Source organism: Nymphaea colorata, chromosome 13 (assembly GCF_008831285.2).
Source record: "Nymphaea colorata isolate Beijing-Zhang1983 chromosome 13, ASM883128v2, whole genome shotgun sequence".
In the NCBI taxonomy this organism is placed as follows: domain Eukaryota; kingdom Viridiplantae; phylum Streptophyta; class Magnoliopsida; order Nymphaeales; family Nymphaeaceae; genus Nymphaea; species Nymphaea colorata.
Window position 1 is genome coordinate 8713541 of NC_045150.1, and position 72089 is coordinate 8785629.

Consider the following 72089-nt stretch of genomic DNA (forward strand, 5'->3'; position numbering starts at 1 on the left):
CGGCCTGGCCCGGCCTGTTGCCCAGCCCTGGTTGTCCTTCTGCTTGCATTACTGCTTATAATGGCACATATCAATTCTGCTGTTCATTGGTGGTTGGTTGGCTAAGCAATCCACAATAAGAGAACTTTGCAGACAGGGCATCGGCAGCTTTATAACCTAGAAAAGGAAGCAAGATAAAACAGTGAATTTTACATTATCTTTGGGGCAACTCATACAAACTGTTTTCATTGCCAAACAACTCATAAAAACCACATTGGGGCCCTCTTATTTTTGTTCTCAAGATGAAGTGCGCAAGGTGGCAGGAACATACTGTAGCTTGGTGCTGGATTCTCATGGGCGTGTAAGAGCTGCATCAGAATGGCCAGCTTCTTGCTGCCATCCATCCAAACCAGCGTAAAGAGGAAGATTTCAATAGAAAGATAAGGCCTCATGAGAGAATGGCACCAAGAAGCAGGGACATGATGAAAAGGTCGACGTGCACTCTTTACAAACCTAAGACGTGCTTGAACCACTATGCATACATATATACATCTTTAATTTATAATATGATCAAGATGTGTGCGCCTGCATAGACCAACATAATAATTTGTAGGCTTTGGATCGTAAGTATCACATCCTTGAGGTTAGATTTTATGGAAAGGGAAAATCTGAGAAGGTTAATTTTCAACTGTCATCCGGCAGAATTTTTTATCAGATCACTGCACATAGTTCAGCCGTTTTACCAATTATTTAAGACATTCAAGGTAGCAAACTCAAGGCGATTCTCCGTCCTCCTTTATTGCTTATCAAAGTACCGTAACCTTCGCTTTAACAAGTCACTGTTTTAAGAACATCATCTTCACTCAAACATAAATTAGTGTTTATTTTGGACCTAGAAAATTACAGGCGCGCGTTTATCCAAGCCTGGAAAGGCATTGAGAGGTGAAGAGCAATAGCTAAATATGTACTCTCTACAAGTCGAGCATTATCCTCTCTTCATCGCTTGATGTGGAATTGGTTCTTAACTAGTAAGGGTGCTCTCTTAATGATTTTATGCCGCGGTCAGAAGGCAGATCTGAATTTCATAGCGTGGATGGTGCCACCAAGGAGATTCATGACCTCGCCGCAGGATTAAACTTTACATTGGTTCCTGTAGAACGGAATTGCTTTCCTACACAATTAGTCAAGTTAGGAGTCCAGATATTTAAGATTTTGTGACAATAAACTGCTTGATACTTGTTTTCTCTGTTTGTGATCGTCATGGTCTAATCTGATAGAGTCTTGTCAACTCCAGCTTGACGATACTTTCATCTTTTTTCTGTTTGTGATTGTCGAAGTGTAATCTGATTGATTCTTGTTGACTCCAGCTTGCCCCCAGAAATAAAATGTAAAGCCAACCACTGGAAGCATTCAATTGCGACTATTATGTTTTTGAAAATTTCACTAAAGCAATTGCATCGAGGAGAACAAATGGTGGAGCAATGTATCTTCTAATTTAATTGTGACAAACATGAAATCCTGTGAAAGAGATCGAGGATCTCGAATTACAAAGGTTTCTCTTTGAGAATTCGACTTCATACTCCATTTTCCACCGAGAACAGCTGCTTCATTGCGGGTGCTAATGCTCACACTTCACCTGCGGCGACGGCAAGGAAAATGAGGCTTGCGAGGAGACCTACAGGAAGGAGGAGAAGAACGAAAGGTGGTGGTGGCAGAGACGGCAAAACTATGGGGAGAAGCAGTATACTCGCAGTGACGCCGGTCATTACCAAGGCAAACAAGCCGATGAAACTGATAGGCATTTGCGTCGTCTCCTCCTTCCTTCCTTATTCTTTCCCTTTCAAGGGCTGTTTCAATTGCCAGAATTGACTCCATCCGCAGGACTATATAGTCCCTCAAGCGCCTCATACAGAACTAAAAAACCAAAAGAAAACAGAAAAGAGAGAGAAGAGGAAGAAGACCACCGGCATGAGGGCAGGGGAAGAGGGACTCGAGCTTCCTTCCGCAGTAATCTTTCCCGAGTAGCCTGTTTCTTGAGTATTCTAATCTGCCAAATGAGACATAGTTCACCGAAGGAAATCGATTTCAGCGGTTGGGACAAGCCCCATGTCAGATGAGACAAGAGAGACGAGGACGACGAGGCAAGCGGTGATGTTGAACACCATGACATCATGCAACTTAGCTAATATGATGCTTTTAGATTGAGAAGTAATGTTTTCAGGAGTGCCCTTTTTCTTCTGCTTAAATCGAGCTCGGCTGTCGTGGTGTCAGATCTCATTCTGCAGTATTTTCAGGAAGGGTAGTCGTGGCGGTGGCAAAGAATCAACACATTTGTAGACATAGGCTATGCTAGCTTTCCTTCTGACGGCTAGCTATATTAAGTTTTAAAAATCTCCCTGAATTTGCAAACTTTTGATGCGGGAAACTGCCTTCTAATCATATATGAGTGTCGACTGTTTATGTTCTAACCTCAAATTTCATCCTTCTCATAGAATGCATGTCGAAGAAATTTCTTGCAACACATCAGTTGAATTCCTCATACTTCCAATGACGGGGTTGCTGGGAATGAGGCTCCCCACCATTTATTAAGAATAAAATGATGTTTACAAGGAAACAAAAAAAAAAAAAAATCGGCAAAGCAAAAAAGCCACAGATCAGCATTACAGGGAAAACGAGCTGCTTATACCTCAGCTGCTCCAAAACAGAATAAAGAAAGACTAATGAAGCTAATCTGGTTACTGAACACCGGTGAATTAGTCAAAATCATATCTTCCATGTCTTACTCTTCCTGACATTATAAGGCGACCAATCTTCAAGCTGATGCTAATGTTAGACATAATAACTATGCGTGCCTTTCTTTCAATACTGGCCCATCTATATTGCCAACAGTTGTCCGAGTTCTATGAGTATCAGTTTCCCTGCATAAGCTGAGGCATGTATAGTCCAAGCTGCATTTCCTTATTGGTAATGTAGGCAACCGTCAAAAAAATTTCTGCATAGAGATCAATTTTCCTACACAAAATTGGTGAAAATACAGGAACTTTAACATAATATTAAGATGCTCTTTCTCTCCATATCTCATTTTCCCTGAATGTCGTAAGACTTTAGTAGTTACTTTGGTTCTCGTTTCCCTCTAATGCCTCTGGCTTAGCACTTCTTCGCCCTTCATGTTCTCTGATCAACGTCGATGAGTTGGTAATCTATTGTTGCTTTCCCTCTAATGCCTCCGTTTCTTATGCTTCTTAGTTCCCCATTTTTTCTGAAGAAAAGGGGAAGAAGTACTTTAAACTCACTGAAAGTAGTAAGGCAAAGATGAAGGAGCAGCTAGAGTGGAAGACGACATAGGACAAAATAAACGCCGATCTCCATCGGTGGAAGACGAGAGCGTTCTGGTAGCAAACCCACCAGTCTCCATCGAGGTGAAGGCGAACCGGCTGGGGGGTTCGCAGTGGCAGAGAAACTGAACTGGCGGAATCCAACACATAAAAAATTTTCGGAAAATGTTGCTCCTGCCTTCTTTTCATGATGACCTCAGGGCAGGACCACGACGGGTAAAATTGCCCCCTCTATCGTGTTCTTCCGTTGTGGTGCCTCCTCCTCCTCCTTCTTCTTCTTCTTCTTCTTCTTGGGAAAGCAGATGGATCAATCAGTTTCCTCCCCCAGAAAATTTCTCTGAAAACCTCGCCTTCTCGATCGATTGACCAACCAACTGACCGGTCGTTGATTCTCTCTCTCTCTCTATTATGGCTCCAATATTGTGGCCGAATATTACACCATCGCTGGAAAACTTAGCATGCAATTATGCCTCTTCCTTGGGCAGATTTTCAGTAGCTTTCCATCCGACGGAGCGGATGCTGCACGATGTTGGGTTGCCAAACCAAAATTTTTTCATATTGATTCAGGGGAAGAATTTGTCAATTAAAACTTCAACGAACTTCTCAATTACTTTGGAATCACAAGTCTTTCTCGTTCTCACATTCCTAAATAAAATGGAGTCGTGCAACACTGAAGGACTGAATTCGATAGGACGGGGGACCTTCTTATCTGATAATTGGCCATTCCTCTTCGATTATTTGTCTAATCTTCGTAATCCAATCCCCATTTGAGGAAATTATATATATCATTTCGCCATATTCCTTGTGGAAGCCGAGGATACGCTCTAGGGACTATCCATTCGCCTTCATGAAGTCTCCCTTTGGCATCCAGAATGCCTGCCAATCCAAGCTTGTCGTCACCTGTATAACTCAGGCCTGCTACCTTTAGTTTTCTGCAATCATAAACTGCAGGGATGTTACTGAATAATTTGTTTCTTTACCATTCATTCTATCTTCACAGTACAACCCAATGCTCACTTTGACTGCTATTTCCTTTGGCCATATAATACTATGAAATGCTTCAATTCCATTCTGCAATGCTTCTTTACAGATTTGAATGCTTAAGAGAAGTAGACCTTCAAGAATGCATCTGTTATGGTAACACCATATCCACCAACATCCGACAACAAATGCTATTTTCTAACATTTAAACCTCCAATCTCCCTCAGTTATTGCTTTCTGAGGGGGCTTAGTTACACCAAACTTTCGCAGCCACCCATCTCCATGTTTTTCTCATCAGCCTACAAACCAGTAAGAATATGCCTGTCTAATGTCAGAAGTTGCGTTTACAGGCAATGAAAGTATACAAGCAACTTTTGATAGGCGCCTGCCCTCTCCAAATGTTATCGTGCACATTTGTAAAGATTAATTTAATAAGTTTGATTTTGAAGAATAATATTGTATAAAGTGGGGGGGTATGCAACTTGATCATCCCCATTAAACCTTAACCCAGACTGGCTGAGGACTGATTCAGAGGGTTGACTCAATGACTTAGTTGAGTTAGGTCGTAATTTATATATAGCATTTTTTCTATAAATAGATGAAGATGGTAAGCCCATCGGGACTTTGTGTTTGATTTTTTCATTAATTAAAACTAAATAACATGAATATTTGTGTATGTTCAATGATGTTTATGATATTTCACAATTCAAAAAATACAAACCAACACACAACAAAAAAAAAAAATCCCTGTTTGGATGTGTTTGAATCCACGCTAAAAAGTGGGTTTCGGAGGAAAAACGATGTTTTGCTTCAGAGACCTGTTTTGCAGTTGTTTGGGCATCGTCAAAACTGAGTTTTTAGAAAAACCAGTTTCCTGAAAACAGCATTTTCAACCAGTTTTGCATGACCTTGGGGGGTGTTCTTTTTTCAGTGAAAACAGGGATTTGGACATTAGGGCAACCGAAACTGGTCGAGGCATCTGCACATGGAAGTATTCGGAATCGAAGTATTCAACTGGGCGACAACATGGGTGGGTGATTGCCTCTGGGTGCTCTCTCCTGCGAAGAGGATGATAATCACAACAAAGGTTCAGCAACTAGTGGATGAGGATGCAAAGATGCAAGATTTGGACAGCGACTAGGCCTGCAAACGAAAGGCAATTTCCAGCCATACAGAGTTTTTGCTACAATGACGCCTGTGAACAGGAGTCGCATTCTTGAACTTCATGGAACCATGGAGAGACCGACAGTGTTGGCTGTGCTTTGCTCTCCGTCTCCACAGGGACTCTTCAACCACAAGCTTTGTTTTGTTGGCAAGGGCTTCTTTGAAAACTTTCACGTCTTTAGATGCCCTCTGATTTGGAGCATTAGCTTCATCTATGTTAAACATTGTGCTTTCAAAGTTTTTTTTTGGGAATTGTCTTCCTTTAGCGCCTCCAATTTGGAGCATTAGCTTCATCTATGTTAAACATTGTGCTTTCAAAGTTTTTTTTTGGGAATTGTGCTCTGTTGCTTTTCCCTTGTTGAATAAGCTCCATACTTCTCAAAAGAAAGCATCAATCCATAACACTGTTTGTCATTGGGGGGAACATGATCAATCTGCATCTTTATCTTTTATTTACAATTGAGCTTTCCTGCGGTTGCCTTTTCACCACATAAGACAATGTTCTTCACGAACACTTTTGTTGATAAGAGTTCATTCATGTCAGAATGTTAGATTTATGTTTTTTTAAGCTTTCACAACTTAGAGGTGTTCATTACCTATCCTGTCAATTAAGTAATTGATCATGCAACTACGGTACATGCTGAGCACTATCTTCTAATTTTTTGTGGGTCTTTTCATTTAGCATGCTTTGATGATCTTCAAATACCCCTGCCAAGATTTGATCATGCAACTACAGTACATGCTAAGCACCAACTTTCAATTTTTTGTGGCTGTTTTCATTTTCACATGCTTTGATTATATTCATGTAATTCGACTTGCACATGGTAAGTTGAATATTTGGCTATAGAACTTGGAAGTCCTATATATATATATATATATATATATATATATATATATATATATATATATATATATATATATGTGTGTGTGTGTGTGTGTGTGTGTATAACTTTAAATGTACATCCAAAAACCATTTTCTGTTAACCACGTTTTCATTTTTCTTATACTATCCCAATCCTAAAACCAGGTTTTCATTTTTCTTATGTTATCCAAACACAAACCAATATTTCAAAACTCATTAAGATAATGATTTTCACCAAACCAGGTTTAGACAATAACCATTTGTTTCAAAGGGTTCATCCAAACACTATCATAATTAATTAAAGAACCCAGCTTATTCGACGGACCCTAAAACAGCCGCTAGTCTCCGATCGACAAATTTTGCCGACTATGCATCAAACAACCAATAATATAACTAGTGAAAAACATTCAAATAAATTTTATGTGCCCGTTGAATTTAACATGAAGGAAAAAGGACTTCTCTTTCACCCTACTTTAAGAATTTTTAGCCATCAAAGGCGCCAAGAAAGAAACTTTTGTAGCAAGTCCCTCGTCCACACCGACTAGTGCACCTACAATTCTAACAAAAACTCACGAGAATCGAACGATGAATGTCTGCATTACAGCCACAGTCTACATCACTGCAGCGAGATCACAACAACAAACACCTTAATTAGCATTCCAAGTAGCAAATTCACATCTTTCTAACAGTTAGTCCAGTAAAATGTATATTGACAGGTATATGACACGATCTTTTTATTGGCAAACCACTAAGACTACGAGACTAGACAAGTAACTCGAACTGCAAGGTGACACATGACTTCTGCTATCTGGTCTAGCCCTTCTTCCCGCGCAGCTTGACGCCAAGAACTCTTTCCAGCTTTGATATTATCTGTTGATTGGGGATGGCTTTTCCAGACTCGTATTCCTGAATTACTTGTGGCTTCTCATTTATCAACTGTAAATACAAACATTTCAGTGAAAAGGCTGGAGGACAAAGAAAACTGTGGAAGCGGAACCAAGATCTACTAACCTGGGCAAGTTGAGCCTGGGTGAGTTTCTTGTCCATCCGTGCCTGCATGATGTTTTTCTTTAAGTCAAACGGCACTCGTTCATCTAGTTCCACCATTAAGCACGAGTTAGAAAAGCAACAGAAATTCCTCAACAAAATTTTGCCAACCCTCAACAGACCAGGAACCATGGTCACATCTCTCCCAGACATGAAAGGCAAAATAAGCTGTTTGAATGCAAAGATAATATGGACTCAGGTGATCGGCAGAAAAATGAAAAGCATAAAGGATCCGAAATAGGGAGCAGAACTTCGTGAAGATACCATGTGAAGGAACTTTAGTCTACGGAACTTAAGTAATTTATGTTGATAAAATCAAACAAGAAACCAAAAAATGAATCATTCTCCAGAAATAATATCTGCTAGAAAATTTTCGCTGGCAATAGCATCCCAGCAATCATCTTGATCAAGTCCGTACCATGTCGACGGATGTGTCCATCTACAACAATTCTCCATGCAAACAATGTGCATCAAGCAAATTATTTTGCAATACGATGACTTCAAATTAGAAAAGTCATAGTCAACAGAATGCTTTGGACATTAAACAATGGAACTGCAATACATAGAGTTGCCAAAAGACTTGCTTAAGATACTTTGAATCACTACACCGAGTGAATTAATCAGAGGAACTGCTATTCATATACCATAAAAGGCATAAAACCATTGAGCACTCACTAGATTTAGAAAAGGAAATAGCACGTTCTAAAAGCAGTGCCATGAACAAGAGTCAACTTTCATCAAATGAGAAAACACAGCACATAGATCCACAGCTAGCATGAAATAACCAGAAATAGCTTAAATAGGACAAAGAATACCATAGCGCCACCAATATTAAATCTGTGTGGAACCATACACACTCAGAGCACAAGAAGGGTTAAGTTTTGTTCAAATATGGACCCAGTCAAACAGATGAAGACCATTTTTGTCTTTTTAGGGTTCAGTTAAAATAATTTATTTTAATGAAAGGTGAAGTGGATTGACTTTGATCCTCCACATCTTCCTCGTCCTTCTGTTCTCAGGCAGTCATCCCCTCCCTTCAGTTGTCAGTGCTCTCTCTCTCTCTCTCTCTCTCTCTCTCTCTCACACACACACACACACACACACAAATAGATATATATATATATATATATATATATATATATATATATATATATATGTATGCACAACACCACATGCAACATGCACACACACGAGTGTGCGAGACACTGACCTGAGCACTTCTCTCTCTCTCTCTCGCGCGCGCTTATGTGTGTGTGTGTGTGTGTGTGTGTGTGTGTGTATATATATGATTGGATTGAACACTTGGCTATGTGAAAATGTCTACTGTATACGGCTGATTATTCTCCTGAATCTTAATCATTTTCTGTAGAATCTGTACTTTGTTTATGTTAATATGTTTATATCCAGTTTGTTGACTGGCTGCATGCATGTCGACCTTTTTTAATCAAATATAATGGTTGATAAAGGTAAAGGGAAGGCAAACTATGCACATATCTGCAACAACCTCTAGCTGTAGAATAAATACAGTTGCTCTATCTAATTCAAATGATTCACAACTACTTCGGAGTTCGGGAGCTTGTGACAAAAGGAGAGAAAGCTAATATAATTGTAGAACGTAATTTACTGGTTTTTCTACATGTGTTAATGAACATCTTTTGCAGATTCTTAATCAAGGATTTAGATCATGCAATAAGATTGACAAACGTATGTTGAAACAGCTAAAAAAGAAAACGAGAGGCAGGTAAAAAGAACGGCTCACAGCAATGAAGTGAATACATCATTGGTCAGACATACTTATTTGGATACCACGAATAAACCATTGGCTAAGTGCACTCTGGTTAGTTGCATCTCCTAGCTTAGTTCTTCCGGAGGAGAAAAGTCATTAGAAATTTGTTAGAGAAAAAGAAATCTGTAGTGCATGGCAAGCTCCCTTATCTCAATCATACTCAATTTTGACTGAAAAGATGGTCAAAACCGGTAAACTATGTAGTGCATGGTGAACTCCCTTGTCCAAAAAACCTTATGGACCTGTGTCACATGGATGTGTTGCACCGCCACATGCCTAAATGCACACAAAATTAGAGGGAAGAACTTATCCTATGAAACAAATTAATGATATAAAATGTTTTCTGAGAATTATCTAGCAGACTTAATAACATAAATGTTTGTGGGAATGATATAGAAAACTTATCATCTAAATAACAGGGAAAAACAGGCTCAGGCAGGCCCATCTTGGGAGGATACAACACATGCTTTCCATCTAAATCAAAATCCACTGAGGATTACATCCCAAAATTTGGATGATCCACAAATTCAATACTACTATCTGATTTGAAACAACCAATCAAAGTCAAAAGGCACCTATAATCATTAGAGGTGCAAGAAAATAGTTGCAGATCTAACTGAACAAAAACCATCTCCTCTGCTATCTTGCTGGTAACAGGTAAGTTTGTTTCTTTCAATATTGTGAACTTGAGTATACATACTTTAATTTCTTCTGCAACATGATAACATAACATGAAATATAGCAACCTCATTAAGATCTTCAAAATTAGGTGTTTTTGATGCATATGATGACCACCAACCTACAGTACCTTCATCATCCCTTACCATAATTGCTACTAAAGAATAAAATCTCCAAGACACTTTCTTATTTATTTTAGAGCATGAGAATCTTACATATTCCCAATCATATCATGCTATATCTTGATACTTCCGGAATTCCATTTGGAGGAACACAACCATCACATTCTAATAAACAACCATTTTTGTCCATTACACTTTTGACTGAGGAAATATGACAAACAATGCAAGCATTTATTCTGTTTCCATCTCCTCACAAAATTGAATTTACATCATTGAACATTTCTAAATGAGAAAATGCAAGATCCTTTTCCTCAAACTTGAATAATATTGTTTGAACTTTCTCAATTGCATTACCCACATTAGTAAACTTTATGGAACGTGGTTCTCTTTTTGTTAACTTCCTTCAACATCTTGCTCAATATGTATGCATTAAAATGCATTTTTTATCATTTGGAACTTAACTTCATCTTCACTATAGTAGAAATCTCAATCATTATCGCCACCATAAATGCATAATTGAACTGCTTAATTCTTTGATCATAACAACTAATAAAGCAAAACAAATTGCGGAATAGGATGCCTACTAAATATGAAAAACATCTTAATTGTTTAAAATAAAATTTCTAATGTGTCTGATGCTTTGCTGTACTTGTTCATTTGATGGACACAACTCTTGAGCATGTGAATGCTTTTGAATAGATTGCATATACTAGTGCCAAATTTAGACCATATAATACACCAGGAGTCCAAAAATATAACAGTACTCGTCAGTTGCCAAACTCATGCATGAGCAACTATGAACGATGCTGCATTCTCAGCACTGATTTGCAAACCAACCGCTTTTCTCACTTGTATGAATTACCTCCTAAAAAACTCAACATCTGTATACTACTTTATAGATGCATCAATAATTTTTTCAAAAAATTAGCTACTGAAATAAGCAGCAAAATTCGTGGAGAATCACCTTTTATATTTTAATCCATCATCAGAAACATTTTTTCTGTAGAAATTTCTTTTACAAAATTGTCAATATTATTCTTCTCTGTCACACTTGTTAGTTTTCCTAAGCTAGAAGATATGTGACCAGCTAGATTACAATCAGCCAATGATGTAACCATTTTCTTCCAATAAGAATTTCTCACTATATTAGAAGAAATTGGACTTAAAAAAATTCACAATCTTTTTATCCAAATGTACCTCCCAATACTTTTGACTGATACTTCTATTATTCTATTGTATTCCATTTTTGTTTCTTCCAAAGATCTTTTGACTTACCATTGGCGTTCTAATTTTCACATAGTGTTTGTTCTTCCAACAACACAACTGTACAAGCAACCTCTAGGTACACGTGGCATCCCCTTAATGCAAATATCTATTTTTGTTTTTGTGGAACATTCCTCTTGTTACCATTTTGTTGTGAATCAGTCTTGTTTTAGAATCCACAGCATGCTTTGGTTGGAGAAGCACCATTTTCACCATAGAAATCTTGGTTCTTAAATATGAAATGTTTCCTGCCAATGTTTTGGTCGCAAATCTAGAAGACTAGAACTAATTGCTCTTGCTGGTGAGCTCCTGCTCCTATATCTCACTAGTTACTGCAATAGCTTTTGCCCAGTGTACTTTAATTTTTTAACCTGCCTAGGTCTTTTTAAAGGTCCATCTCCTAGGCCCACCTAGCACCTTTGACTACACCAAGGATAGGGAGCTAGACTTGAGATGCAGTGTCAGGTGAGAGAAAACTGAAAAGAGTGATTACCTGAGCGACAGCCTAGGAACTGAAGCAGGAGATGACTACCTTACAACTAGATTGGGAAGACCGAAGAGGGAGATGACTACCTTACAACATTGGGAAGGCTAAAGAGGGTAAAAGTCAACCAGCTTTATCTTATATTATTAAAATAAACTGATTGAATTGAATAATAAGAAAAATGGAATCCGTCAATGTTGATGGAGTCCATAATTGAAAGATGCTACCATAGCCACTGGTTTCTGGCAATGTTGTAAAAAGCGTATCGTAAGCCGTATCGGTCTGGCTTTAAGATACGCTGTATCGTAAAATATCGTAAAGTATTGTAACTGTATCGTATTTTTTTAAAAAAATTAATCAGAAAAAATTCCAAAAAAAATCATAAAAAATCAATAAAAATCAACGTATCATAACTGTATCGTAACTATATCGTACATGTATCGTACAATACGGTGTTTGTATCGTACGATACGTGCGATATAGGCACGATACACCACCTGTTTACGATACAGGTGGTATATTGTATCGTATTTTTGAAACAACGACAATACGGCCCTGTAACGTACGGTACGTACAACACTGGTTTCTGGACCACATTCAACACTATATTGACCCTCTCTTAGGAGAGCCTAGGAAGCACTGGTGTCCTATTGTGTTGACAAGGATGCAGCGCCATCCCAAGTGATTCCATGTCACATAGCTATAGACAAAAGTGGTTGTCAAAAGGCAATGACCATGTTCCTCCAAATGAACATCATAGGATATCAACTATACCATATGAGTGCGGGTGTGGGTGCCGGTGTCGGTGTCGATGCGGGTCCCAATGCGGCGTATCCCAAAAAATTTGGGTGCGAGGGTGCAGCGAGGATGTATATATATATATATATATATATATATATATATATATATATATATATATATATATATTCATAATATATATAATTTTAACTTGTTTTTTAGCTTAATCTGTCCTTTCTTTTTACCTTTATTATTGCACATAAAGAAAGAAAGGGACAGAGAGAAGAAAAAAAAGAATGGGAAATATTTTAAACTTGCATAAGAAAGGACGCGGTTGGGCTGCATGTCAAAGCTGCACCAGCACCAACACCAGCATCGTGTCAACACGGGTGTTGGAGAAGGGTCCGGGGATCTGCGTGTTCACGTCGTCCTTGCTAAGAGTCTGTGTGACATAGGATATCAAATATCAAGTGATAAGAAGATCCAAGATACTCGTACACTCAAGCAAATTGATAGAGTTTGGGAAGCATTTATGAGATCTATTTTCTACAGCAATAATCGCAAAGGATGATGCAGATTCTGTCAATTGGTGAGCATCATATCGATGAGAAACACCTACTTGCCAATTTCTTGCGATGAAATTTCTGCCACAGTTGACAAACCCAGCAATCTGACTCAAGAATCGCACGAGTCGGATGGGGATTGTACTGTTACTGGCAGTGTTGTACGTATCGTACGATACGGAGCCGTATCGTACGATACGTATCGTATCGTTTGCAAAATACGATAAGATACACCCCCTGTATCGCAAATGGGGGTATATCGTTCTTGTATCGTACGATACATGCGATACGGGCCCCCGTATCGTACGATACGGTGCGATACGGCCTGTATCGTACGATACGGGCTGATTTCTAAAAAGGAGACTTGAACCCCATTTTTTCGAGTTTCTTTTATAAAAACCCACCCCTTCCTCATTTCTAATCTATAGATTGTACCGCTTTAGAGGGAAATCATTGATTTTCATTGTGAAATCATCGATTTCCATTGTGAAATCATCGATTGTCACCGTGAAATCATCTATTAAACCATGAATTTGTGCATGGGTGGCTGATTCCCATTGAGAGGAAATGGTTTTTTTTAAACCATGAAGATAAAGATGAAAAAGAATGATATTGTTATGAATTTTGATGTCTATGAAGTATGAATGATGAACCGTGAACGCGTAAGTTTATAGCATTTAGCAAAATAATAAGTCTATCATTATCTAAAAGACTAAACCATGTTTTCTATGAAGAATTTATTATTTTTAATTTTTTCTGATTTTTTATGAATTTTCCGATTTTTTTAATTTTTTCTGATTTATTATTATTATTATTTTAAAATTTACGATACGGTTACGATACGGCGTATCTTAAAGCCCGACCGATACGCTTTTTACAACATTGGTTACTGGGCCACGAGTCAGGACCCAAGCAATCTAGGACTGAGATTTGGGCGACTCGGGATAGAATTGGTTAACTAGATGGATCGCTGACTTGGGTCGGAATTGCCCGAGTTGGGCACGATACAAATGTCAATTGCTAAATTTTAGATTGCACTTTCCAAAACTGAAATCCTCAAACAAAATTTGAAATTACTAATCTAATTATATAATAGGAACACAAGTTCTCATTATAATCACAATTACAATAGACAAGAAAATTTACTAAGAAAACTATATAGACACACACAAAAAGAGATAATATTTTATATATATACATATATATATATATATATGTGTGTGTGTGTGTGTGTGCAAAGCAGAATTAGAAATTTAAATTATGTACAAATATTCACAATGCTATGTATATATCCATCCCGTTGTCACATATATCGTGTATGGGCGTTATACACCGAGAAATTTCAATTTCTCAAGCATAATATGGCAAAGTTGTATATCTTGAGAAAATCTCTGCAAATTATTAAAAAATTTTAAACATTTAATAAATCCTGAAAATTATAAAAAAATAAAAATCATAAAAAATACGAAAAAATGCATATAATACGTGTTTTTTTCACGTTTTTTATTTTCTGGCGTTTTTTTTAAAAAAGATTCATTTTTTTCACGTTTTATACGGCTGACTTATTTTTCACATATTATACACGTCTTTTTCAAATAAGACGTGTATTTTGTTCCATCCTAACTGTGAATATAACTATAAGTGTGCATGCAAGCACAAAAACATATTCTTTATGCAAAATTACACACCACAACAAAAACGTGAAAAAAAAAATTTGCACCAAAAGCCAAAAAAAGGAAAATAAGATTTAAAAAAATATATATTTAAGTTGTCAAAAGAAAGCCTAAGGTATTGTGCATCCAGGCGAGCCTAGGTGTCCTATGAGACATTCCTGAAATTTTCAAGTGGTACATTTCCTAAGAACAGCTAGTCTAATGAACAGCCAAGCCTAGTAACCTAGGCAACCCTTTTGACCACATAATATAGAACAATATGTTTTCCATTAAGATAGGCTTCAATTATTTGGGTATATTTAACACTGAAAAATGTGTTTTTTGTTTTTTTAGGACAGCTTAATAGGCCTAGTCTTTCCTAGGCTCCATGTAGGCTCAAGTGCTCAATCCATCACCTAGGTTGTGCACAGGCTTTTAACAACACAGAAAACGAGGTCCATAAGCTCATGCTTGCATCTCCTTCACATTAGAAATATAGACAAATTTAGTGATTTTCTAGTAGAAGACATCAATAGTTATTGAAGAACTAAGCTGCTGAAGTAGCTAACACTATAAAAGGAAGTCAGTGTCTTCCTGGTTGAAACAATAGTGAGAATTCTGCGAATAGCGCTTCTTAAAAGTTAAGAGAAAGCTGTCAATGCTCATGATCTGCAGATCATTTTCAGAGAACCATACAGGTTGAATGACTTATAGATACAACTATGTATGAAAATTAGATTATAACTATAAAGGTAGAAGAATGACAACCAAAGTATAAGATATCAAGCTACTCGCCAATTCCAAATTTTAAAATAAGGTGTTGGAAAATAGAAAACAATGTAATCAATGACAAAATCTAGAATCCCTTTCTAGTCATCCCATTGACTAAAAAAGAGAAAATCAAACATCTTTGGGGTACCACCAAAAGCTTGAGTACCAACAGTTTAAAAAGTGTATCAAATAGTCAGTGGGGCATCTTGACATGCTAAGCACAACATAAGACTTTTGCAACAGTTGCCAAACCATCGGCTAGAACCATCTATTCCCAAGTCAAATGCTTTTATAAACAAAGAAAAAAATTCAGCCACACACGATCACCAAGTAAAAATAAGATGAACACCATATGTTACTAAAATTACAGGAAATATTGTTATTTCACATATGACAGAATCACAAGAACTGAATGCTTGGATTCATTTTCTTACCCACGTAAGTAACGCCTTTATATTTAGCACCACCCGACAATATTAAACCCACTGTCTATGAAGAGACTGAAAAAGAAAATTATGTCTATGATGATATTGAAAAAGAAAATTATCATATCATTTGATGTTAACAGCTACCAATTCATTCCACATGGAAATCCCACCCACAACCTCCTAACAGCTATTTCAACAACGGATAAATGGACGACAGTAGAATGATTCTGAACTATTTAACAGCCAAAAATAAACTAAAAATTTAACTTAGAACGCCAGAGCCATCCAATTATAACAGCGTAGAAGAAAAACTAAGATACTTCCTGTCATCGTTTATAGCTTGATATACCTGAAAACCCAAACAAGAGAAGAGGACAGAAAATACAGAACACTCACGAGAAAGATTTTCCGTTTCTTCATCAAGTTTTCTTGTGTTTAAAGAAGTGCTGCTGGATGCAGCCTTATTTGTCCCCGCGTTTGCTGAAAAAAAACAAAGAACCATATGTCAAAATGATCACTCCAAACACCATAAGGTCCAAAACAGCAAATGCGAAACCACTGAAACAATTAAAAGACAAAAAAAAAAAAAAACAAACGACAAAGCATCAGCCAGAAGCTTCAGATTCAAGCAACAGAAACATAGTCTGTTAACAAGTACTTAAAAAAAAAAACCTCTCACCGGAATGAAGGGTAAACCGGCAAATAAAAACTTCTCGAAGGATATAAAATTAGTTGAACGTTCAAACGTTCTTCACATCAAGAGCAAATACCCTAATGTAATTATGATACCCCCACCATATATCAACCGTTCATGCTAAAGAAATCATCAGCATGCATAGGCTTCACGGGAAAAACAGTTCACAAGTTCAAACAGTAAACAGGAACAGGAAATGAACGAATAATAAAAATAATAAATGAAACATCGCCATCCGTATGAACCTACAGGCTAAGAAATGAGAAATAAAAGGAAAACCAGGATTACTATAGATCGTCCCAAAATTTTAATCAAGAAGAAGGCTGAAAAGACAAATAAAAGTATCAGAAAGGCCAATTACGAAAAAAGAAGCCAATTCCTTAGGTAATCAAGCTGGAAGCCAGAAACAACAAAAGGAAATCCGATCTTTTGAGAGGAAGACTGACGATCGAAAGATAGGGGGACAAAAGAAGCGGCAGTTAACAAATTACAAAACCGATCGATACGGTACTCATTTCTTTCGTCATTCTTGACAGCAGAAAAGGTCCCCGAAAGAGAGGAATCAGAAAAATAAAAACGCCATGACAAATCAGGGAGGCGATCGACGAGAAACTCACCTTTCCTAACGGTTTCGATGTCCGCGCCACTCCTCCTCGCGGCGTTCACCGCCTTCTCGTCCTTCTTCGCAGCCGCGTTCGGCGCCTTCTTCCGAATGACGACGGGTTCCCAATCCTGCGTCAACGGCCCTACTCCGGCCATATCCTCGAAGAAAGAATACCGCTTCCGGACGAACTTACAGAAAACCCTAGCACGCGAGTGATGGACGAAAATATCTCTCTCTCCCTCTCTCTCTCTCCTCCTGTCGCCAGAGCCGACAACGACGGCGATGATCCTCGCCATTCGTGCCACATTTTATACTCTGCAATCCACATTACTGAAAGGCCCAAACTTAATGCTTAACATCAAGAAAAAGCCTCGTTTTCACTGCTATTGCCTTAAACCTCACCAGATAGGCGGTCTGCTTCGAAGCGGATGTGAATGTGCAATCATTCAGAATTGAAACGGAAACCGCGGTTTGAAAGGAAAGGCGAGAAAATTTTAACCAACATTTTAGTTCTTCAAAGGCGAGTTATGGCTGTTGGAGGACCAAATGGAAAAAGAGGAAAAGGTAATCAGAAATACAATGGGCATTTGAGAGCAATTTGAAGCCTACAACTTTTAATAACTCTCCTCCTCACCTCAAGTATGGCGCATTAGTATATTTGGAACGATGGATGAAAATGAAATGGAAATTCTCCCAAGCATTATGATGTTGAAAAAGTTTATGAAGAAAACTATTATTATGAATAGGAGAATGATTATGATAATGATTTATAAGTATCTTGACGGTACCGTTCCTTGTGTTATATTAGGGATAGCTTTGAAATCACTCAAAATATTTGTTATAAACAATGAATACGTAAAAAAATGCAAACGTCAGTATCTGGCATAAGAAAAAAAAATCTTACGATAAAGGGAAAAGGGAAGTGATAACGGTGTTCGTGCAACCAAGGAGAGAAGGCGTATCAATTAACTCATTTGTGTTGTTATTGACTTAGGAAAAAAGCAAAACCAATGTTTAAGCCAAAACAAGTGAGCATTATACATGGTAAAAAAATCAGAATTTAAACTGATTATTATTGTAATAAAAATCAAACAACTACAACAATGCATGTTTCATCTACATGATATAATTATGTTACACAATTGTGCACATTAGTACTCCATACTTTTCATATGAATATCCCCTGACTAGAGAGAGAGAGTGTGTGTGTTTTGGCAACCATTCGGTCCACTCCTACCTGCACTCTGTTAATTCTCTCCAAGTTGTTAATCTCTCTCTCTCTCTCTCTCTCTCTATATATATATATATATATATATATATATATAATTGACTGTTAAAATGTTGAAACTATATTTTAAGTCGAAAAATTTCTAGCTCCAGGATTGAAGCTGGACCCAAGTCTAGACATTAGACTACCGATCCGGCATGGATACAAATTCAGATACTTATCTTAGTCGGATGTTGAAGTGTGTCTGGCCAAATCCAATCATTAATTAGATCCGACTTTTTTTATCAGACTTGACCAAGCGGATTCCAAATCCATGCAATTCGACAAATTGAACTCCCATTCCAATCCTTCATCCCAATTTACGTGTCCTCTTCCCATTATCTAAAGAAAAAGGATGCATACTGGTGGCGCAGGAGACGCACATTGTAATTGTCGCAGCTTTTGAGGCCGAATTCACACGGCCGCCTGCGCCAAGCCGTCTCCCCGCACCCTCTCCCTTTTGCGATCTCGTTTTCGCTGTTTCTGCTCGGCAGCCGACACGTTCACCCAGCCAAAATTGAGTGCAGGAGCTACTTGCTGACGACCGGAGGAACAAACGTATACGATGGACGGCATGGCCTCAGCGGGAGCACCGGTTCTAAACCTCCTTTAGATTTTTTTTTTAAAATACTATCTATACATACTTACATATATATGTATATATCGAAGGTAGAAGAACATTGTTTTTCAGGCAAACAACTTGCATATGAACATATTATCTCCTTATTTTGTCCGTCTGAAATGTTCTTTAGTAACAAATTATGTATTGCTTCCTGCAGGTTTGGCATGCGTCAATAGAACCGCAGAAAGCTAAGAAGACAGGAGAATCAATCTCAAATATTTTCAAATTCCATATGAACAAAGTCTCATGAATGTATCAAAAGAAAATCGAGTAGGATTACAGATGTACGTAAGTTTTAAACTAACCATGCATTCATGCACTAATTCGAATAGAAAAATAAGATCGAATAGAGGAAATTTACTTAAATGCAATTGCATGCATCGTTTTTTATGCAAAATTTGTTAAGTTGCATGCAGCCGTCATTCAATCCTTCCACGCGATCGGCATCTGCACCGGATGATACTTACGAAACTCGCATGTCGTAGGGCGATCTCTGGACTTTTATCAAATGGCAGATGATTGTTTTCCAAGTAGAAGGAGCCAGAGAGGCGGCCGGTGGGAGTTAATGCAGGGGGGAAATATTGCAGGCGCCTACATCACCAGCCAGGTGCAGAGCCATACGCCGGCCAGCAGTCCATCACGTGGAGATTAAACCCGCGGTCGTCCCTCCCTCCCGGCGGCGGTCGCTCGCCAGTACCACCGACAGCCGCCGCCTATTTATCCATCCACCTCCTGCTCAGCTCTCACCCGCTTCAGCATGCTCACGTCTTCCCTCTTTCTTGCTTAAACTATCTTGTGCTCATCTCTCCATTCCACGCAGTTTGTCGGCCACGAGCCTCTTTCACTTCTCCTTCCTTTCGAAGGCAAAATTTCTCGTTGCTTTCAACGTTTTCTCTCTTTTTATTTGGCCGCCAAGCTTCTGAACCAGAACCGGGCGAACTTACCGGCAAAAGGCAGGCTAACAATCAAGGCTTAGTCTTTTTTTTTTCATATAAAATCTTTATGTTGAGTCTGTTGTAAATTTGTAGTTGCATGGTGTGTTTTAGAAAATTCGCAGTTAAATTATTTCACTAGCATGGATTTTAAATTCATGGTGCATATTAAAAACCATGAATCTAATATCAGATAGAAAGTGGTCTGTTGTGATCTTAAATTCATGGATTTGAGATATTAGGATCTCAGATCACCATGGATTTGAGATCCACAGTGTATGGATATATGAATATCAGATGCATGATGATGTGAGATCATTAGCATATCAAATTCATGGATTGTAGAGCAAACCCTCCTTTATCCGACTTTAAATCTATGGTTTTTTATATGTAGCGTAGATTTAAGATTTACGTTTACTAAAATCAGTTTAATATTTCAAAACACACTTTTTAATTTTTAATGTAACTCTGAATTTAAGATTCAAGGTTGTCAAACACAACTTCAGATAAACCGTTTTCCTATTTTAACAGGTGGAGATAGAAAGGCTCTTTCGAATTTTTGCAAAAAAGATACATCGAGGATCTCAGGTATTGACATCTTTTTGACCTCCATTACTAATAACTGCTTCTAGCATTTGATGGTTTTTTTATACACTTGTTTTCTTTTAGTCATTAATAACATAGGACAAACAAATATTAATAAAGAAAGAATTGAAGATGTAAAAGACAAATTGTGTGCAGGACAATTTGGATCTTCATCTTTTTCTTGGTCATCTTGTCTTCCTTAAATCCACTGAGCCTCAATTCCACAAATCGTGTCAATACATATAAGTACGCAACGCCATTTTAGAACCTGAGCTTCTTCACACTTTGGTCATCTCTTTACGTGTAGTTGCCGGAAAAAAAAAGTGAAACATTATTAAATGATCAAAATATTCAGCCTTTTATTGCAAGATGTATGCACCGCCCGCTGTAAAAATAACTAGAATATTCCTAGACATTGAAAAAGGGAACCCCCTTCGAGGACTTAATTTCCATCTTTCATTCGTTACTTCAATTGTTTCATAGTAATCGGTCATGCAACCGGAAAAAAGACAAAAAATGGCCGAAAACCAACAAGAGAAACTGTCTCATGAACCGGTCGCCGGAACGTCAGATGAAGCTGCATCGAACCAGCAGGAGCAACAGCAGCGAGAGCGTCGTTGTAGCTTCTGTGAGTGCTTTCGGATGCGAGCAGAGCAGCAGCAGCAGGATCTCCGAGACCTCGTCAACATCCGCACCCACCACATCCACAACGAGCAGGCCATTAGGCGAGCTATCGCCAGAACCATGCAGCACTATCTCGATTACAGCCGGATGCGAGCCTTCATAGCTCGGAGCAACGCACCCGCCGTCTGCTCCCCCTCCTGCAGCAGCACCTTCTGCAACTCGTTTCTGTGGCTCGGTGGCTGCCGGCCGACGGTCATCACTCGCCTAGTCTACGTCATGGCCGGCCAGGAGGTGGAAGGCCAGCTCTGGGAGCTCCTCCAAGACGTCGAGGTGCGGAACCTCGCCGGCCTCTCGGCGCACCAGCTGGAGCGGATCAGCAACGTGCAGAGAGCGACCATCAGAATGGAGGAGGCGCTGTCGAAGAGGATGGCGAGCCTGCAGGAGGCGATGGCGGATCAGCCGCTGGTCGGGCTGGCGAGGAGCATGCATGGTGAAAGCAGCCGCACTGCGGTTTCCGGCAGCCCGGACTCGGTGATGGGGGCGTATTCTGGCAGGATGGCGGAGATAATGGCGGACGCTGACAAGCTGCGGCTGCAGACGCTGGCCAAGACGATAGAGATCCTCACCATAACTCAGGCGCTAGACCTGCTGATCACCGGAGCGCAGCTAAATATCTGCGTTCTCCGGCAGGGAAAAAGGCGGGATCGAACTCATGCATCCTAGTTTTTCCAAAATAGTCCTCCCTTGTTACTCATTTTTTCAAATTCATCCAAACCTTTTCAAAATTTTGAAGTGCAGGTCCGCTAGTCTTGTTAGGAAACGGATTATGTACACCCATCCGCACAAAAAAATATGTTATAGGGACGTGTAATGACTAAAAATATTTTTTAAACTTCAAAAAATTAGAGTTTTTTATAAGAATAAAAAAGAAATTATGAAAATATTAAAAGTCTAAAATGTATAACTTTTATATAAAAAAGTTTCAACGCACCCAACCCCCTCTTTTTTTTTTAAGTATATATTTGTTGAGTGCATACCCCTATACAGACAACTCGATTTAGTCATCTTCAACCAAGAAAAATCATTTGGAGAGTGAGTTGCATGCATTAGGGTGGTGCACAACATATATGTATATAAAAAAAAAGAGTTGAGGTATTTTTCAAAACAAAAAAAATCCTTTACGGACTTTTAACTCTTTTTCGCTATTTTATTTGTCCTGAGCTCTCCTTTTTACTGTGAAGAATATTCTGGTCATGAAACAAAACTACCAAATTGGGAAATAGAGACATTTCTTAACCTTTGATTAAAGGATGATCTTAAACAATTATAAAATAGAAGGAATGTTTAACCATTAAAAGATACGTGCGCTAGAGTTTTCATTTTTTAAGTAAAAAATAAGTCTTTGTGTTGATTTTAAGGAAAAGCAGTTGCAAGTATGAGGAGCTCACATTTTATATGCCATACTTACGGTGTAGATGTCATTTTCCTTACTAAGAAATGCAATTTTGACCTTCATCCGCATTAAGAGAAAAATTTAAACAGGTGGAGGATGGAAATTTCTAAAAGTTGTCAAAGGTTTGAAAAACTAGAAGGGGCTGAGCTTGAAAATATGATAACAAGGTGGGGCTTTTTGGAAAAAAATTTAAATGTATATAAGTGCTTAGTCATGCAAGAGTTAACATTATATGACTGCTCTCAATCTCAGTCATGGTTCCATTTTCATGAGCATGAGAAGGAGGTGATTTATTTCATTGCCCAAGAAAAGATGTACAATGCAGATTTCGGTCAGCTTGTAAGAAACTACTGGCAGTCAAATATAAGCATTTCACTCAAATTTCATTGATTTTATATATATATATATATATATATATAAGAGATAGAGAGATAAATTGGTAAGAGAGAAGTTGGTGAAAATAAATATACTGCGGTTGGGATTGAACATCCTACACGAACCAGATCCAACTCCCTTGTAACCAAGCGGTTATTCGGGTCGGGTCCACGGACATCGACGAGTCCATAGACGTGGCCTGCATGCAATCGTAGCACGTAGTTACACCGCCCCTCGTGGCAAACTCTCCTTTCAAGCTCGCCTTTTAATCTTAGCAGCAACGTTAACATTAACATATAAGCGACGTACCTTTAGATATCATGTTGTTAAAGCCATTTTGTTTCTTAAAGTAAAGCAGGATAAGAAGCATGGTGTCTTGACTCTCTCTCTCTCTCTCTCTCTCAATTTTAAGCGTCCTTTGTATTTTTTCATGTTGTTCATTTATTTATTAGTGTCTACATAACAACAATTTGCATGAGAAAAATGTATGATATATGAGATTTCACATCGGTAGATGTAGCTAGGATGCTTCCTTCCAAGCCCCACTTAAAGCAGCATATATCAACATATCAATATGCATATGTAGTTTCGCGTACCTTATGCAACTATATATATATATAACATAATATAATATAATTCGTGAGAGAGAATGAGAGAGAGGGAGAGAGAGAAGGAGAAAAAAAAACGGCGACCCCAATCATATCCAAAGACTGACTATTTCTCATTACTGAGGAAAGTGTGGAATCGAGTTACGCTACATAAGATGAGGGCCAATAGGTATCCTTCAGATCTCCTCCAGGTCGTGCCTTATTTTCATTGGGCCCTTCACAGCATCCTGCCAACAACCTTCTTTCTTCAAGTGGAAAATCACAGCGATGCACGACGGTAGTTTCTAGAACAGATAGTAGACAACAGTAACAGGCCAGCCGGCCATGGTCGCCGACACTTGCTACCTAAGTAGCATGCGAGCGATCCCACCTCTGCCCTTGCTCAAGCACATAGACGTGCAGCTGTGCTGCCGCGATGAGCAGGTCTAGCGTCTCATTTATGGTCAGGATCTCCAGAGTCTTGGCGAGCGTGTAGAGCCGCAGCTTGTCCGCGTCTTCCATTAATCCTGCCAGCTTCCGAGCGTATATCTCCATCGCAGAGTCCATTTTACCCGCCCGGTTCTCGCTGCTGGTGCTAGGGGCATGCATGGCCCTGGCTAGGCTAACGAGGGGCTGGTCCGCCATCGACTCCTGCAGCGTGGCCGTCCCCTTGGAGAGACCGTCCTCAAGCTTGATTACCGCTCTCTGTAGGTCGCTCAACCTCTCAAGCTGGTGCGTCGAGAGACCGGCAAGGTCTTTTATCTCCACGTTGCTTAGGAGGTTCCAGAGCTGGGCCTCCACTGCTTGGCCCGCCATGACGTAGACGAGGCGGATGATGAGCGTCGGGCGGCAGCCGCCGAGCCACAGGTAGGAGTTGTTGAAGCAACTGCTGCAGAACGGGGAACAAACGGCGGGGGCATCGCGCCTGGCGACGGATGCCCGTGTGCGGTTGTAGTCGAGGTAGTGCTGCATGGCGCTGCTAATGGCCCGCCGGATGGCCTGCTCGTCGTGGGACTGGTGGCTGCGGACGCGGACGAGGTCCTCCATGTCCGATCGCTGCTGGTCCATCCGCGCCAGGAAGCACTCGCGGAAGCTGCAACGGGGCGGCTGCTGCTGCTGCTGGCTGGCACCTTCTTCTTGCGGTTGAACGTCTCTCTGGGTATCTTGTTGGTGCTCCGCCATCGTGCTCTATTTCAACCTGACAGAAAGCAGCTGCTTCTGAAGCAATAAGGCCAGAAAAAACAGTCGGCGCAGCCTTTTCAGATGATTAATGCGTGAAATTAATATATCACAGTTGGGACTTCCGCTTGCATTTCTCTACCTGGGCAGCTAGGTTATCTCTACTTCTAGGCAACATATTCATGAAAAATAATTAATCACAGAGTTGCATAGTGGTACGATATGTTATATGAAACCTGAACAGGCATGCTCTTGCCAAACTCGTTAGCACGCTGACATCTAATACAATTATATATCTCCGCGGTGGTGTCCAGATAATGTACAGCAACTAATGCAATATGTTTTGGTGCAAGATGGTGCTTTACATCGGAAAGCCACAATAGCAGGTGACTTTATTATGACTCGTGAAGCCAGACCACCAGTAAAACAAGGACAGGGAGTTAACAAGAGGCAGTTGGCTTACCAAGCTTATGACAGTATGAGGAGGAAGCTGGCAATTCCTTGGAAAAGAGCTGAGCGTTTTGGAAGACGAGGCGCTGGGCTTGGGTATGGAGAGTTGAGTTCTGGGGTGGGGAAGGTGCTGTATAAATAAGGCCGTGCCGGAAGATGCTAAGATGGCACGTCCCCAAGAACATGCAGTCGCGCCAAGTGTGGCTTCCGATATGCATGCCCCTCCATTGCGTCATACATTGAGTGCGAGTCGGCACATGGCGGTGGAGAAGAAAGTTGAACGAATTGCTTTATTAGAATTTCATATATTCCGGGTGTTGATATAAGCCTGAACAATCAAGCGGCTTCTTCTGTTCCGATCGTTTAGCTATTTTGGTATGTTCTTAACTGTACTCTTCAAATGCCGAAAAAGGAGTAGAAACATGGCCTCATTGGACCTATTCGATTTAATTTGTTCCCATTGCGTCTTTCTATGAAAAAAATTGCTTCTGGTAGATGATAACTTGAGGTTAGGAGAGCGCCATTTCGTGAAGGGTGTATCTGAAGGCCAGTGACCTTACATTCATGAGCCCATGAATGAGACAAGGCTTTACCAAACTTGAAGATAATCTCAGGTCACAGTTAAAATCCACATCTGAGATTCTCATCTTCCTATTTTCCAGGCCAAAGAAGCAGGATTTAAGGCAGGAGGGTAAGGGTTTGATCTCAAATCCTTGAACTTAGAAAAACCTCAGCAATCATCAGGAAGTTCGTTCCTTGGAACTTCCTTTTCCTTCTTTCTCAGTTTTGTCCAGAGATGTAGTAATGCAAAGAACCGAAGACGGAGAAACGGCAATGAGCCCGTGCGACGACAACACCATCTCGCCTTCAAACATGCTGTGACGTAAATGTCGAGGGCTTCGAAATGTGAGGTGGAGTTCCCTTGGCCACAAGATATTTTTCCAGCTTCGCTTCTGCCGTAGCCTGCCACGCAGGCTCCCTCGTGGTCTGACGCATCGTGCATCCCCATTGTCTTGACCCAGCGACCCTTGGGCGCTGCCTTGGGACATCATCTTGTCCCGTCTACTAAAAAAAATCAAGCGTTCTCTTTCTCTCTCTAATATCTTCTCCCCTCTAAAAGTAAAATTTAGCAAAATCAAGCTACCATGTACCCGATGGTTGCCCGAGGATTAAGATTCAAAAATTCGTTATTAAAAGTACAACCAAATAAATCATCACTAAACTCTCATTAAACGTTACTGTATGTATTATAAACTGTAGTTAATGCATATAAAAATTTGTCAATCATGATCTCATGAAATTGTTCTTTTTAATAGAGGAAGGGGGAGGATATTAGAGAGAGAAAGAGAACGCTATATGAGAGAAATAAGAGCATTACTGGTAACATTTGCTGATGCTGGAGTACCGTTTTGCTGCTCTTTACTGTGTTGATTCTTGACATTTTTAAGCAATTTATTTATTTTTTCCAATAGCTGAGGAAGATCTGAAGCATCCTAAGCTTTGGCAGCAACTTTGGCTATGGCAGTGGTGGTGCTTTCTTTTTCTCTTTTTTCTGGTCTTATGGTCGCTGCTTTTTCATGGAATAATCAACACCTTTTTTGGTATGACCCTCCTTTTTATAATGAGAACAGAATAGTCTTGGACATTTCTTCCACTTGCTTTCACTACTTTTATCAACTTCACAAAAGACAACCTATTCTACATTATTAGAGTTCTCTTTTGGAGGATTAAAGTTTTGATGCATTACTCTTTTGTTAGATTCATCTCTCATAAGAGTGGAGAAAGAGTGGAGCAAACATTGTTCTACGGAAATTAAAATTGACTTTGGATGAGTTCATACTCTCGGCCCAGAGTCGCAAGAAGTTCAAAAATTTTTTTGTTGTTCATTATTTTTTTTTTGGATCTAAGATTAACAGACATATCCATAAGATATTCAAGTTCGTCCCACATACCTTAGATGTTGCCTAAAAGATCGCCGAAATTTTGGTTTTCTTTCTTAAGATCCCGAATGCCTTGAGAGAGTTGACACATACGAGCAATGTCATTTTTTTAACTATAGAGTTCCTTCGCCTTTCTCCAAATTTAATGAACAGTTTTTGCGAAAGAAAATCCTCGGGCAACCCTAGGCTCCATAAAGTTAATTAACCAAGACATTATGAGATGATTGGTGGATCGCTACTCTTTGTAAGTCGGATACGTTTCAGGTTTTGGAAGATCTTTGGTGAGAAAATCTAGCTGGTTTCTGCCACTCAAATACAGCATCGTAGATTTGGAACATGTCAAATAGTTGCAGCTGTTTAGAAATACAAATGTAATTTTGTTTTCAGGACTTGGGTGTGCCTGCACGATGAATTTTTTCACCACTCTGTTGGTGCTTCAAAGTTTGAGTCTCCTATCATGATGAATTGAGCAAGATCCAGCAGCCAGGAGATAAGCAAAATGTGTCAGGAATGAACGTCAATGCTCTGATACCATATTGAGAATGAGGGAAAGAAAGAGATCCAAGAAAAGTTTACGTGGTTCGGTTCATAGAACTACATCCACGATGAATGCCAGAGCAACTATTCCTTTGGTTTTTTTTTTTTTCTCTCTCTCTTTTTTTTAATCTTCTTTCTTTGCTTTACAAATATTTAAGATACACGAGGAACGTTAAAATCAACACAGAAGATCTCGTTGGTAGACTTTACATACAAAGCTCAAAATTATTGAGGAAAAAATATCACCAATGTGTATATTGCAGCAGTTCTTCTCACATTGAAACGATTTTAATAAGGCAAGAATGAGAATGAACTGTTGAGCACGCTGCGCTGAATGTAACGACCACTAGCTAACTAACTAAGTAACTATATATATGTATATATATACATAGGGCGAGAGAGGGAGAGGAAGTGAACCATAACTTTAGGATATCTTTGTCAAATAGACAACTGATTAGAGCCATCCCATCTTTTTCAAAGTATCCTTTTTTTGGTTTTTTTTTTTCAATCATTCTCTTTCCCCCGAGCCTTCCCTGCCTCCCTTTTCGAACTCCCCCATCCCACCTGCCCCATCTCCTCCACAAGTGAATTAGTTTGGATTAAATCACTCCTTCAAGATATGAGAATCATAATTGGAAAGCCTATAGAACTTATATGTAACAAAATGGTAGCTATTTAAATTGGAGCTAACCTAGTTTTTTATGAGCGGACGAAACACATCGAAGATGATTGACATTTCATTCGTGAAAAGATACAAAGTAAAGTCATATACACATCCCGTTTTTTAGCCCAAGTGGAATTGACCGACAATTTTATAAAAGCATTCTAAAAAAAAGACATCAAAGGATAGTGAACAAGTTGTCCCCAAGTGCAATTGACCAAAATTTTATAAAAGCATTCTAAAAAACAAGACATGGACGGATAGTGAATAAGTTGAGACAGATTGATATCTACCAACTAACTTGTGGGAGGGAATATTCAGCCATGGTTATCTCTTCCCATATATTTAAGAATGAATAACGTGCTTACTTTGTTTGTATGAGAGGGCAAGGATGTGTGGCATCTCCTTCCATAACTGTTAAGAGGTGCATGGAAAATCTACTGAAAAAAAATATATTGTTAATGATGAAAATGCCCTGTTTGATAATTTTTAAGACAAAAAATAAATAAAAATGTTAAAAAGACTAAAAAAACCTTTTTTTCTATATTTTCAAAAATATCAATTTATGTTCGCTACAGGCGCACGCAACTCAAATTCGATAAATGGTGTGTGCGAGAGACAGAGAGAACACCTCATCAACTTTGTGGCCAATAGGTATCCTTCATATGTTCAAGTCGTGGCTTATTCTTATTGGGCCCTTCACAACATCCTGCCAATGCCATTCTTTTTTCGAGTGGAAAATCACAGCGATGTTTACCGTAGTTTTTTGGAATCAAGGCTCAATTGCAGTTTCTCCATGATTTGGTGGTGGTTGAGAACAAATAGTAGAGAGCAGTAACAGGCAAACCGGCGATGGTCGCCGACACTTGCTATCTAAGTAGCATGTGAGCGATCCCACCTCTGCCCTTGCTCAAGCACATAGACATGCAGCTGTGCTGCGGCAATGAGCAGGTCTAGCGTCTCTTTTATGGTTAGGATCTCCACAGTCTTGGCCAGCGTGTAGAGTCGCAGCTTGTCCGCGTCTTCTATTAATCCTGCCAGCCTCCTAGCGTACATCTCCATAACAGAGTTCATCTCTCCCGCCATCTGGCCCACCGCCTGGTTCTCGCTGCTGCTGCTAGAGGCATGCATAGCCCTGGCGAGGCTAACTAGGGGCCGGTCCGCCATCGACTCCTGCAGCGTGGCCATCCCCTTGGAGAGACCGTCCTCAAGCTTAATTACCGCACTCTGCAGGTCGCTCAACCTCTGAAGCTGGTGCGCCGAGAGACCGGCGAGGTCTCTTATCTCCACGTTGCCTAGGAGGTTCCAGAGCTGGGCCTCCACCGCTTGGCCCGCCATGACGTAGACGAGGCGGATGATGAGCGACGGGCGGCAGCCGCCGAGCCACAGGTAGGAGTTGTTGAAGGAGCTGCTGCAGACGGGGGAACAAATGGCGGGGGCATCGCGCCTGGCGACGGATGCCCGCGTGCGGTTGTAGTCAAGGTAGTGCTGCATGGCGCTGGTAATGGCTCGCCGGATGGCCTGCTCGTCGTCGGACTGGTGGCTGCGGACTCGGACTAGGTCCTCCAGGTCTGATCGATGCTGGTCCATCCGCGCTAGGAAGCACTCGCGGAAGCTGCAACGGGGCTGATGCTGCTGATGCTGCTGATGCTGCTGCTGCTGCTCTCGCCTTGTAGCTTCGTCCTGCTGTTGAACGTCTCTCTGGGTATCTTGCCCTTGTTGGTTGTCCGCCATCGTGCTCTACTTCAACCAGACAGAAAGCTGCTGCTTGTCAAGCAATAAAAGTGAAGCAATAAGATCAGAAGAAACAGTCGGCGCAGCTTGTTCAGACAATTAATGCGTGATGTTAACATATTACAGTTGGAACTTCCGCCTGCATCTCTGTACGTGGGCAGCTAGTTCATCTCTACTTCTAGGCATCGTAATCATGAAAAATAATCATATTCAAGTCACCTGGTGTTTTATGCAACACGCATGAGAGAGAAATTAACCAGAGAGTTGCGTACTATGGTAATACGTTATATGAAACCTGAACACGTATGCAGTATGGTCTTGCCAAACTCGTCAGTCTGCTCACATCTAATATAATGGTATATCTCCTGGTTGTGTCGTCATATGTACACCAACTAAAGCAATACCTTTAGGTGCAATTTGGTGCTTTACATCGACAAGCCACAATAGCAGGTGGCCTTTATGACGCGTGAAGGCAGACCACCAGTAAATCAAAGGAGAGGGAATGAACAAGAGCTAAGTTGGATTACAGAGCTTGTAATTGTATGAGGAAAGGAGGTGGCAGCTCCTTAGAAGGAGCCGGGGGTTTTCGCGGACGTGCTGTGTTAGGGTGATGGATGAGCTGCGGGGCTTAGGCGGCGGGGGTTTGAATTCTGGGGTGGGAAAGGTGAGTCTATAAATAAGGCCGTGCCGGAAGATGCTGGGATGGCACGTCCCCAAGAACATGCAGTTGCGCCAAGCGTGGCCTCCGATATGCCCCTCGATTGCGTCATCTTTAGCGCGAGGCGACACATGGCCGTCGGAGAAATATATCACAGCGAACTGCTTGATTCTGAATTGTATATTCCGGGCGTTGATGATTGCGTGAACGATCGGCCTCACTCGTTCCGGTCGTTTAACTATTTTGGTATGTTCTTAAATTGTCTTCAAAAGTTGAAAAGAGAGTAAAAAAGGCTAGCCTTGTACAACCGATTCGCTCATCTTTTGCAAAGATTTTTTTGGTATCGACAGTAACACCGCCGCTGGAGATGATAACCTGAGGTCAGAGAAGTTCAGTTAATCGAGGGTGTATTTGAGGAGATAGAGTAGTACACGCTGAAATGCATCTTTGATATTTTCTTGATTCTTTTTTATTCTTTTAAAAACCTTACACAAAAAAATTGTGTACAGAGGACAACCAGTTTCTGTATTTGAAGACCAGTGATCTTAAATTCATGAACTCGAGAAGAGGCTATATCAAGCTGAAGATCTCGGGTCGAATTGAGAAACTCATCCTGTTATTTTTTGCCATGCTAGAGAAGCCTCCATATTTTAGGTCGAAGGGTGAGGTCTGATCGCATGCCCATGAACTTAAAGAACCTCAACAAGTGGAGATCATCTGGTGGTGAGGGAATTAAACACCTTGTAGAGGTACTGCACTGTAACTCGAAGCGGGTGGGGAGAAACTAAAGACAAGATGACGAAGCAAGAGTTTCATTTATAGAACTTCTTTAGAACCTTTTTTTTTTTTTTTACTTCTCCCTTTTAAGTTTTGTCCGCACATGTGGTTATAAAAACCGAAGATATGGAGAAACAGCAGCGAGCCGGTGCAACGACAAGCCCGACCGATTCGAGAAGTTTGCAATTGTAGCTCCATCCTTTTGCCCTAATATCAGAAATGGCTTAGGGTTTCGGAATTCTTTAGAGTTCAGATGAGATCTATATCATGTTGAAAGATGTGAAATTATTTTATGCTTATTTCATTCAAATGGAGAAGTTTTGAAATTGGAACAAAAGGGTATCGCTGTTATCTCATAGAACCTGACATCCTAGTTTTAAATTTGAGGGATTAAAATAAATATATGAGCTCTTACTTTCACGCTTAATTCTTTTCAAAATAACAGTTCAATTCCGTATCTCTCTCTCACTCTAGCTAGCTTTGATTTGGGGTCCACGTACAAAAAAATGATCCAAAGTGGGAACCTTTTCCTTTTTCCGGTAACCGTCTGTTCGAACATGCGGTGCCTTAAATGCAACGGTTAGGGTTTGGCGTGGGACCCCACGCTTTTCCGTCGTTTCTGAGTTAGTGGGACCCACTAGATATTTTTCTTTCGCCGTAGCTTGCCACGCGTGCGACCTTTTGCATCAACGGCCACCCTCCCCATCTCAAAGACCACCGTCTCCTGAGCGCTGCCTAGGGACACACTGTTGTTTGTTTCTCAATTCAATTTTTTTTTTCTGTCCGCTTTTATATTTACACATATATATATATATATATATATATATATATATATATATATATATATATATATATATATATATATATATAGGTAAAAACCAGATGACCAAACCTATTAAAATTAGTTATTAAATTATAAATATGATCTTAACAATGATTGGGTGAGAAATGTATATTAGGTCAGTTGTTTTCTTTTACTTAAGTAATCTTTTTTAATAGTAAAAAAATGAGCTGTTCTTATAACATCAAAATTTTGGTAGCATAAAGATCAATCGTTTTTTTAAAATGACTTGAATTAAAAACATGATTTATATTAAATTAGTGCTTATAAGGTTCATATTTTATTTAAAGCACTTTTTAAAATGAACTTCAGAGATATGTCTTTTATTGTTACCCAAGTGGTTTATACCTACTAATCACTCATATATATATATATATATATATATTACTATGATTTAAAAGATCATTCCATAATTTATAGTGCTTTTTATGGCAGCTTGTAGTACCTTTTTTGTCATTTGACAACAGATATATATACATATACACACAATTTTTCACCTCCTCTCTCTTCTCTTTGGTGAAAGATGAAATATCATGATGTTTTGGGAGCTAGAAAAAGCAAAGAGCCAATGCTTTTGGAACCTTATTAGGCTCAAGAAACCGGTATGTTTGGCAGCATTTGGAATCTTTTGGCTACAACCGCAAATGCCGTTCTGCCGATCTTTCAGAAATATCTTCCTTTTAAGAGTCAACCCGCCTGGTCGAAGATAGGCTATGGAACCGGTCGTTGCGCCCTTCTGTACTCGTTAAGACTGATTGGCCACGGAAAAGCTCTCTTGGGAAGCTCTTAACCATGCTGTGAGCAGCATCATAACTTTAGTGCAGGAGGAAGACAAATTATGCTGGCTGGACACCACTTTCAAGGATCAAATGGTGCAGATATCTATGAGCAGTTCAGGATAGGAAAGAACATGACATATTGCGAGTAAGAATCAATTCCTCATGCCAAATGGACCGTATTCTTGTTTCTTAGCCATAACAGAGCGACTCCTGACCAACGATAAGCTGCAAAAAAACTTGGATTTGTTTGCCTAGTGCCTGCTATTTATGTAAATCAGATGTTAATACCTGCTCTCATGTTTTTCTGCATTGTAAAGAGGCGGTTATTGTCTGGAAGATGATCGGGCAGAGGTTTCACATCATCTTGGGGCCCATGCAGGACATCAGGCAGCTCTTCAGATGGTTCAAGTGCTCACGGATTAGAAGATGTTGGAGGTGTAATTTTTCCATTTGCTATATGGCACCTCTAGAAAGAAAACATGATAGGGAGATAGGAGAACACTTTAACAGTTGAGAGTTTGCGATGATTTCAGAAGTTTCGTCTCAAGCTCCAATTTATCTTCCTCCATCAGAGAAGACCTGTCTATTCGGAGGCAGTATGGCACACGTCCCGAGCCTTGGCCATCATTTAATGGGGCCTGCTTCATTGTTCAGACCGCAGAAGCAGGGTAACCAGATTCTTGGCCTGAGCACAATGGCTTTTTTTACGTGCTTATGAGATGCTCTGCCGTAAGGAGGAAGTGGAATGAAATAAGCTTCTTTGCCCGTGAGTTCTAAATCACATCAATGTCTGTCCCCCATCGGAAGCTCTACGTGGTAGCTGGCCCTTTCTCTTGGCAGAACTTGCTCAAATGAACATGGTGATCTCACAAAGTGATTGGACTTCGGCATTCGTTCATCTTCTTAAGCAGTGACAAAATCATTTTCTACAATTCTAACCCCACCATAGATACTCTGAGCTTACTTGCTTCCCAAATGGTTGTTTACTCCTTTGTTGCATGGAATAATTTCTCCTGATCCTTGAGCTACTCTGGCCTGAGATTGTAGGCTTGTAGTTGGAGCCGATCCTTGATTTAGATTGTATTCTTTCACTCTCTTCTTAATAAAACGGGACGGGGGTCTTACCACCCGGCAGGCTTGCACTGGAGAAGATTCCAAAAGGAAATCACAAATTTTTAGCATTCTATAAATGATTGTGGTGAGTATTGGTCTAAGTGATCTAGAAGGGGTTAGGTGGCTAATTTGTCATTTTGAATTCTTGAGATGTAAACTCTTTGTACTACAAATAAAAAACTATCAATACATAAGTTGAAGTACAGTGAGGGCGGCACTTCAAAACATTGAAGGCAGCTATGTATCGTAAGGGGATGAAGAGTTAGGCTGAAAATTCAATCTTCGGCTGAGTGGTAGGCCTCACACCCCTGGGGCTCCCTCGAAGTATTGCTATAAAAGTATATTGTTGTGAGAGCACCTACGTTTGAATTGAATGAGACCAGCTGATAACCAAGACACCAAAGTGAATGATACCACGAATTTTGCATACCTGCGAAAATTTTCGTGTGAAAAGATTATTTATTATTCATATGTGAGCTTGCTTATTTTATGTACCCGAGATTATGAAACTTCAATAATAACTTTCTTTTGACTTCATATGGCGCGTGTAACAGGGAAGGACATTCAGATGAGAGTTCAGTTATCATATGCATTTGAGCATGGTTTATGAAGAACTCTATTGGCCATGAATTTGACCCAAGTTTTGTGATTCAATCCTTTATTGGTCTATAGTTTCCAGCCTTACTCATAAGCCTCGAGTGATATGGGTACGGAGTTTGGATTCAGTCTGCGGACCGGTTTGTTCAACGAGCCCCCTCCATGTTTTAAAAAATGTCTGTGGAGGTAAAATAAAAACTTTTCAAAATTCAGCAGTAAATTTTATTATTTTTTAAAAAACAAAGGGGAACATAGCCCCTGCTCCTCCTTCTTAGTCAAATCAGCATGCACCAGCTGTTTTTATTTTTTAGTAAATATGTAGAGATCTCGCTACCAAGTAACCAACACAGCTCTGAACCATGTGAATAAAGAGAAGGAGTGGGCTTTGGTTCTTAAGTGAGATTAATCCTCTATATGCTTTTAGATTGTGAGCAAAAGCAGAAAATATAATTTGAAATTATCCGGGCAGACCCAAGTGCAGGGGTGGAGTCAAGGGGTATCCACATAAATTTTAAAAAAATTTACTTATCCTATTTAAAAATTTTGAAAAATGATATTTGGGCCCATGTCAAAATTTATAAACTTTAATTTGACCTTGCTCATAAAAAATTTTTAGTTCAGCACCTCCAAGTGCACTAATACACATTACAATTCTCTCCAATGGAAAAACGATACAACTGCCATATACATTATATGGAGAGAGATTTACAACGAGCCTTAAATTGGCCCTCAGGAAAACCGACTTCAACTTTTTGTTCACGGACTTAAATTTAGTTGGACAAATGTTGACCATAGCTAAAGGCAGAACAGGAGCAAGTTATCGTTCTCCTTTGGGGTTCATTTCAAGCCGTTCCTAGCAAGCTCTTGCTTTCACTTTGAATTGCTTTTTTTTTTTGTGTTTGAAGCTGCCGTTTATCGTAGACATGTTTTACCGGGATGGTTTATCATTTCATTAAGGATAGAAGTAACCTTCGCACCTTTAGTTAAGGGAGAGAAGAGGTGATAAAAAAAAATGTGTGTTTTTCTTTTTTAAGCCAAGTTGAAAATTTGATAGTTTTCAAATTTAAGGGTCTCTTTGAATGAATAGAGATAATGTCTCAAATGACTTTTCCTTTTCAAGTTTTAAGAATAACTTATGAATCAAGAAACATGGCTGTTTTTTTTTTTTTTCAAAGCATGTCTCTTCAATTTCAATTTGCTTTCGAAACATTAGCCAGCTGTTAAAGGAACAATTTATGTCAGTTAAAATTTCATCATCATGCAAACACACCTTAAAGTCCGTTTGGTTGCTCTCCCCCAAAGTTGATGTGAGTTCCAGCAACACTAGTTCTGGTGTTTCATGAACTTATTATTGTTACACTCTTCCACAACACTTTATAGCAACATGTTATTATTGTTCATGAATTTATTTCAAAAGTTAAGGTAGATTCATGAAACACTATGTCACAACACGTCATAAGTTTGCATATTCTTTGAGGCAGATTCATAAGACAGTAATTGTTATTATTACCAAATGACTCTTTCGAATTAGCATGGGGAGTGAAGCTTCCATCGCTCAATACTTTCAGTGCAATCCGACAGTGAGTGCTCCCTTAATTTTGAATGCACAAAAAAATGAAGAGGGGTAGAATTGGATAACTCAATCTTGAAGGAATGGACTCCCAAGAAAGACCAACCCAGTTCACTTGGTGGCAAGTTTACATTTAGCAATGACAATGGAGTCCCAAAGGAGTTAAAAGGACTCATCAATATCTAAGACAAGTAACTCAACAGTTAGCATGCTGGTTGAATAAGAAGTTTTATAACCCATTGTTGGAAAAGACGCCCAAAAGCATCTTTTTTTGTCCCATTTTTAGGGTTTTGAACTTCTTTTGCGTATGTTAATGGTGTGCCCTTCAACTTAGAGATCACTTCTAACACCTAAGATGTAAAAACATAAAATCTACTGTGATTAAACTAAAGACCCATTTTAAACAAACCCTTAATCTGACCAACTATAATATAGCACTTCAAGCTATGCTTTAGATTGTTTACTCAAACCAAAAACCAATACACATAGTATATTCATATCATATCACTGGACGCATCCGCATAAAAAGGTATATTTTGAGAGAAAGCAACAGAAAAAGAAGGTGTGTTTTGAGAGCAGTTAAGCAAAGTAAGGATCATATGATTTATGTTGGATGAAAAATGATCTGATCTTAAATCCATAAACACTAGATCCCAAGATTTGAGATTACCGCATATCTCAAAGCCACGATGAAACAAACACAACCCAAAAATACCCGCTTTTCCAAATTCAATGGTTGGATCGTGTATCGGGTCACGCATGACCCGGCGGCGCAGGAAAGGACCGGCATCAAGGCGCGCCATTGGGGAAAGATGAAAGCTGACGATGCGAGCTCTCGATCTTCCTTCCTTTCGCTGTCTCGCTTCCGCCTCTTGCTCTCTGAGCTCCGGTGCCGTCACTCTCGCCGTCGGCAGATGGCCGGGATCAGAAGTCGAAAATCCTCGCTCTCCGAGTGCTTCCCTCTTTCCGGGAGGCCGAAATTTTCCTCTGTTTCGGTTTCTGGAAAAATCCATCGCCGAAGCGGACTCCGACCTCGGAAAGCTAGTTCACGCTCGCATTGTGACCTCTGGACTAGAATGGGATCGATTTCTGAATAATAATATTATGAATATGTATTCCAAGTGCGGACTTACGTCCGATGCGCGAAAATTGTTTGATAAAATTCCCCAGAGAGACTTGGTCTCTTGGAACACGATTCTCGCCGGGTACGCGGACGATGTTGGCGGAGCCAATGATGGGTTTCTTGTCTTTCGGCTTATGAGGCGGTCGGCTGTCTCTCCCAGCAGGTTGACGTTTGCACCGGTGCTTAAGATTTGCGGCAGGGAAGGGCTCGTCTGGATTGCAATGCACGTCCATGCTGATGCTCTTAAGTTAGGCTTCATTTCGGATGTCTTTGTCGGTGGAGCTCTCGTCAACATTTACGTAAAATTCGGTAACATCGAAGATGCACGCTTGCTATTTGACCAAATGTACGAGAGAGACGTCGTCTTGTGGAACATTATGCTTGACGGGTATGCTCAGACAGGCTGTACTCAGGAAGCGTGTATGTTGTTTTCGGAATTTTATCGATCCGGCCTGAAACCGGGAGAGATCAGTGTCTGCCATCTTCTTAATGCATTGTCTTCCTTTGATTTGGTTGATGAATGGAAAATTAAGCAGGTCCATGGATATACTTTGAAGTTCGGGATAGACTCGTATCAGACAGTGCGCGCCATGTTAGCTGACATCTACGTAAAATTTGGTTCAGAAATGTGTTTTTTCTGTGATAATTCAGACGTCGTTAGCTGGAACAAGACAATGTCTGGGTTCTTACGGAATAGGAAAAATACAAATGTATTGAAATGCTTTGTAGAAATGAAGAAATCGGGTGTAGATCCTGATTTCATTACCTTTTTGACTGTTCTTGGTTCTGTTGCTTCTGAAAATGCTCTAATGGAAGGCAAGCAAGTGCACTGCGTAATTGTGAAAACTGGCATAGATGGATGTCTAACTGTGTCGAACAGTCTAATCAACATGTATTCCAAAACGGGTAGTCTTTCCGATGCCAGACATATATTTGGTGGAATGAGGGAACTGGATTTGGTATCGTGGAACTCTATGATTTCAGCCTGCATTCAGTATGGTTGCGACGTGGAGTCAATACATTTATTTGTGGATATGCAGCGTAGTGGTGTGGTTCCTGATAGGTATACGTTGACTGCAGTTCTAAGAGCTTGCGCAACTGTCTCTTTGGGGTTAAAGTTGGGGAAGCAAGTCCACGTACATGCTGTAAAACATGGTTCTGCTTATTATGATGTTTTTGTGCTAACTACGCTGTTAGACTTGTACGCTAAGCACGGTTTAATGAAAGAAGCAATGCTCTTGTTTAGTAGAATGATTAATAGTGATGTGGCCGTTTGGAATGCGTTGCTTTCTGGGTATGTTCTTAACGAGGAGGGGAATGAGGCACTGAAACTCTTAATCTATATGCAGAAGGCTGGCATTGGAGTGAATCAGTTTACTTTGGCTACTGCGGCGAAGGCATGCAGCTTGTTAGTTTTGATTACGGAAGGAAGACAGCTCCACGCCTATACAGTCAAGCTCGGATACGAGTCAGATTTATGTGTAGAAACTGGTATTTTAGATATGTATGTAAACTGTGGAGTTACTGAGGATGCATACAAACTTTTTAGCAGTATGCAGGAGCGGGATGAAGTTGCTTGGACTACTATGATTTCTGGATGTGTGCAGAATGGAGATGATGATTTTGCTCTGCAGCTCTATTATCAGATGCAGCGCTCAGGTGTTATTCCAGATGAGTACACGTTTGCTAGCCTGATTAAAGCTTGTTCATGTTTGGCAGCGCTAGAACAGGGAAAGTTAATGCATGCAAACGCAATTAAAATGGGGATTGATTTGGACAATTTTGTTGCGACTGCCATGATCGATATGTATGCTAAATGTGGAAACATAGATGATGCATATTGTCTTTTTGAGCTGATGGAAACGGATAATGTTGCTTCTTGGAATGCTATAATTGCGGGTTTGGCACAACATGGACATGGTGAACAAGCCCTTCAACTCTTCGAGACAATGCTTCATTTGGGTACAAAACCTGATAAGGTGACATTTATTGGAGTTATTTCATCTTGCAGCCATGCTGGACTTGTGAACAAAGCCAAGCAGCTCTTTGAGTCAATGTGTAATGATTATCATATCAAGCCTGAAATTGAACACTATGCTTGCATGGTCGATGTCCTTGGTCGAGCTGGGCTGATTCATGATGCTGAGACGCTGATCAAAGACATGCCTTTTGAGGGGTCTGCTTCTATGTATAGGTCTCTTCTTGCAGCATGTCGAGTTCATGGTGCTGCAGAAGCTGGGGAGCGGATGGCGGCAAGGCTTGTACATATGGAACCGAATGATTCAGCGGCATATATTCTGTTGTCTAATATGTATGCATCTGCAAACTTGTGGCAAGGAGTGGTCAATGCCAGGAAGATGATGAAGCAAAAGGGGGTGAAGAAAGACCCAGGACATAGTTGGATTGATGTGAAAGGAAACGTGCACTTGTTTGTTGTGGATGACAAGTCTCACCCACAATCTCATGACATTTACAAGAAATTAGAGGAGTTGATTCAAAGAATTAAGGTTGCAGGTTATGTTCCTGATACAGATTTTGTGCTTTTGGATTTATCGGACGAGGAAAAGGAAAGGGCTCTGTATTATCACAGTGAAAAGCTGGCAATTGCTTACGGCTTGTTCAGCATTCCACCCCCTCTACGCATTCGTGTCATAAAGAACCTCCGAGTTTGTGGTGATTGCCACAACGCAATCAAATATATATCGAAGGTTGAAAACCGGGAAATTGTTGTTAGGGATGCAAATCGGTTCCATCACTTTACAAAGGGTGTATGCTCTTGTGGAGATTACTGGTAGCAGAAATACTCTTTGAACAGGTGATGGTGTCCTTTTGGTCCACACCTCGAAGGGGGACAGACCACGTCAGAATATACCACTTCCACTCCTGGCTTTCATTAAACAAGCACGATTGACTTACCTACAGCACGGGGCTCAGCAGCAGAGCATGACTATTTTGGTGGCAGATTAGCTTAAGAAGCACTGGTCCCGATAGGCAATAACATTCATGAGAAGGAACTCTGGGAATCCCTTACTGATTAGAAAACCTCAAGAGATTTTCTTGCTGTTGTACATATCAAACTTGTCACTGATTAGAATGCTGCTGTATGATTAGGATGTGACAGCAATTTTCTGTGCTAATTAGCATTTGGAAGATGGGGTTGGTGTTTGAACACTATCAGAATTTTGGTAGATGACCGATAAGTCAGATTCTTCTGAAATACTAGTTTCATTTAACTACCTTTGCGTGTAGTTCCAGAATCTCTCTCACACACTAACAGTTCTTGAAAACTTTGACTATGTTGTTCTCTCCATGAGGGACATGTTTCCATTTCTGGGAAAGTTTGGTTAGACACAATCAAATGCAAAAATAGCAGCCTGAGAGGTGCATCTGTTATGTGTATCTTCCGTGTCTCTATTTGTTCTAATTTATTTCACAACATCTGTAACTGTATATTCTCATTGATAAATGGTTCCACATCTTGATGTTCATTTATTTTTCTTGTCGCATCACAAAACAAAAAGTTTTGCTGTCTCTGTCCACCATGGATTAAATGGTTCTCCTTGGATTAATATGTTGTGTTTGCTCTCCTGTATCACAAAATGAAACATCTTAGATCATCTTGACATGAAACTAGTAGCATCTGAAAGAGGTTTTGATACTTTTGGCTGTCTGCAACCATATCAGAATTTATTGATATATGACTGTGCAAGAAGTTCTCAACTTTTCATGCTGCAAATAGATTTCTGATAAAATAGCTAAGGATAATTGATATGACAAACTTCAGTTTGCTGCTATTGTCAAATGACAATTCATTCCCTTTTTTTTTTTCCTTGTTTATTAGTGTAGTTGGAAATGGACATGATATCTGAAATCTTGGTGAAAGTGAAAATTCTGATATCTAGCTTACTAACTGGTCTGTTATTTTATACAGGAGCTGATATAAATGTTAATATGCAACTGTTATAATATTATGGCACCAAATGTGCTCATCTTTACTTTTAACCACCCAAGGACTAAGAATTGGATCCCTTATACATTCTTTTGGGTATATCATTTCCTCTAATGTTAGAAGAATAACTATTCCTTCAATAAGCAATTCAAATGTACCATATAAATTGTAAAAAATACTTAAACTAGCCTCTATCAAAATAGTTGGGACTATCTTAGAGCAGGGAGGCATACTAGCAGATAAAAATAACATGAACAAACATAAAAAGGAAGAAACTAATAAAAGAAATGGTCTTCAGCTAGAATGTTTGACATCTGAATACAGATTTTTCAATGTCACCTTTTACAGACATTTCATGCACGGAGCTTGTTCTCCTTCAAGTAGACAACTTCTTTCAGCCTTGCCTAATTTATTACTTTGTTTGAATGCCAGCAAAAGGTTCCTTAATGTAGCTTGAATCAAATGATAAGGAGTGTATTCCTTTTTATTATTGAAAGCCAATGAATAATTATGAGGTGCATGATTTACTTCATGGGTTCTATAATTTGTTTCCTTTGACTGGTTGTGTAGATTTTTTTTTTTTTTTGTGTTATATGCTTGCAAAGAAGAATATTTTTCTAGTTGTCTATATAAAATTGCAGGCACACTTGGAGAAGAACAATTATGGCTTAATAAAGCATGCAGCTGAAACATATGACAATCATATTGGTTGAGTCAAATTGTAAGCAGACAACGATCACTTTTATTGCAGCTCCTTTTCTCCGCGTTTTCTAGTCTCCATTCAAAATAACTATCTTGGCCCTTGGGTAAATCAAATTCTGACCAGGTTGTGTCCCAAGTCTGAGATTGTATCCAAAAGATGTGCCCAGAGATCATCATCTTCTTCAACTCGTGGTTTTTTCTTTTCCCAAATCTTGCCCCTCTTCCTAAATCCACCACTTATTCCTCTTCTTTTCTTTAATTGATTGCAGTGATTTTTCTCTCGATAGGGTTCATCCTGATCCAAACCCTAATTCTTTTATTGAATCAAATCCTGTTCTTCTCTCATCAAACCCCTAAGTGGTGCTATAGCTCAATCTACTTATTTCAAATAATCATTCGTGGTTCAAATTCTGAAATCTGCTTTTCTGAAATCCGGTTTCTGTTAATGTTGTTGGGAACTAGGCCCTCTCTCTTTCTGTCTCACTCTCAGTATCAAGAGAAGATGAAGAATATATATATATATATATATATATATATATATATATATATGCAAGGATTTTTACGTAGTTCAGAGAACAAAGTTCTCATATATCCTCGGCCACACAGGCCTAATTCTAAATCATGAATAGAGGAGATAAGTGCCCCTCTAGAGAAGTTGGCTCCACGAAAATTAGGGAGGCCTATTAAGTTGGGATCAGGATCCACACTCTAACAAATGTCAGATCTGGTTTCTCCCCATGGCACTCTTTATTTATTGATATTTGGATTTTCTATGAGGCATGTCCCTGAAATAGTGCATTGTACTAAGATCTCCCATTACAAGATGCTTGTTTTATTGCTTCAGGTCAGTCCCAAGTTGCTGAATGATCTGCTTGAAAGTTAATTGGCCATCCATTTCAACTGCTGATTAGTTTTAGTATTCTGAAAGCTTTATAGCGAAATAGAGGAGCTTGGAAAGGCAATGGAGTTTCATTATTTTGACTTACCATTACATCCTCATTGGACTATATGCTTGTTTTTCAACTATGGACTGGTCCCTCTCTTAGTCTATTGTCTCTTCAAGTTTTCTCAGTTGATTTGTCTCCGAAAAATTAAGTACTTCATTTTTTTTGACTTGGAAGAAACAAATAGTCCTAAACTTTTAGCTGAGAATATGCATTAACATGTGGATACATGTGCTTATACAGGGTTTTTGAAAGCTAGGTTCCCCTCTGTGTTGTATGTGGTGCAGCCACTGGAATGGAGTGTCTGTGAGTAAAAGGTTTCTAGCTTCTTTCCGGTAAAGCCACATCAAGCCAACAGACCCACAGTGGCAGGCTGAAGGCAGCCATAGGTCTATTTCTAAGGTGTTTCTCCTTACATGAGTTGAAGACTTAGGTGTCCAACCTACCATTAAGGAACTATACTGGTGTTTGTGCTGTTCAAAGAAAGTGACATGAACCTGAAAACCGACGCCGGAAGTTGATGCCTCAGTAGGTTGCTTAGAGAATTATCAAATTGCCTCTGCACTCTCTCCACATTAAGCGTCTCTCACAAGGTCAAGGAGTTTAGGTGCCGCTATAACTGAAACTGAGTCAAAGCAGCTAGTTTTATTCTTCATGGCATGTTAGAAGAAATTTCTACCTTCAATACATCATCCGAGGTCCAAGAACGCAGTTAACGTATTCAATAATGCCGCCAATTGCAGGTAATTAACCACTACAACAGTACACAAGGAAATTTTTTGTCACCATGCAAATACAGATGTTGCAGTTTAGTGGTCTGAAAAGATGCAGATTTTGGGGGAGTTCGGAGACGGATTTTTTTTTTGTTGGGAGGGCCGCTGTCTATTTGGTCAAACAGTTAGCAATGTGATGAAAGATCGTTAAAATACTGTTGATTGACTTCAAAGCTGTTCATTCAAAGAGATGGATAAGGAAACTGCCGAAAAAAAATTGAACAGGACGAATGGTTGTCAAGCAACGAAGAGGGCATTTAGTTTTAAATATTAGGTACAAAATGTAGACCTCTTTGTGAGCCTTTTTCTTGTCAGGCAGGTACATGGGAAGAAGAAGAAGAAGAAGAAGACTGGACATCAAGGCGCAATGGCACTCAAAATTTTGAAAAAAAATTGTAGTTTTTCTTAGTTTCAAATTCTTTTCCTCTCTTTCCCACCTTTTCAGCTGAACAAGAAAAAGAGCTCTCATCTCCCCACCCCAAATCACGGACCTTACTCTGGCAGGCCTTAATTTGGTTGGTAGAGCCCCTGGCCACCCCTAGCTAAGCAAAGGATACTCCTATGAAGAACTTCTCTATACAAAGAAACAAGACCTTCCCTCCTTTTTCAAAAAACATGATCTAACTTAATCATTTCGCAATCAGTTTTCAAAGTTTTGAAAGAAAATATTCAATTTCTGGATCAAATTCTGGCAACTGCTCTTGGACCAATCAGATGTCTTTACTAGTACACAATGTCATGAGTGATGACTGATTATCAATCCATCTTTTTGAATTAAGACTCACATTATCGGAGCAAAATATAATCATAATTGACGTCAAAAAGGTCAGGCACCCGAATCTTGCCTAGACCATCTTTTCCGTGGCATGGCAGATGCAGGGTACTTTTTCCTGGTTGGCAGCCTGGATTGTCTCCAGAGTGCTAGTAAGTCGGCGGTCAAAATCTGATTCTAACGATACTATGTATCGATTCAGTGGTGAAGCTATGTTGTAACTGGTGTGGGCAACCAGCCCATAAAATTTACTTTATTTATATATAAAAATTTCGTTACATTTCAGTTTCTTATGTATGAGTGTTCCTTAAACTTTGAAATTTAAATTTGAAGTGCCCCTTAGCCAGAATTTTTTTGCTCCGCCACTGTTTCGATCCATGGGCATCAGCCTACACACTCCATATGGACTTACTTTCACTAGTCATCAGTAAAAGAAAGTATTTTAAAATAATTTTAAATAAATGTAAATGTAAGTTTTTTTCAAAACTCGTATCGTCCCCTTATGCTTTGGACAAATTAAGGCCCGATATGATGTGCATTGGCAACATAGCCGAAGAGATACGATAATAACAACTTAACGGTACCATACAAAGGCTCACGGGCAAAATGACAGGATTGGAACGTGATTCAGCATCTTCATACCAATGGTTGATAAGCTAGATATTGTAGTACATATGTACATATTATGTTAAACTATACGTAATACATCTATACTAAGTTACAAACAGTTAAACAAAACAAAGAAACTTCTAAAAAATTTTAAAAATTCAGTCCAAACCAATGCATGATCCATCTGTACTATGAATTATGCAAAAGTATCATAAATAACATATATAACACAATACTGTAAATCTAAATTGATTTACCAACAGTTGGATAAATTCTAAATGTTAATAGCCCACTCGCCCCAAAGGAAGAAAAAAACACATCTATACCAACAATTTTATTAGAAAATAGTTACACATAATGCATTTACATTAGATTAAATACAATTAGACAGTGCCCAAAAAACCTAATGTTTAAAAGCTAACAATAATAATATCGAAAAAGAAAAGTTAAACGGGGTTGGGTCCAAGGGGGGAATATTACCTGGTCCAGGGGAGCAACCCCATTAATTAATTGAACCGCCCCTCAATTCTGGTTCGTTTGGCCCACCAGACCCTTTAGAACCAACTTCCTGGTCTTACCGCTTGCTTTCCGCATGTGACGGGCAGATTTAGTCCCAGTTGGTTTACGGAGCTTTGAAATGGTGATGATCTAAGGGCCAAACTAGGAGCATCTCATGCTGCTACACTACAAATTAATGAGGCCGTGAATGCTTCCGGCGACGAAAAGATGGAGATTTTAGAGCAGAAAAGGAAGAATCCCCGCCTTTTGATTGTTACCAGCTGTTTCCACGGCCAGCTGTGTAAGACTAAGTTTTTCAAGGAAGAGGTGTCGTTTCTCCCTGTGATCTTGCTGGGATGATTAGGACCGTTGCATGGCTGATGCTCTGGTCATGGATTCATATCCTTCTCTTGACTTTAGTCCACAACGTGCTTCTGAGAGAGTGAGAGAGAGAGAGAGAGAGAGATTGCTCACTGTTCATTGACTGTGTGAATGAAAAAGATGCTTGATTGATCAAGTGGCATGTTAGTGAAGAAAGTAAGCATAAAGCATTTGAGAGGACGAAAAAGTTACTTGTCTGTCTTACAAATTATTCTCTGTAGTATCAATAGGCAAAGAAAGTCATACGCTCACAGCTCAGATTTCAGAAATACCAAACAAAAGAACTCTGCGACCGAACTATCAAATAGAATGAGATGAGCTAGAAATTTCCGTACTTTGAAAGTTAGGACTTGAATTTAAACCTTGTGTTTTACTTGGTGGAAAAGTGCTTGCTGCCCTTCTGTCTTAGACCTTTAACATCTCTAAGTTTGCACCCAGTTTAGAACTCATAGCCTATGTAGCGTTGGCTTTCGGCCGAACCAGAACGAAATGATAGATTGATCATGCAGGAGGATTTCTTGCAGTTTCCATCGTTTAAACCCCGTACATTTCTCAGCGAAAAAATCAAATCACATTAATCTGAAACTAATTGAGCGTATAGCCTGAATTCCAGTTATTCATCTGTCGATCTCTGCGATAAGCCACTGTAACTGGTATAGCTTAATTAGGTAAATTCTAAGTGGCTCAATTATGAGAATCCATCTCTACGTACGATCAGATTTTTTTGAAGAAACATGCAAGCATATGTCTCAGGACAGGAGCGAAATTGAGAGTATTGCAGTCAGCGGCAAACGGCAGCATTCTTCGCAAACAGTAGATGGACCCTGCATATGTGTGTGTGTGCGCGCACGCCTGTGCATGTTTATGCAGTTGTTCAGCCTAATTAATACCAAAGACCAACTTTGTCAAGGGCTTGATTTCTTTTCTGCAGTGATGAATGCGAAAATAATGCCTGTTCATCCAAAAGTTCCAGGTCATGTTGCAATATTATTATTCATGACTTCTTTAGCATGAAATCCTGTAGCCAATTATGCACGATCAATATTCTTACAAATACAAAAGAAGAGTGCCCACTATATATTATATATGTGTATATGTCTCCATCAAATTCTAACTTGGGTGGTGCAAAAAAAATTCGTATATATTTTTTTTAAGTGCGAAACATAATGTGAAAACCCTTTAACTTATGAAGTTTTGGGAGAATTTGGAGTACCGACTAAGAATATAACAATCATGTCACAATTCAGAGTGGTGAAACCTGTAACCATAAATGAAATATATCGTACCAAGGTGGTGGCCTATCAGTTCTTTTCTGCATGTGAGCGATGTTTAATTCTGCATGCTTAACAGCTAATTTTCTCTCGTTGGACCCGTTATATATCAGAAATGGTAGTACATCAAAGAATATTATAAGGACAAATCCAACTGATATTTCGTAAACGTTTTTTAGTTCAGAAGATGATATATATATATATATATATATATGCATTGGGAGCAAGTTAAGTAACTGTCAAGGTCTAAATCCTCATCTACAAAACCATTGACGCCACATAACCTTTATCCCTAAAATGAGTTGAAAATTTTTAGCTCCAGGGAGTTTTAATTTTTACAGTACCATTCCTTTGGGCATAAAATGCTTTAAAGCTTATATATGGTGTGGTTTTCAGTTTCATTTATTGGTAGATTTGTTTTTTTTCCATCCACAAATCCAGGCAAAGTGATTTCCTGTTTTCTGATTGAACTTGATCTCCATCTGATGCATATGTAAGGATATTTCCGTGTTTTTTCACCTTCATTTTTGGGTTTGCTTTCAAACTGAAAGTGGGGAGGGTTGTTGTGATAAAAGGTGAGACAAAGATAGGTGAGACAGAGAAAGGAAAAAAGTAGTAAATGAGTTAAGCCAAGAAACTGATCTGTTTGAACCCGTTGTTTGTACCGGTTTGCGCTTGCTTGCTTACTTTCTGTACATAACTCTTCGTTTTTTTCATCCTGCACCCATTATCCATGCCAATTATAAGAATGAGAAATAAAACATATAATCTTATGTTTAGATTAGATTTTAATGCCATTAATTTTAAGGTCACGATCAAATCTAAGTAGAGCAACTGAATGTTTTTGAATCTTATAGGTTCAGGTACTCTTGCTCATCTATAATTTGATTTGTGAAGAAATAGGACACATAGTGTGTGTTGAAGAACTATAGAAGGCACTAGGAAAATGAGCAAAGCTGGTTTCGTTTCGAGCATAGTTTTTTAAGTCTCTCTCTTTAGGATATGCAAGAAAATGGAGAGATGGTTACGAAGATAAAAGGAAAAGTTAAAAGGACGTGAAAGAAAAAGCAGGTGACTGTAAGGAGTTGAAACATCAATCTCAAAATGGGATTAGATGATCTCATTTCCTATGTTATATATTCTAACGGCTATATATGTATAGAGAGAGCGTCCTTTTCTGAGTTATTGTTAGTTGGAAAATCAACATTATGCAGACCTGCATGGGCAAAAACAAAAAAGTTATATATAATGAATGTCTATTCCATGAGTAGAAGTTATAGTCATAGCTTTCGTATCTAACAAAAAGATCATTTGGAATTCCCTCGAACTACCACCATCTGAATATATGGAAAAAGAATAAACTCACCAAAAACTTTGGCAATATTTAAAACCGCACCTACGTAAGCTAAAACAAACTATTTTAAGGTAAATATCTCAAGATCTTAAACTTAAAAATATATGCAAATACTCGGCCTATGAGCAAAAGTTAAAAACAGATTAATATATTGCTAATAATCTATTATACTACTGATAAAATTGTAAACTTCAAAACATATGGCCATACTTTGAAAATAACTTGTGCTTTCTGAAGTAATCACACCGCTAGCTGTTTGAACGCCTTGCTGCAGAATGACGGTATCTTCCAAAGAAATGGCCAACAGCTGTGACTACTGGGCTTAGTTAACCACTCGGGAGACTTCCACCAGATGCCAACTCTAGTACTCGGAGGCTGACACTTCTCTATATTAATTAAATTTTCTCCTGAAGAAGAAATTTCTGTATCTTATGTCTGCAAATGTGTATTCTTAACAATAACTGTCATCATCACAATTACTTTCTCACCTTCTTTCTTAGTTTTTCAAGTGGTAGAAATGCCACAGTTGCGAGAATTTATTAGAATTTTGACGTATCAATCATGGAGGAATAGTTCCTTCATACTTTATTAATAGGGCGTGTATCGTCTAAAAGGCTATATTTTCAGGTCTCTTTTCTTTCCCAAAGCTCTCTTTTCAACCATGTCGTCACCGAATATCTTCTCTACAAACTATTGACTACCGAAGCATTAGTCACGGTTGCGTGTAACAGGGCGACTGTATATATCAATTCTCCAGGGGACCTACCATCATCTAATTTTTAGAGGGCGTTTGATTGCTTTTGATTTGAAATATATGGATCTGAAGTGACATGCTCGGGTTGATATATCTAATTTTTAGAGGGTGTTTGATTGGTTCGGATTTGAAATATATGGATCTGAAGTGACATGCTCGGATTGATATGGTAAAGGAGACCCATGGTAAAATCCATGGTTCAACAAACAAATTAAGGATCTTAAGTCAGACCTAAGATCCACTCCTAAGATCCTTATTTTACTTTTTTACATTAAGAAAAGATCAAATTTAAGATCAAAAGAGAATCTGATCTTAAATCTAGTTGCTCAATAGGAATCTCAAATCCGAAGCTACAAGACGTCCCATTGAAGAAAATGGTATGATAAAAAAGTACCTTACAATTTTTTGGTGAAAAAAATAACATCTGAATATTTTGGATCGTCTTTACAAGCAACCATTAAACCATGAATAAATATGTTTAGCAGCATAGCGTAGTTAATTGGACCGACAGACTAGTGTTCTATCATCAGTTTCATTCCTATGACCGCTACTTTTTTGGACTGCAAACAGTGAACATGGGACGTTCAGTTTCATTCCTATGACCGCTACTTTTTTGAACTGCAAACAGTGAACATGGGACGTTTGATGACCGCTAATTTTTTGGACTGCAAACAATGAACATGGGATGCTTGATTGTTGGATGTCTGACTCTCCACTCAAATAACCCGCAGAGTATTGATTTTCAGTAAACTGACTTTAAGATCACCTTTTTCCAAAGTAAGTATAGAGAACTGCCACTGGTTTGGAGAAAAGTCATGCATGCGCGCATCACCTTTTTTATTTTAATTATGAAAAAAGGTCGAGGCTTGTGTTTGTCAATATAAAATGGGTACCGATATGTCTTTCTTAAGTCAATTCATGAGTCCAGTGGCCGGTTGAAGAGCTTCATGTATCAGTTGTATATAAATGCATGTCAAAAAAAGTTAAATACTTTTTGGCTATTCACAATCGAAATTTACAACGCCGGTCATTTTTTTTTTCAGGCCTTTGCTTTAAGAATTTCAAAACATGTGGCTTGCTTGCGAAACTATACCCGAAGTGGGACACTGAATAGAAATTTTCCGAAAGAAATTAAATATACATGGTAGATCTACAGATAGAATGCATGAGAAGGTTACTGATTCTATTGGTCTTGATGATCCTTGAAAGTTATACGAAGTAATGCTCTAATTTTTTAAATTATATGTGTACGTACTGAAGTGGCCGAGAAGACGTCTAAGAAATATCATGGTAGAATAGACAATGTGATGTGTATACGCAGGTGGCTGTGCTTTGGAAAATCATGTGGAGAGACTTATGGTTGAACCACAGACAGCATGATCGTTTTTTCTATTGCTATTTGTATTATTTTTTGAGGAAGTAGTTTGAAATTGTGATCTTGAGAAAGAAATATAAGATCCACATTTGCTAAGTCGGCTTGGAGATTTGATGGTGGTGAAGATGATGGATCAGTTAGGACAGTTCCATTGTTTTAATATATATACTTTCATGCTCCACATGATGAAAAGTTTATAAGGCCGTATGAACTCATGGATCAACTTGCAATTCTTTGCTTGAGGAGGGTTTCTTGCACCTTTCAAAGTTTTAATTATGTTGATGGGTCCATATAATTATGACAAAAAAAGGACTTTAGACGGATCAAGCATATATATACTAGATAAAATATAATGTGGCTTAACTACAGGAGTTTGATTCCCCAACCTAGGTGGTTACATAGACTTCAGCTCATATATGAAACAACTTGACCTACTCCCAAGCCAGAGTTTTGCCCCCTAGTCTCTCAAATCTCAATCCGCTCCTTAAGAATAGGAACCAGGACTAGGAATCACACTTAACAATTCTCTTTATAAGTGCTTGAAAGTCTCCTGTAATCTTCAATACATAACTATATTTTTCCAAGTAGAGTGATACATATCTAAGTTGAAGAAGGATAAAATATCAACTGCCACGTGTTTGTTTCCAATATAACAAAACCACAACCATGATATGAAACTTAGTTGCACTCTTGGCGGCATAAATCCTCTAGGTTAATTAGTTCAACAAAGAGGTGGTCACCTTTGTTGGCATAAACTGATGCATCTGTATAATCTTTTTCACCTTGGATGGCATGGTGGGTGTTTGGGCCCGAACATTGGCCAGCGTGATCGGAGGTTATCCCTTTTTGCATCCAAGGGTATTTTGATCTTTAAAATGACAGGAAACTTTTCCTTTCCATTTTTCTTTAACTTACATTTGAGGGTACTTTGATCCATTTATATCCCAAACATGCAGCCCAGTGTTCGGGTCTGAACATATATGTAACCTTCTCCGTCTTGCTAGAGACCTAGCTTCCCTGTCAAGAAGAGAGGCTAGGATTGCAGGACTACTTGAATATGTGGTATATATGGCCAAAAGAGAAAAATTGCCATACCACATAGCATCTATTTGCAAATTCAATCAACAGGGAGTGAGATTCCTATCGAGCAAATCTTCTCAACCTTAATTACTGCAGCTTTGTTCAAATTAAGGTTTCATAACATAAGTAATAAATGTCCACAAGTCACACCAATAAACTTGCAATTTTGTATGCATGAATCTCTATATATGGTCAGCTAAGATGTACTTGGATTCCAAGTTGTTATTTTCTTATGTTTTACCCCAACTTAGGCTTTCATTATTTAGAACGTATACAATGAAACGTATTATGGTTTAAATGAAAAAATGGACAAATCAAAGAGACTTATTTAATTTTATATCATCATGGTAGGTTAATAATAAGATGATAACATGCTAAACGCCTTGAATAATTGATGAGATCAAATCATGTATGGTTTTACATTGCAGGAGGATGTCTGCAGGCTTCTTAAATTGGACAGTAAACTTTTTCATGAACGAACATAGTGCCACGGTTCACCTGACACTGACTTAAGCATCTGGTCTAGATTATTAGTTTCTAACCTTGTTTTAGAAGTTGAACAATCCTCTGGCCACTATCATTTGAATAACCAGCTCAATACCAACTTAGATACCTGTCTAACATTTCTCAACCCTCTCCTTGATTTGCTTCAGTTTAATCATATTCGAAAAGGCAGTAAAAAGAAGTGCCAACTAAACCGAATATTTTATATCAACACCATACAAAATATTCCTCATATAAAATCTTTCCCAAGCCAACATTCTTGCACATGGAATGGTAGTTGTATAATCAAAAGAAACCAAATTAATTGCCTTTCTTCGTAACACATACATATACATTAAACAAATTAAACTAATCCAGTACTCCTACTGCTTATCTTCTTGTTTAATCTTTATAACAAGCATGGCCACAACGAAGTAGAGAAGCCTTTTACATGAGACGACAGGTACAACGCTATAAGTAAAACAACACCGGTAGCAATAACAGTAACAGAAGATAGAACCTTCCTTCCTTTTCTTCTTTCTAATGGATTTAATACAGAGAAAAAGAGCTAACTGCACCCATGCTGGTGTTGGTGGCCCATTCAACATAAATGTTCCTCCATGTGGAGGGTAGTGAAGACTGATGAAGTTCAAGGAGTGATATGCGGGCATCAAAGGAGAATTTGCGTCATGATCAATGCAGTATATATAGCTATGGATTCAAATTTTTGGGTATGGAATTTTTCGTAATTCTGAACGATTAAATTGATAAATAAATAAATGAATAGAGAGAGAGAGAGAGAGAGAGGCAAAGGAGCAGATGATAGAGGAGGAGGGTGAACAGATGAGAAGGAAGAGGATGAGGTAGCAGTCGTAACTCCCCCGCAAGAAGAGGCATGTGATGACTACGTGATTGCATTAAATGCCTATGTTTTCGCCGACTCTTGCGCCAACAATGTTCAGGAATCTCTCTCTCTCACATTCGGATTTGGACTTTGGTCACTGTAACATATAATTTTCTTTTTGCACTCTTGTGAGAAGGATCTGGACCATCGTGTATGTGGTTTTTTTTTACACTTTATATTTCCGAAAATCAACCACATGCACGTCCTTTCTTCATCTTTTTTAAACACGAGAGATGCAAGTGAACCTTTCTTACACGTAGATTTTAAATCTTCTTGCACACAGATTTTTTATGTAACCTTTTTTTTGGGGTTTAAAAGCGCAGCAGTTTTGCATCGAAAATAAATAAATAAAAAATTCAGTGACCAGCGGCATTCTCTCTCTTCTTTTTTAAATGAAAGCAAGCTCCTAGATATTGCATTCTAGTGAGAGAAAGAAAGAGTTTTTAATTAAAAGCAAATTATTTTATTCAGAAGATGAAACCTAGGCATGCAGTTCATGGGCTTCCAATTTTGTGTCGTTTGCAAATGTGAACCGATTGACGTCTTAACAAACACGACTACGGCTGTTACTTCTAATTAAATGGACTCAAAGAAAATGTGATATAAATGCCCCAAACTCGTGTTTAATAATTTTTAAATTTGAAACATACATTTTTGCCTTGTAACGATTTCATTTTATATTGGCAACCCGCAATTTTCTTCCGGCCAATTATAAATGTGGACTTTCTTTCTTCAATTTATAAAGGTTTTAAAAGTTTGTCCATTATGATCGTCACCCACCTTTTTGTTTGTGTATGCGGACACATCAAACCTCAGATAATTACCACCAAGAAACTTCCTCGAAGCATCTGGATGATTAATCTTGAATGTGACAAGTAATTAATTTGGAAGATAGCACACCAAAAATCAACAAAGAAGCACTATGTCATGCGCTCAAGTTCCATATGTATGCATTAAAAGATTATAATTGGTTACTTCTAAAGGCACATAAATTAAAAATGTATCGAATAAATTCAATTAAATCAGCATTAACTCGACTAATCAAAGGGTAGCTGGTTATATGTTCGGCCCCAACACATACCATTCGTTTCGGTGCCGGAAATTACAATAATGACCTTCAACAATTAAAAAAAAAACATACCCAATGAGGATAAAATGGGGAAACTAAATAAAAATTATTATAATGCTAGCTACAGTCCAGTCTTCATCTCCATAATCAAGCATCAAGGATATTCTTAACATCGTAACTGCTTTGGTTAGCAATATTTTATCATATCATTAACTTAGAAAAATGAACGTTTCAAAAACTTGGTCATGTGGGAGATAACAAAGCCTTAGCGTATACCTACGGTAAGAATGTCATAAGAGACATACCATACCTAAGCAAGACCATGAGACACGCAGAATAATTCCCATTTTTTAAAAGAAACGCTAAAATGAGGAATATAGAATAAAAGGCAGATAAATATTAAAATACTTCTAAAATAAGCACAGAACTGAGGTTGCACCTTTATAGTAAACTTCATAGGGGGCGTCACCATCTCATCCACGAATAAATCCAATTCTTTGCAAGATTCTTCTGCATGGCAATCACTAAACTATTTAATGTCAACTCTCCCATGCATACGTCCTGACAAAAACCTCTCCATTATCTAATTATTTATCTAACCCTTGGTTTAAATTCAATATCAACGCCTCACCAACCTGTCTCTCACGGGAATGCAGCTCCAATTCCACATGCTTACGCACGAGAACCAATCTCTCTCTCTCTCTCTCTCTCTCTCTCTCTCTCTCCATATATATATATATATATATATATATATATATATAGATGTGTGCTTCGAATATTTGTCCTTTTTGGTTTTGGAATCTCTAGAGAGAGAAAACAGGGTCAGTTGTCCCACAGAGGTCAAAAAAGGGTGTCCCTAAGCAGGAAGCGCTAATAGTAAAAGCGTTCACTGTTTGACCTCTTCTTCCCACATGCAGTATAGAATTTGTTCAAGAGAGAGCCGTGACGTATGCCCAATTCCCCATTGAGTTGTTTTTATCAAGCAATGAAAAGTAAAAAATTGGCAGCTGTTGGATGGGTTTGGGGAGAAGTGACAAGAAGAAAGAATTGAGTTAGAGTGAGGCCAAGTTTCTCTGTCACTGGATTGTGATCAACTTAATATTTTTTATCTTGGATGTAAGTGATATCAATGTTTATTCTCGAGGTAGGGTCATAGCCTGCCGGACACCGGTAACTAGAAGAACCATGTGGGAAACCGGAGATGCTTGCTGATCAGTGTGTGAATATGCTCGGTATTCACCGCAGTGGGACAAGCAAAGAGAAGACCTAAACAACCTCAGACCCTATACTTCGTGTCCTGTTCCCAAGATCGAAACAGAACAAACCGGATCTCTTGGGCTCACAGAAGCTTAAGAGTTGGTGTTTCATGTTGCTAGAACAGACAAGGCTTGCTCATTAGCTTACCACTTAATTTACCGAGCTCATCAGCATCATTCGTCATCGTCGATCTTCAATTTCAAGAGCTTCAACAAGTTTGGAAACATGATCAAGGCAGTTCGTAAAGTATTTGAGCTTATTTCTGACTTTAAATTACAGAAAGGAGAAGTCAAACCACGCGGTGCTGTTGCAACTCTATCTCTCTTCCTCTCTTTGTTTGTTTCTGAAAGGCCATCAATCTGCCAGTAATGGATGGATTAGACTGTGAAAGATTGATGGGTTTCCTTTGCCAACCTTGTGGTTTCTGCAGGTCAATCAATTGTACCATCTCCACTTTTTTAATCTCCTTCCAGTCATAGTTTTCAGGGGCCCCGCTCCCTTGCAGTGAACTCCGGGGTAGAGTCACCGACAGCGAAGCTCCAGTACCATCAACCCGCGAGGCGCGCACCCACCTCCAGTGGGTGACCAAGTCCTCTAACTCCTTTTACCTATGTATCTAGCTTGTTTGATTCATGAGATGCTATATATATATATATATACGCACACGAACATGAAATAGAAGAGAGAGAAAGTAACATGAGAACAAGAAAACATGAATACGGCATATTCGTTGCCATGTTAACAGTGCTTTAAAAATGTGTACCTATTAATCAAGTACTAATTTAACTTTACGAAAGTACTATCAAAGTGACGTGCATAAAATTTTTAATTTCATGTTGTCTATTAAATTTAGTGTTCCTAGCTAATGTTATCTAGGTGCATGTTTCCTTCCTCTCACTCTCTCTTTCTCTCTCTCTCTCTCTCTCTCTCTCTATATATATATATATATATATATATAGAGAGAGAGAGAGAGAGAGAGAGATTTAACATATGGCTAGCAATATATGCTGCAATACAGGTTCTCTTTTAATTAGTTTGGTTACCGAAGTTATTCCTTTTTGTTGCAGGTGCGAATCTTTTTCCACCAAACATTGACATGTTAGGGGTCCAAAATTCCGGAGACGATTATCATACCGTGAAAATTTTTCGGTAGGTGATCAACTGATCTAAAAATTAAATGCGTACGGACAGCATGCAGACGGAAGAGACCGCCGGCCGGCACGTGTAAAAACCATGGGTGCCGGCGTATGCCGCTGCGTAGGTCATACGGATGTCTCACGGGTTTTCGATCCCACACAAGAGAATTTTCGGCCTCCCACGCATCGCAAATCCCTTTCAATTCCTCTGGTTGTTGAACTTAAATGAAAAAGCTCAGTGCAACAAGATTTGGAGAGTTGAGATTTTTAATGCCGTTTTCAGAGGGCGGTTGTGTTCGTGAAATCGGCATCGCTTTTACCCCTCTGCTGCGAGTCTTTCAGAGCTGTATAAATCATCCCCTTTCATAGAAAAGTAGCCAGACTAATCCCAAGGATCATGTGGGCATGTTTGTTTTATAGTCAACTTGCTCTCTAAAGCACATGAAGGATGGAAATTAAACAAAGCATCACAATCTGGACCCAAAATGTGCTTCATTCCCAAGAACAATTTGCAAGTAAAAGTTTTTTCTGATCTTTATCTTCCCAGTTCATGTGATCACAACTCTTCCTTTGCAGATATTTAAGCTTTTTTATCAGAAGGATAAACAAGACTTATTGAGGGAATGAAAGAGTGAGATATGTGGACCATGGTTTAATATTGCCATTCTTCAAATGAAGTGATAAGAATGAAGGAGACAGAGAGTATATAATAAGGAATAGTACCAGGGAAGGAGCAAGTGGGAGTGCTTGCATGAGGAGTATTATAAAGGAAATCCATATAATTTATTTATTTTATTTATGTTTAGTACATAACATTGGTCAACCCCACAAAAAGATGGTCTCCCAAGCATGTTTTTTAATACCTATACCATGCTGGATCTACACAATTTCCATGCTTATTGAGAGTATCTCATCCACCAAAAGCATAATTTAAACCTACTATTCAACAAATCTAATAAAATAACGATCAGCACACCAACAATGAAAATTTCGGTAAATAGATAAAACTTGAAGATCGGAGAAGTATCAAAAAGTTCCCAGTCCTGCTTTTATTGTTGAGAGTCAGAAAAGTGTAAAAGTTGCCCTTGTTTTAAAATAAACATGGCCTCACTGACATTTGGATTCCTCAACTAAAAGGCAGCTTTTTAGTTGCTTTCATTTTAAACTCATTTGAAATACAAAATGACACACATGAAGCTGAAGACACTATTAGTAGATGCGGTAGAAAGACCAAATACAATTATATATTTTTCCAAAACATGTTTTATAGGTGACATAACTAATTTTGGTGTTTATACATGTTTTCTTATATGTAGACTAAAAACTACAATACACTTTGCCAATAGGTATTAAAATTTTAAATACTGGTAAAAATTGATGGCTAGGGTGCAACACTCCATAAAAGTTTAGTTGTGTATCTTGGATTGTGAAGAATCCTAGAGACTTATAAAAAGATTGTTAAATAGTTGGTTGTTTTAGTTTCTAACCTTTCTTAAAATTGAAACTGAAATGCTAGAGAGCAGAATATGATACACCAAACTAGGTCGTGACAGTGTTATCAGAGCTAGTTCAACACTTACCTACAGTCCCACATATGTGGATGCATGTGTTTTAGGAAGAGTGGATTATAATATCCCGAAAGTTTAATCATGCGCTGAAAATTGTGAGAGTTCATTAAGGACTCATAAAAAAGGGTTGAGTAAGTTATTATTAACCTTGTTCTTAGTCTTTTTATAGGCTGAAACTAAAGTTGCTGGGGGTAGGTTGGGATTCACCAGCCAAACCGTTACATATAAGTGAGTTGGCCACTTCAGAGTTAATTCAGAAGAACGATTGCTTGTTAATAATAAAAAAAATGATATATTTCATTTATCTATAGAAACTTCACAAACTAAGAAAAACTTCACAAAACATTTAAAAAATAATAAATATTTGTGTTGATTGATGAATTGAATTGATTCATTGCTGGATCGGTCCGTTCAGGCCAATTTTACAATAGTACTCAGCCAATTTTTTGGTTGAAGGCCCTAAATCCGACCTTACATATCTTCTGTGGCTCTTGGCATAAACAATCAACATTTACCTCACCCCCCATATAGCTGACAGCTAAGTAGTCACAGAGAAATGAAAAGAGCCAATTAGAAAATTACAGTATCCCCATGAGGATCATAGCTACGATGGCCTGTGCAATCAGCTAGCTTTTGACTTTATGAGGAAGCAGGAGTTATTTATCATGGTTCATGTAGGAAGTGACATCTACGCGAGCATCCGGTACGATTTTTCATATATTCAAAAGGAAATTAACAGCTCCGTTTCTTCTTCACTACCAAAATACTTTTACATTTTAATTCATGCATAAAGAGTAAATGTTATTCATCGTTATAAAAATTGAAAAACATAATGTAATAAAAAATTTATCTCATGTGCTTGGTGTATCGTCACTAAATCAAGGTGGTGCATTCTCCATTCGAGAGATCTAGAGATCATATATATAGTCATACTCCCATAAGCATCTATTTATACGGCATCTAGAGATCTAGAGAACAGAAGGCCATTGCATTATGAGCTAGAATTCTTAGCTATCGCAAGAATTTTTTCGATCTAGGGTTGGTAGCTTTATTATGGAAGGAAAAAGTCAAAACCCAATTTCATCAAACTCCTTGTAATGGAACTGAAAGTCCTTGATGTCTATGACTTTGCAACAAGGGGAGAATTGACTGTAAATCAATGAATAAATTATAAATACGTGCGTGTATGTATGAACTCAGAAGGAAGGAAGCTAGCAATTACGGTAGGACATCACTCTCAAGAGGGAAGGAACAAAGGGGAAGGAGGAAAAAAGGGAGAGGGTTTGTCATGAGAATCACGGACACGAAAAAGGCTGATGGCCGAGCAATAACTAGGTTGACCTTAATTCTTCCTCTCTGTCTCTGTCTCTTCCCTGCTGCATGAGGCCGGGCCGATCAAAATCCTTCAACACCCACCAACAACTTGCCACTAAAAACAAAGAACTCGGTAGACTAAAGCCTGCCCGAGTCACATGATCTCTCTCTCTCTCTCTCTAACTTATGACCACCAACATTGGTTATTCTTTGCTTTTCTATTAAGTCGGGATCAGACTGTTATGTTATGCCGGGAAATCAAGTGTGCCACAGAATTCTCGAGTTCTGTTCAAGTTAAAGGGCTTCTTTATACTACTGAAGTATGAGAAGACCTAGTAATGGGAGTACCGATTACTTTCTCTCACAAGAAAAACAGATGGGGGGGGTCTCCAACTTATTCATGTTATGTGGCATGTGAAATGACCAAAATACCCTTATTACAATAAAAAAGATTTTTTTTAAAAGGTAAAAAAAGGTTGTGAAAAGTAAAGAAGGCCTAAAAATGTTTATTACTTTACAAAAACTTTCACAAATACTTTCACCCTTCTTTGGTGCATATTTGTTGCATACAGGGAAGTGTGCACTCAACTCAATCTACTCTCAAGATTTTTGGCTCCAGCCCTAATGAAGATTGAGTTGACTCCAGCCTTAACAGAAATTTGACATCTTAGGATGGGAATAATATAACTTGAGAGTTTGACAAAATAAAAAGAAGATGATGAACATTTTAATTCATTATGTTTTCTTCTTGTTTTTGTTTTTCAAACATCTATCATAATGCTTCAGAAAGCAATCATGAGTGGCTGTGGGATTCAAGACAGCAAAATCACCATTCATTCACTCGCATCTATATATAAAAAGTGAGAGAGAAGGTGGTGATTGACCAGGTTGGAATTAAGAAAGGGAAGCGCAATCGCGGCGAGTCTTGTTGCGCAATATTGAGTGAGGGTTTACTGGTGTGGACTGAATGAATGTTGGGTTGTGGAAGTCAAGGAGTGGTTCACTCGGATCTTGACTGTGGGAAAACAATGGCGGCATTTCTGATCATTGGGGGCCGATGGGCACCAACATTAATATTTTTGCTGGCCACTGCTTTCTGTATCTCTTGGACTCTCGATCCCCTCACTCATTTCGCATGACTCACGGACTGATAGGCCCCCACCTTCTCTCTGGCTCCGTGGAAACGGAATTTCTCGGCAAGCCGCGACCCTTTTTCTGGGTGGCTTGTTTATCGAAAGATCTAGCCCCGTGACCAGTGAATCTTTATCTTTTTTAAATCTCTGCACTTTTCTGGATTTCTGCCACCTTCCCGGTGGTTGTGTGATCCGCTCTCCTCGTGCAACCCCTTCTTCCCTCCCTTTCCCCACATTAACTCTCTAACCAATTCTCCTCTTCACCGGTGATCATCACTGTCACTGTAATTTCTCTAAATCTCCAAGCATTTGTCTAGAGGATCTCAACTCCGAAATACCAACAAAATGTTTCGCATTTCTGCGTATACAAGAAAATCCTAAGAAATATTTGTTGGTATCTTATCTTTTCTCATTTGGCTGCCATTTTTTTTTGTTTCATTCTGTGGGACAAGATTTTATGTCCACAGAAGAAGATTAGGACATGCAGTCCGTTAAAAAGGAAGACAAGGACGTCTTCTATGTACCAACCGATATGTAATCATTCAGATTTCAGAAAGCACCGAGAAATTCCAAAGCTTATCGACTGCGACCAATCGGTACAAATACCATGAAATCCAAAGAAATTTTTGTACTTCATGGGAGCAAGTATTTGGTTCTTATAACGAGGGAATTGAGGCCCGAAATGACGAGGTTGAGACTGTTATCTCATACAGACACAGAGGCACTTGTACCGAGCAAGAGAAGACGCCTTTGGGTCGTCGGCCCCAATATAGAATTTCTGTTCTTATTTGGGAGTAAGTTTACTGAAACGCCCTTATCGTGATAAACGACAGTGTTTCCGGTTGGCCTTGGAGTTGCAACAATGGCGTTTCTTGTCCTTTCATGGAAGCTCTGTGCTGCAGCTGGCTCGTTGGAAGCCATTGCCGGCCTGGTACAGAAGAAAACCCTTGTTTTTTTCCTTACGGGAAAATTTGGAATATTTGGGAAACTTTTTCCACGACTCACGGAAGGTTGGTGTCTTTTCCTAGACAAACAAATCCAGGGCCTTGGCATCGGTGGCTGCAATTTATAGTAAACAAGGAGGAGGTGGAAGCTCACAAAAGGCAATGGAGAAGGGCAGTGAGGTTTCTTTTATATACCAAAATAAAACTTGACCAAAACGCCCCCACCAGAATGACATATGTACAAAAGGCAATGGTTCGAATTCCATTTCAAATTATTGCACCACACCAATATTTATCATCTCTTCCTTCATCCGCATATTTTGATAAAATGCTTGTGAAATGACTCCAGTCTAATCACATAAACATAAACAGTAAGTAAGAAGGAGAAGTAGAAGATTTAAATCTGGATTTGGATCCGGTTATTCATTCAAAATTTAGATTCATACTGGATGAGAAAACTGACCAACGAGCAAAATTTAAAAAAAAAAAAAAAAAAACCCATCGATATCCTGAAATTTCCCAAGATTGGATACTTACAGAAACATCCTTGCCAGTTGCCACCACGGGTAGGCACAAGGGGCTCACATGTACCGAGGGTAGTTTCGTCCGATAATCAAAATTTATCTCTCTTAACGGTCTCCTTCGTATTCTTCGTCCCTCTCACGGTACCTGACAAAAGAAGCTCAAGTCTCGGCCCAACGTGAGAGTAGGTTAAAAAAGCAACAATAAAAAAAGGAATTACGGAAAAAAAAAAAGTGAAAGAGGTTAAAATCATTTAACCTTACCTCGTCCAACGATGACGTCACGTGACGTCATATATATATTAATTTCTTTGTTAAAAATATGGAGGGTTGCTTTCACGAGGCCAATGACAAACTATCATTTCAACAATAATTTGCACATTTCTGGAATTTCCAAAAGTTTTTTTTTAAGTCCTCTCCGGCCCCTCCCCTCCTTCCTCGTAGCTTCCCATCCTTCCTTTTTTCTTCTTTTGGTAACCGATGGAACAGTAAAAAGTCCTTTTTATCTTCTGTTCCTCCTCTTTTTATCTAACCAAATCCGAATTCTTGTGAGATTAATATGGTACCATCCTGACATAAGGCCGGTGAAATCTGATATTACATGTGAGAAAATTAGTAAAAAATTTCATTGGGTTTGAATATTGTTAATAGTTGCTTCAAATATGAACAAGATTAATGCTTTTTGTAGCTAAAATCCGCGACAATTTGAATCAAATTGATTGTTTACGAAATCTTGGATTCGATGGCTCTTGCTCTCAGACAAATCAACGCTGGAAGTTAACTTGAAGACCAAATTAGGTAAACGGTCCTAACAGTCAATGTGATGATCATAGCTTACTTCCTATGCATTGGATTAATTTAAGTTTTCGAAAACCAACCATTTTTTTTTTAAATTTTTTTGCGCAGAAGCCACAACTTAAGTTGAGGGACAACATCACTCATGATATGCTCAAAGTCCCGTCTGCACTTTGAAGAAAGACATGCTTTGGGTTTTTTGTGAGATTTGGCAACCACAAGATTCGAACCTTGGACAGTGCCTAGAAATAGACTGTCAAAGTCTCATGACGAGATGTTCAAGATCGGCGTCCTCATGGTGGAATAGGTTGTGTGTTCGGGCCAAATGGGGGCCCTCCTTACGGCCCTACTAACCCGGGGGGCAATATCAAAGTTAAATACATACATACATACATATATATATATATATATATATATATATATATATATGAACAAGACTTGAGGCTCAGCATATGAACTTAAGTGACTTACAATGTTACTGATCATGAAATATGGATCACTATTAGGCAATGTGAGTATTTAGAATTAGTTAAGCTTCATTTTGGCAGACCCTTGCGGATGTTCTCCTTGTTAGAAAACCACGCCAAAGAGAATGAGGTCCAATTTTACTTTTGATATTCCACTTGGGCCCTCATAGTTTTGTCACCACTGGAGAAAATTAGGCGCATCATCCATTTTCCTTCATAGTTTTTGAAAAATGCGACTTCTCATTCAGTGGCTGAGCTAGAATTTTATGTCATGAGCCGCACATATGCATAAATTTTTAATCGATGTGAGGTAAAGAGACCAATCTCTCTCTCTCTCTCTCTCTTTCTCCATATATATATATATATATATATATATATATATCAAATTATTTTAACATAAGCATTTTATTTTATTTTTTATATTTTTTTATTCTACGAAATAAGTTCATGGGTTAGGCAGACTCGTACCAGATTACGCCAAAAGGAGCAGAATAAAATTGAACTTTTGTCCTCGTTCAATTGAAAGTAAAGCGTAATATCCTGGCCAAGTGGACAAAATACTTAGTCAGCCAAGTGGATATTTTGAAAGCAAACTTTACATAAATATGTTTTGATAAGTTACATAAAGAGTGGTATAACTATAAACTCTACTATTTTCTAGAATTCAATTCCAAGTTTTTTCACGGCAAAGCGGCATTTTTTTTTTTTTGAAAGAAAACAAAATATTTCCACCAATCAGTGCAAGATCCTTTTTTGACAACAAGAAGATCTGTGGCCAAGGGTAATAAGGTCATTTTACTGGAGAAAGCTTGTAGCTTGTAGCTTGTAACCCGTGTCCTGAAAAAGCATGTTACCTGCATATTCCATATACCACCTCATTCTCCCGTATTATACAATTTTGTAAAGACTCAGGGGGTTGCGGGAAATTCTTTCTCCTCCTGTATCATATTTATTAGTTGTCTAACACAACGATCGAATTTCTACACAAACAACAGTCAATGCAGCGAATACTTGTTCATGGTGGCTTTTTAATTATTGTCTCCCGTCCTCTCTTCTCCCCTTCACCTCCCACAGCTATGTGAAATGGCATCAAACCCGCCGATTTTCCGGCAATCCTCCGGTGGAGATCCGATAGCGAATCACCGTTCAAGTCTCTAGGGAGAGACAGAGTAGGGAGGCAGACGGTGGGATGGAGAAGATTGAGAGTGGTGAGGAGCAAAGTGGTAGCACCAGCGATGACAGGAGAAATCCGCCACTCACACCAAGAAAGAGATCTGCGGAATCCGACGAGGAAAACAGCGTGTCGAAGAAGAGTTCGGAGCCGCCGGCGGAGTCGAGTGGCGGGAGAAGTGGATCCGGCGGTGGAACGGGCTCCGTTCGGCAGTATGTCCGGTCGAAAATGCCTCGGTTGAGGTGGACTCCTGACCTCCATCTTTGCTTCGTCCATGCTGTAGAGAGACTTGGTGGTCAAGACAGTAAGTGAAATCTGACTCTGGTTTTCTGGAAATCTCTGCAAGTTCTTTTCGTCCTCCTAATTTCTCTTCTTCAAATGCACTTTTAGGGGCTACACCCAAATTGGTTCTTCAATTGATGAACGTAAAGGGACTGAGTATTGCTCATGTCAAGAGTCATCTCCAGGTAACCGAAAAATAATGAAGATGATGATGCTGATGACAGAAAGTACTGTTTTCATCATCATCATCATATATGATTTTTTTTTCTGGGTTTGCGGTATAATTAATCAATGATACCCGTTCTTAAATACTCTTTGGTTCTTTACTTTTGCATCCCAGATGTATAGGAGCAAGAAGATCGATGATTCTGGGCAAGGTGAGAAGAGAATCCTGCTGTTGTACTAGTACAATTTAATGAAGGCTAGTGATTGTAGCCTCTGTGGCTGACAAAGGCAATTAAAGCGAATGATAGGCGATCGTTCCGTCGCCATAAATGGTCTAGCAAGAACCAGATTAAGATCGATCTAAGTGCAATAAATTTCTTGGTTCTAACATTCAATGGGTCTTCTGGGTTCATGAATTTATAGGTTGCATGTTTGCTTATTGTTCTTCGGGTGTCATTTTCGTAGAGACGTCCCTAAGTCTCTCTCCTTTTCTTCTCCTCACTCCAATCTCTTACTGTTGGGGAGGGGTCCTTTCTTCCGAATAGAGTGGTGCATAACCAAAATCATATAAGATTGTTGTTCTTATTGAATTTTTGGATTGATCATATTTTCTTTTTCATATTTGGGTTATTGCAGTCATAGCTCAAGGGGATAGAGACCATAACAGTAGGATGTTCGTGGGAGGAGGAGGGAGAGAGCATGCCATGTACTATACAGGAAGGGGAGAGTTTAGAATGGACAAGACCGGGTTTTTTGCTGCAGGCAGGAATATTCTGCCGTCGTCGGAGCATCATCATCATCTGTATGGGCTCCTGCAGCGGCCTATGATCCAGCAGCCCTATGATCTGAAACCCAATACTTTCAGGTATGCGCCAATCACTCGCAAGACCTTCCTAAACGTAGAAAGTTGTGTCAAGAAGAACGGCCATCTCTCTCTCTCTCTTTCTTGGCCTTTAGTTAAAAATTTTGGGCAGCAACTAGAAAGACATGTTCTCTTTTGCACCATCAAGCCAACACCCCTTCTCTCTCTTTCTTTCTCTGATCTAATTTTTTTATGTATTTCTGTTTCATATTGAAGAAACCCGGATTGGATTTTCAAGCCCTACATCGGTGGTCAGCCTGTACATACGAGATCACCAGCTAGCCTACTGACAAGAATGGAAAAGCAGCAAGGACCAAGCCCAACACCTGAAGTCCATGGATACCTCCCAGATTCCATCCACAGGAACCCTAGCAGCAAGACGACCACCCCTCACTTCCTTCACACGAAGGACGCGTTCTCGGCAGATGGGTCTCTCAGGTTCAGCAAGTTGCTTGAAGAAAGAAAGCACCCCTACCTTCACAAGCAGCTGAACGAATACTTCAGCCATGATCCACCAAGCGAAGCACAAAACCGTGACGGTAAAACTACCCTCAATTTTGATCTGAACCCGCCCTCCCATGCCTTGCCCGTTCAGCAGCCTAACTCTCTATCGCCTTCCACCTTCATCATTCAGAATCCGAGCCTTGAGGTATGCACCTAACCAGTTAACTGCTCTCTTTCCCTAATTACCATGTTGGCGAAGACCTCTTCCTGATTTTTAACCTCTTCTCAATTCGTCGACTCCCATTTGCAGCGGCTGAATCCGACGTTGGGAGCGGAGAGTATCAAAGAAGAACAGATCAACGGTGGAAGGGAGAAGAGGAGGGTGGAGAGGTTGCCCAATCTGCAGCTAACACTAAGTCGAAGTTCGGGAGATGAAGAGGAAGAGAATGCCAAGAGTGGTTCTCGTGAGAATGAGGAAGAGTTAGACGATTCCCTGTCGCTCTCCTTATTCTCGTCTTCATCTCCTGCATCCAAGAAACAAGCACAAGGCAACAAAGACGCCATGAGAACTGGTTTTCATTTCTTTCAAGCAGACAACAGCAAGCAGGCCGCCGGGAGGCTGAGTACTTTGGATCTGACCATGTCGATTGGAGCATTGGAGTGAGATCTTACAGTACTTGTCTCAAAGGCCTGAGATAGTTTACTTTCCTTTTCTTTCTTTTCTTCTTCCTTTAATCTATCTTATTTTTGTTTCTTCTTCACTATCTTCCCCCTCTTGTATTTCGAAAAATAAGAAAAAGTGCTTCGTGTTTGAATTTGGTCTTTCTCCTTGCTGGTACCTACTCATCTTAACCATTAACAAACCCATGCATATACACATGCACAGCGCACGCGTGCACACATGCACATCTGTATGTGTACATTTTTGTGTGTGTGTGTTTTTATAGCCTATAATCTGCTGTTTGTAAGTATAACTAGTATATATGTGTGTGTGTGTGTGCACGATTAGTTCCTTCCATATTTTCTTTATTTAATTGCTTGAAAATGGACTAAAGTAGTATATATTCTTTGAAAAACTTTACATGTTGCATGTACTTCAACGTTGTATGGCTATCTCAAAGTTAGTTTCAGCTTGATAATCTAGATGTTTAATAAAACAGAAACTCGATCGTTTCAAAATTTTTCGAACTCTTCTCAAGTATATGGTCTTAGAGATTGCATAGGCCTGGGGACTACGAGTGGGTAAATTAAATACTTAAGTACGAAAAGAATACTGTGATCGGTGCATGCTTCGAATGTAGTTTTTTTCGCTGAACATGCTTTGTACGTAGCTGAGAACACAAATTTCTGATGTCCCAGTTGAGCTCCGGACTGTTAATATTTCTGAAGACAAATATACATTTATTCTACTCTTTGGTGCATATCTTGGTTACTCGATTCACTATATATATATATATATATATATATATATATATATATATTAGAAAATACTGAATAAGAGCTGCAGCTGATGCCCAAACACATTTCGATTATGTAATAGTCGATTTATATGTAAAGCACATTTCGGTTATGTATATATAGATGAAACTTGAAAATTGTGATTGTCATTTTTATAATTGGTAGTACTTGTAAATACGACGGTCTAGTTTTTGTCAACTCACACGCAGATTAACTATCTATGAGCATCAACCAGCATTGGAGTAACTAAAGGTCAGTAGGATTTGGATGACACCCTGAAAAAAAAAAAAAAAAAAAAAGGAGTATTTTGTAAAAAAAAAATGAGGTTTTGGTAGAATTTAGGTGGCATTTGGATGGCATAATATGGTTAAGACTCATTTGTATGTCATCAATACTCACCATACCAAAAAGGTAATGACTCATTACAATTATATGCGCAGTGACCATAAGACAGTAACACAGATCCCGTAGACCCAAGTTTACTCAATTTTCAACACCAAATTAACGTTTAAGAGAGTAGACTCCATGGGGCATATGCCCCACGGAGACCCTGAGACCCACCTGCCTCTGCCCCTGCCAAACACCCTCTTAGCTAATAATGTATTACATAAATAGCATAGAGATGAAAATAGAGATACATCTGACGCTCTTATCGAAATTGTAGTTCATCGATCTTATATCGTTGTACATGTTGGCTACACTTCAAGATTAGTAGCACTGAACTATTGTTGTTCCTTAGGTTAATCGCTTTGATTCGATTAGATAGATAAAATTTTATACGGAAAGAAGATTCCAGCCACTTCTCTGTGATAGAACGCAACAGTTTCTGGTAGAAAACAAAATATTTGACAATAGAGAATTTTTAGCGAAGGTGATTTGATCAGTGGGGGCATGAAAAACGAATGGTTGGCTCCCTTGTGTAAAATATTGCCAAATAGGACGTGCAGTCAGTCTATTTCTTCCTCATTCCTTCCTGGAACCTACATCGGCATAACTTTACCGATTTTCTAACTTCAGTCCATTCGGTGTAGGACTGCACCAATTTATTAACTGTAAATTGATCATAATAGTAGGTCAGCTTGCAAGTTGATAAACAAATCAATGTGAATCAAATATACTGGTAAGTGGATAGACACTTATCCTGATGGTATATTATACTCATTCAAGGTGGAAGCATATTTGATTCAACACACACACACACACACACATATATATATATATATTTATATATATTTATATTTATATATATTAAATAAAGTTGCTGCCAGATGGCTAAATATTTGAATTCCGTCACTGAAAACACAATGAAATAGTCATTAAAAATGCCTCAAACTGTTTTCACATAATAAACTATTGTTAATGTTTTGTTTCCAAAGTTGTTCAGCGATAGAATTCAAATATTTAACCATCCAGCAACGCTTGGCATCTTGGCTGAATATATATATATATATATATATAAGAAATTTGAAATGAACCGGATATCGGATGTTGCTGAATGGTTATATATTTAAAAGTCATTATATATATATAAGAAAATTGAAATCAACCGAATGTCGGATGTTGCTGAATGGTTATATATTTAAAAGTCGTCGCAAAAGGCAACATGTACTATCATTAAGAACATCATAAACAGTTACTATAATGTAGACCATTTACTAGTGCTTATATTGCATAATGTTTTTAAAGATAGTTTTTAAATATTTTGTCATTCGACTCTGCAATTGCATCAGGCGATGTGGTTAACTACGGCCACCTGATGCAATATAGGGCATTTTGGAAACGGTTTGTGTGCTTTTTAATAGCCATTTGAGGATTTCACTTCTTACATACATATCAAATACATGCATATCAAAGAGCATTGGTTACGTTTATGTGCTTAATGTTTGTGGTGATTTCAACGGACTATTTTTAATTTTTAGCCATCTAGCAGCCATTTGTCGTGCTTTCAATAACCTCGTGCTTTCAATAACCGATTTTAATTTTTCGCCATCTAATTGAATCCACATTCTTATTTGGAAATGCTTTTTCACCATCTTTTTCTCTCGTTAATCTCTCACTCTTTTTCCCCTTTTTTTCTCCATGATCATTTTCACCATCTTAAAGTTGCTTGATTTTAACGAGGAGCAACCCTGAAAAACGAAGCCAACTTATTTTTCACATTATATATAGTTCTTACTTTTATCAATATTTCTAAGGATACAGAAACAGATTATCCATTTCTGTCTTTACTGGGTTTTCAACAATGAATGTTCATTATTAATGAAAAGAATAGAAAGAGTTGTTAGGATTTGTGTTTTTACATAGTAGTCAGCACCCACATACACATCCAACCTGCTGGAGGATGCGCCTCCTACCTTTATTACCAAATGAAGAAATATCTATACAATCCGCAGAAATCAATAAACAAATGAACAGAAAACCAAAAGAAACTAAAATACTGGGCAAGAAGAAGCATAGCAGCTACTTCTGCAGAAGGCTTTCTACAGAGAACAGCAATTCTTATGTCGATGCAGGGGTTTCCTGCCCTCCACAGATGCCCTGAACCAGTTCAACCATGCCCTCTTATGATAACAAGCTAATCTATCCTAACAAGCATCTCTCAGAAGCTTTTCCATGTAAGGACTCTCCACAAACCTGTAGTGCCTCTCAGGAATCACAGTTTCGGAAATATGACTCTCTCCCATCCAGTCCTTGATTCCATGAACCACCGGAAACTTCCACCGAACCCTGTGGGAAACGATCTGCACAATTCCCCTGTTCTCAACTCCGGCCAAAGATCCGACAAAATCCCCAACCTTAGCCATACCCTACAGTTCAACAATTCACCTACTCAACAATTCACCTACTCCACGTCTAAACAAGAACATATATTGTTCTTCACACTGCTTCCATATAGGGTTCACAATAGCCATACACTTTCACGCAATATCCAAAGTGAAAGTTTCTTTTTTGGTCCCAAGGAACCAACTTAGCTGCTCGGGTTTGCAGGCTGATGGGAGTTCAATTGTCAGTTCGATTCGATTCATGTTGGTGCTACTTCTTTAAATTATGGATAGTGGATGCCTGATACTTTAACTGATGGGCATACAGCTTCCGGAGGAAAACGACAGGGCTTCATTTCTTTTTCCGGTGGCTACCACTCATACCCAAAAATTTCTTTTTGTATGAAACCAAGTCATGGATGATATTGCACTATGTAGTAGTGTCTATTTTGTAACCAACAATGCCAAAGACATGTTCACCAAAAAAAAAAAAAAAAGGAGGTCTTCTTGTCATCTAGATCTTCTTGTAACTTCAGCCAGATTTAGGATTTTGAAAAATAAGAAAGAAATTTTATGCTTGGAAATGGAATAGTTTAGATTGACAAGTGCAACTGAATTTTGCAGGAAACTTGTAAGAGGAAGCCTGAAATCAATGTTAGGACCAGCTGCGAAAGCTTCCTGCTTGTGTGTACACATAGTTTTTCCCTGCCCAAATATCAACAAACGGGTTCTGATGCAAAAACCAGTGTCTGATCAGGGCAGAACAAGAGAACGAGTTGCAAATCTGACCATCATTTAAATGTCAATCTAGATTATGTTTTCGTACTAAAAGAACACGCAGAGCAACAGAGGCCCAAGATACTCGGTCAGCCACAGTGGCAAAGGGAAGTGTGGGCTTGTGGGGGCAATTGCCCACAGAGACTCACAAGTACTAGTATCTGTTAAATAATATTTCCAAGCGGATCTTACTTCTTTCACCTTAATAAGTGAGGTATCACAGAAACCATTTTGTTTTTCTCTCTGAAATTTGTTTCAACTTTTAGGCGTTGGTACAAGGCAAATAAAGCAGATGTGGGATCAATATCATTTCTGGTAGAAAAAAATGGAGTGCAGATCTAGGCGTTTCATACTGAGGGAAGGCATGGCCGAAGAACCTTCATGAAGCTATAGATTTAAGCCCTCGTGTGACAATCAACAATTTTTCGTTGTAGGGGTCAAACTACAAGTCTCAAAATTTTAATAGAAGCCAAAATAAAATTTTCAAATTTTTCTTTTTATATATGTCAAAGTAAAAGTTTTAAAATTTACATATATATTTTGAATATTTTTAAAAAACA

The 72089-nt window shown here is 38.9% G+C and overlaps 6 protein-coding genes across 6 annotated transcripts; 3 read left to right on the forward strand and 3 right to left on the reverse strand.

Moving 5' to 3' along the window:
• Positions 1 to 6895: 6895 nt before the first annotated feature.
• Positions 6896 to 17441, reverse strand: LOC116266868 (multiprotein-bridging factor 1b). Its single transcript, XM_031648311.2, has 4 exons — positions 17165 to 17441; positions 16250 to 16333; positions 7333 to 7415; positions 6896 to 7257 (listed from the first exon to the last, which is right to left on the reverse strand). The coding sequence occupies exons 1-4, from the start codon at positions 17304 to 17306 to the stop codon at positions 7135 to 7137; spliced, it is 432 nt and encodes a 143-aa protein (XP_031504171.1). The 5' UTR covers positions 17307 to 17441; the 3' UTR covers positions 6896 to 7134.
• Positions 17442 to 21073: 3632 nt separating this feature from the next.
• On the forward strand, positions 21074 to 21904 carry LOC116267066 (protein DOG1-like 3). Its single transcript, XM_031648621.1, has one exon. The coding sequence runs from the start codon at positions 21074 to 21076 to the stop codon at positions 21902 to 21904; it is 831 nt and encodes a 276-aa protein (XP_031504481.1).
• A 2058-nt stretch (positions 21905 to 23962) lies between these two features.
• On the reverse strand, positions 23963 to 24778 carry LOC116267067 (protein DOG1-like 3). The gene has a single exon (XM_031648622.1). It carries the CDS (start codon positions 24776 to 24778, stop codon positions 23963 to 23965), a length of 816 nt encoding a protein of 271 aa, XP_031504482.1.
• Positions 24779 to 29236: 4458 nt separating this feature from the next.
• Positions 29237 to 30097, reverse strand: LOC116267068 (protein DOG1-like 3). The gene has a single exon (XM_031648624.1). The coding sequence runs from the start codon at positions 30095 to 30097 to the stop codon at positions 29237 to 29239; it is 861 nt and encodes a 286-aa protein (XP_031504484.1).
• A 7076-nt stretch (positions 30098 to 37173) lies between these two features.
• On the forward strand, positions 37174 to 41069 carry LOC116266614 (pentatricopeptide repeat-containing protein At4g33170-like). Its single transcript, XM_031647887.2, has one exon. It carries the CDS (start codon positions 37258 to 37260, stop codon positions 40348 to 40350), a length of 3093 nt encoding a protein of 1030 aa, XP_031503747.1. The 5' UTR covers positions 37174 to 37257; the 3' UTR covers positions 40351 to 41069.
• Positions 41070 to 64603: 23534 nt separating this feature from the next.
• Positions 64604 to 67329, forward strand: LOC116267110 (putative two-component response regulator ARR21). The gene is made up of 6 exons (XM_031648684.1): positions 64604 to 65083; positions 65170 to 65246; positions 65402 to 65438; positions 65863 to 66091; positions 66305 to 66737; positions 66843 to 67329. Exons 1-6 carry the CDS (start codon positions 64798 to 64800, stop codon positions 67194 to 67196), a joined length of 1416 nt encoding a protein of 471 aa, XP_031504544.1. The 5' UTR covers positions 64604 to 64797; the 3' UTR covers positions 67197 to 67329.
• Positions 67330 to 72089: the final 4760 nt, after the last annotated feature.

Excerpts from the sequence above, each read along its gene's own strand:
- LOC116266868 (XM_031648311.2), bottom strand. The coding sequence starts at position 17,306 with ATGGCCGGAGTAGGGCCGTTGACGCAGGATTGGGAACCCGTCGTCATT. Across the intron at positions 16,334-17,164 it reads CATCGAAACCGTTAGGAAAG|CAAACGCGGGGACAAATAAG; the intron begins GTGAGTTTCTCG and ends GTTTTTTTTCAG. Across the intron at positions 7,258-7,332 it reads CCCAGGCTCAACTTGCCCAG|TTGATAAATGAGAAGCCACA; the intron begins GTTAGTAGATCT and ends TTGTATTTACAG.
- LOC116267066 (XM_031648621.1), top strand. The coding sequence starts at position 21,074 with ATGGCCGAAAACCAACAAGAGAAACTGTCTCATGAACCGGTCGCCGGA.
- LOC116266614 (XM_031647887.2), top strand. The coding sequence starts at position 37,258 with ATGCGAGCTCTCGATCTTCCTTCCTTTCGCTGTCTCGCTTCCGCCTCT.
- LOC116267110 (XM_031648684.1), top strand. The coding sequence starts at position 64,798 with ATGGAGAAGATTGAGAGTGGTGAGGAGCAAAGTGGTAGCACCAGCGAT. Across the intron at positions 65,084-65,169 it reads GAGACTTGGTGGTCAAGACA|GGGCTACACCCAAATTGGTT; the intron begins GTAAGTGAAATC and ends ATGCACTTTTAG. Across the intron at positions 66,092-66,304 it reads CTGAAACCCAATACTTTCAG|AAACCCGGATTGGATTTTCA; the intron begins GTATGCGCCAAT and ends TTCATATTGAAG.
- LOC116267068 (XM_031648624.1), bottom strand. The coding sequence starts at position 30,097 with ATGGCGGACAACCAACAAGGGCAAGATACCCAGAGAGACGTTCAACAG.
- LOC116267067 (XM_031648622.1), bottom strand. The coding sequence starts at position 24,778 with ATGGCGGAGCACCAACAAGATACCCAGAGAGACGTTCAACCGCAAGAA.